The 65,514-nt window shown below is 33.2% G+C and overlaps 1 protein-coding gene across 1 annotated transcript; it reads right to left on the reverse strand.

Annotated features, from left to right (window-relative positions):
* Positions 1-14,919: 14,919 nt before the first annotated feature.
* LOC143475121 (M1-specific T cell receptor alpha chain-like) lies at positions 14,920-60,616 on the reverse strand. Its single transcript, XM_076972864.1, has 6 exons — positions 60,596-60,616; positions 60,137-60,218; positions 16,844-17,017; positions 16,604-16,639; positions 16,336-16,460; positions 14,920-15,439 (listed from the first exon to the last, which is right to left on the reverse strand). Exons 1-5 carry the CDS (start codon positions 60,599-60,601, stop codon positions 16,354-16,356), a joined length of 405 nt encoding a protein of 134 aa, XP_076828979.1. The 5' UTR covers positions 60,602-60,616; the 3' UTR covers positions 14,920-15,439; positions 16,336-16,353.
* Positions 60,617-65,514: the final 4,898 nt, after the last annotated feature.

Genomic DNA, 65,514 nt, shown 5'->3' on the forward strand with positions numbered 1-65,514 from the left:
AGTGGAGCAATGTGAGGTGGTTTAAGGGTGGAGAAGTGTAGGGTGGTGTAAGGGTGGAGCTCTGTATCTCAGTATAAAACTACATGAATCTCATTCAGCTTTGGCTTTCACTCACTTCACATCTCCATCATCATGCTGCTCTTTACACTTTCTCTTAATGACAGATTCATGCTCAATGATGCAGAAAAATAATAGAAAACATTCAAGATATATTTAATTTGTGGATAAAAAACTACTGATTGTTCTGATTTAATTACATGTTCCTCTTCTCTCACCAGGTGAAGTCTCAGCACAGAACATTGAACCAGATGACCCAGTAAAGCATGTGTCAGAGGGGGAAACTGTTATTCTCTCCTGCAGTTAATGTTTTTAATCTGCAGTGGTATCGCCAGTTTCCCACATCTAGACCAGAGTTTCTTGTTCTTATCTACCCAAGTGAAACTAACAAAAAGTCTGAGATCCCTGGGATATCTGCAAAAGTGGATAAAGACCAAAATCGTGTGGATCTGCTGATCTCATCTGCTGCAGTATCAGACTCTGCTCTGTACTACTGTGCCCTGGTGCCCACAGTGACAAGAAACCCAGATATACTGTACAAAAAGCATGACATAGTTCTGATGCAGAGTCACACTTTTCCCAGAAGGGGAAGCGATTTGCACTTTCCAAATTTAAACTACAGTCTTTACTTTTCCATTCTTTGAAATCCTTCTGCTGAAGACCAGCCACTACCTTTTGCATAGAGGTGGGAAATGTTTGATATTCCTTAATTGATACCCTTTGTGTCTGCTCTTAAACTCCATGTAGCACATTCTTGTCCTATAACAAAGCAGGATTGTTTATAAGCAGACCTGCATAAGAAGGATGTGTGTTTTCTTCAGTTTAGGTCTTCCTAAGGTTTCTTTTTTATTTCCAACCAGGGGCTTTTTTTGACACTCAACTCTGGCTCAACACAACACCATATGCTGGTGCAGTGGGCCCTGGGTTCCTTCTGATGCATGACAATGCTAGGCCTCTTGTGGCTGAAGTGTGTTCCTGCACGATGAAGGCACTGATGCTATGTACTGGCCTGCCCGTTCCCCAGAACTGAATACAATCGAGCACATCTGGGACATCATGTATCGTTTCATTCACCAATGCCACATTGCACAACAGACTGCCCAGAATTTAACTGACACTTTAATCCAGGTCTGGGAGGAGATTCCTCAGGAGAACATCCGCCACCTCATCAGAAGCATGCCCAGGTGTTGTAGGGAGGTCATACAGGCATGTGGAGGCCATCCACACTACTGAGCCTCATTTTAACTTGTCTTGAGGAATTTCCACTGAAGTTGGATCAGCCTGTCATTTGATTTTTGATTTTGAGTATGATTCCAAACCCAGACCTCCATGGGATAAATTTGATTTACATTGATCATTTTTTGTTATTTTGTTCTCATCGTATTCCACTATGTAATAAATAAAGATTTATTACTGGAATATTTTAATCATTAATAATTTAATATTTTATACATTGAGATCTAGGATGTGTTATTTTAGTGTTCCCTTTATTTTTTTGAGTATGTATAAAAATGACTTCTTTTGTTTGATCTGTTGTTTAATCATCTTAGATTAGCACACACATACTAGATACCATTGCAGTGACTACAGGATGAGTGGGAGGAGTTTGATGTGATGAGGATACAGTATTCGCTCAGTGGGCGGAGCTACACAAAGACTCCTGGAGCTCAGAAGATACAAGAGTGGAGAACACAGAACATTCTCATCACGTAAAGACCAGTCATCATGTTCAGCATAACAATACTGTGTGTGTGGCTTTCACTGGGTAAGTTTACACTTGTTTGTATTAATTCTACTATTGTAAGTACTGAATAAAGAATAAATTACCATGTGGTGTTGAAAGAACAGTGTGAGTCAGACTTATGCAACTCTGCCATGATCCTGTTAACTTTATCTTCTCTTCTCTATGGCAGGTGACTCTATGGCAGATCAAATAGAACCACTTTTCCCCCATAAAGCTGTACTTCAGGGTAATGATGTTACCCTGTCCTGCAGCTACAAACAGTTCAGTGGGACTGTAAACAATCTCCACTGGTACAGACAGTATCCACAATCCAGACCTGAATTCCTCCTTTACATCTTTCCAAGTGGAACTAAAAGTGAACCTCTCCCACATCGTATGTCTGCTAATGTTAATCAGAATCATAAACAAGTGGACCTGCTGATCTCCTCTGCTGCAGTATCAGACTCTGCTCTGTACTACTGTGCCCTGGAGCCCACAGTGACAGGAAACTCAGCAATGCTTTACAAAAACTCACATTTTGAATTACAGTTCAACAGGAAACCACAAACAGGAAACCAGGATCACTGCTAGATTCTCTCTCCTAGTTTGTTCCTAGGGTCACACTCTCTGGCCTCATATAGATGTTATTTATGGGATCTTCTGGAGTTACTCCTCCTCTGTACAAACACAGCTCCCTTAGATTCTGTAACGAGGGGGCTTCTGAGGCGGGAAGCGAACCAGGAGTTGCTGTGTTGGTTAACCGGGTGAGCCACCATAGGGTTTTGGTAAGCAGGACCCAAATGCTGTGTTAACTTGTTACTGGAAGGAACACAAAGAGGAAGACAAACTTCTCATTTAGTTTCAAATGTAAATTAAAGAGGAATAACCTGAGAGAAGGACTTGAGAAGAAAGAGATCAGAAGTTCAAGAGCAAGTCCTGAAATCTCTACCAAACGATTAACAGCTGGTCCATATGCCAGATCACTTAACAATGACTCAGTAATGAGTGCCTTCTTATAAAGGCTACCAAGCAGGTGTGGCTCTAACCTGATTAGCCCTTCGGCTTCCTCTGGTGGCCAGCAGCAGTCTAGCGCTGGAGAAAACCCTAACGTTCTGAATCAGTGTAGACCAGGGGTGTCAAACTCATTTAGGTCTGGGGGCTGCATACAACTTAATCGGATCTCAAGGGGGCCAGACCATTTCACTTAAGAGGATACCCGGGAAAAGTGGGTAAAGCGATAGATCTGACTAAAACATGGACAATATAGGAACTGCAGATTTTTAATAAAATGGAGTTTATTCTTCTTTAATAATGCATGTTTATTCCGCGGGCTGGACTGAACCCACTGGCATCGGTTTACAGTTCTTTGCAGATGCTAAGACCCAATTTCTAAAAGCACGTCTCCTTTTGTCAAAACTTAACACAAAGCAGCCAATGCCACACACACTGTTGGTGTGTCCTTCTCGGCGATGGGGTTTAAAATCATACTGCCTTCCCCTCTCTGATCACACACCCACTACACGTGAAACCTGCTTTGGACTGTACTTACCTGACTAGGTGCATTGACCGGTTTACACTGTAGAGGTCGACATTAGGCAAGTATGTGGAGTCCAACATGGAGTTTAAGCATAAAACCATAAATGGCTCGAACACACACAACATATCCGATTGAATATATAATCACTCCTTCGTATACAGCGATCTTCCAAGTAACAACCCCAATTCTCCTTTTCACTCCTCAGCAAAAACCACGCATACAACATCCCCTACGACTGCACACTGGCCACACAGCTCCTCAGTGATACTTCGCGGTCTCGATTCAGTTTCAGTTTCAGACCTGTACAGTCTTGTGTCCAGAGGGGAAGGGGGAGAAACAAAACCAGTACGTGAGACTCGGCCATCTTGAATTTAAATCTCCACGACCCGTGTGGCGGTGTAAATCCAATTTTTACTTCCATTGCCACGTTCCATTGATGTCCGCACTTGTGTCAATATCACTGGCACAGCCCATAGGCTACTGTGGGAAACATAGCCATCGACATGACCAAAAAGCGAGCAAAAACTAAATGCTGTCAATAAATGTAGGCATTATTTATACCCTTTTCCCGTCTCTTTCTGTTTACTCCTTTTTATCTCCCTCCTTCCTCCTGATTGACAGATCATCCCAAATCCCACAAAAGGTGCATAAAATAGACGACACCGAAACAGGTCGCATGAAAAGCCCACACCACCCTTCATCTAGATATCCTATGCAAACCCAAACACAATATAAAAGTAGATAATTGTTACAAGTTTAAGCACAGATCCCTTAGATCCTGTATCAGTTTAAACACTGATCCGTTAGATTCTGTATCAGTTTAAAACACTGGTCCCTTAGATCCAGTATCAGTTTAAACACTGATCCTGTAGATCCTGTATCAGTTTAAACACTGATCCATTAGATCCTGTATCAGTTTAAACACTGATCCTGTAGATCCTGTATCAGTTTAAACACTGATACTGTAGATCCTGTATCAGTTTAAACACTGATACTGTAGATCCTGTCACTGCACTTTTAGCATTTAATTTTCACTTTGCACTTTTATTTAGTTTCTGTCTTTATTGATTTTGTCCCCGTTTTATTTTTGTCTCAAATTTACATGCTTAATTCAGATAATTTTAGCACTTTTAATGTTGTTATTTTAAGTATATTTAGATCTCAATTTATTCTGTTTAAATTGTATCTTTAAAAAAAATGTTTTTATTTATGTAACAATTCTTTTATGACATATTACTTTGAATTGTCACTGTGTATGAAATGTACCAGCTACATAAATAAGCTTGTCTTTAACATTTTTTCAATAAATAAGATAATATTAGCACTCAAGTGAATGAAATGTCTCACGTTCATGAGTCTGAACACCACACCCCATTCATTCCTGGCGCCAGAATGACATCAGATGTTCAACATAATGTCAGCTCATGTTCAGTGTCTGCCCAGACACAGGCTCTGCATCCGGTCTCTATGGGCAACAGGGTCACACCATAATGTCTCCCCAACTCCGATGTCATTATCACTGTTTTAGTTGCTGTTGATGTTTTTCACCCATATCTGCCCACTGTACACCACAACACTGCAGTTGTGTGCTGATATGTGTTTCAATGATACAGAGTGAAACACTAATGCTGGAGACCAGTACATCTCTGAACTACCAAGCAGATTCACAAGCCAGTCTGAAGTGCTTCTGTGGACCAGGCGTGACTGTCTGAATCAAGCTGCCAGCCCATCGCTGGTTTGGGAACCAACCAATGAAGTAACTAGACTAGGCTTCTCCCATGGGTCAAGAACAACCACAATCCCTTGATCTACATGACCTGAACATTTCATTCCTTCCTCTGGAAATCGCCTCCAGTGTTTCCTATGGAACTTGAGCAGGATGTGTTTGATCTGTTCTGGTGTCCCAGCTGTCCTGCTCCGTGTCTTCATGGATGAGCCCTAACCTCCTATTTTAATGTCTCGAGGGAAGAGGGGGAATCTTCAGCAGGTGGTTCCTCATGGATGTGTGTTCTCTGCCTCCCTTGAACGTTGATATGTGTTGCCAAACACTAGTGCATTAACAGTTCAATATACACAGTCCTGACTAAATTACAACTATGTGCTCATTAAGCTCACTTTTGAAGAATAAACCTATTATTCTGAATAATTAAATAACACTGGAATCACTTGCTGTACATACTTAAAAAAAACTGGAAAGTAACGCAGGTTTACAACAATAGGCAGCTTTTGCCTCCCTCTGGTGGTGAATATTTATTCGTACTCATATTAAAGTCGAACATACAATGATTCTTTTATTTATAGCTGGAGGGATTTTTGTTATTCACTCTATACAACATTAAATTACTTTTAAAAAATATAGGATATATTACCATTAAGTACATTTAAAGTGGCTCAACTGTACTTCAGTCTTCAGTTTACCATGAACAAATACCATCTAATACCACTAATACTGGGTGGCACACAGAGATAAATGAACACACAGGTCATACTAGGCTACATATAATATGTCATTTTGTAGCTTCTGCCTAAAATATAATATACATTGGGATATTTGGAACATTTAAAATGCAGTAATTAATTAGCTAACTATAATTAATGTGCTTGATTTTCTTCATGTATGATTAGATTATTTATAGCCACGAGACTTTTTTAAGGTAAACTATTTTTAAGGTTTATGATTGGTCGGTGTTATGGTCAGTGTTTAAGTAATGAGCCATTTATTATCTCCATCATCATCTGCGCAGTTGTACACATGTTCTTTGCAGCACAACTCAGATATGCACCCGAAAATACCGCCACTGACCACCAGAGGTCCTCGCAACCTCAGGTACATCTTATCGTCATGGTTATCGATATTTGCATCCTGCTTCCGGCTCTCTCTTGTATCAGTAAAAGTGTCTTGCACATGGATCCCTCCTCTGTGTCTGTCTTCATCATTACAACTATGATCTATATAATAGAAAATATTATAAAATAAGTATAGAAATGCTCAACACACATATCTCATAGACTATATATCTACAATACACACCTCCAGAGCCGGAGTGACTAATCGGGAGATTCGGGAGGATTCCTGATGGGCCGGCTCAAGTCAATCTCTAGTTTGGGCCGATTGGGAGGGAAAAATAATTTTGGGCCGGATTTTGACATGAATTTCCCGGGCTGAAAAAGTGGCCCACTCCGGCCCTGCACACCTCTCATAGACTATATATCTACAATACACACCTCTCATAGACTATATATCTACAACACACATCTCTCATAGACCAAATATTTAGAATACACATCTCTCATACACTATATATCTACAATACACATCTTATAGACTACATATCTACAACATACATCTCTCATAGACCATATATTTAGAATACACATCTCTCATACCCTATCTCTCATACACTATATATCTACAATACACATCTCTTATAGACTACATATCTACAATATACATCTCATAGACTATATATCTACAATAAACATATATCATAGACTATATATCTACAATACACTTCTCCCGTAGTTTATACATCTACAAGATCTCAAGTACAACCTTAAACTCCAAGCTCAAAAACAACTGTACTCTATATTTCGATCATCTTCTTTTGTCTTGTGTGGATGTCCTCCGGATAAACCTCATGGTTTATCACATGCATTATCATATGGGTTATCTCATGGGTTATCATATGGGTTATCACATGGTTTATCACATGGGTTACCACATGACCACATGGTTTATCACATAGTTTATCAAATGGGTCATTACATGGGCAATCACATGGTTTATCAAATGGTTTATCACATGGGTGGATTATGACGGTAGCTCTTATTTCATCTGTGACAACAGAACAAAACAAAACAGAGCAGAACAGAAAAGAACAGAACAGTTCAGGACAGTACAGAACAGAACAGAACAGGACAGGACAGTATAGAACAGCTCCTCCTCTGGTCACCAATACGTGTTCTTACTCTTCTGCCTCTCTCTTGTCCAGATATCATTTCCTTTTACATCAGCTATTGTGAGCTGTTCATTCAAAAATTCTGTTTCAGTATGCAGTATCAGCTGTTTCAGTACAGCTGTTCAGCTGCTGATGGTGAAGATGTTGATGTTTTATACTGTGTTGGTATAGTCCACAATAGATGGATGTTGTACTAATTATGATAATGGTATAGTCGACAACAGATGGATGTTGTACTAATTGTGTTAATGGTATAGTCAACAATAGATGGATGTTATGCAAATTATGTTTAGAGTTTTGAAAATGTGACTACACACTGGACAAAGTGAACCTAGCAATTGGAGGAAAAACTGTAAAATGAAGACAGATACATTATTCCAGTCAACCATGCACAAATGCAGGCACAGTGTAAAAAATGCAGAATGCAGAAATGAACTTTTCCTCGACTCCGGTATGGTATCTGATGCTCATCACATGCCCATGTGCAAAATAATTAAGTAATGCTGCCATCTAGTGTTCATTATGAGGTAGAATTAGCAAGTAAAATGCAGATATGTATACCGACAATAGATGGCAGCATAGACTTAGATTTGGATATGAAACTGATGCACAGCAGACCCTCTACTGGCTGAATTATGGAAATACATGTCTGGGGAAAAAATACCGTTTTTACTGCCTGTGGTAATATGATAATCATGCAACATTTTGGATATTAATGCATAAATAACGAAAGACTGTGGACGAGAAATAAGCAATGCATTGCAAAAAGTAAATGCGCTAAAACTAACTAACTGTTATGTCATAATGCCAAATACAATTTTAGCACTATTATGGCTTAATGTATTTTGCATAAAAGGAGAAAAAACAAATAATTAGATGAAAACAATATGATTTAAACTTTACATTAAGTCTACAAAGCAGGCCAAATAAACTGTACGCAAACACAATGTGTGTAACATGCATTGTTTGCATCGCTGTATTTACTTTTACTGTTACATTCTAACATACCTTCTAACAAACTTTTGCAAACATGGTGCATAATGACACGAGGTTCGCACTTCAGCAAAGTAGTGCATGTGCTGCATGCTGTGTGCAAGGAGACGCCTCTCATGCACCCACCAGTCTTCCTGTTCTCATTTCTGTCACTCCGCACACACACACACACTCACACACACGCATACACACACACACACATCCTGTTTTGTTTACCTCTAGGTAGAGCAAAAAAAACAGCCGCAGACGCATCAGACGTATGTGACGTATCTGACGCAGGCAGGATGTTTGCAGTCATCTCTTGGTCTGTGTGCACCCACATCCTTTGGAACAGAATAAATATACTGATGCGGAAACCATCAGCATATCATCCTACTTACCTACTTTCAAAATGACACCAAATGAATAAAACATCAGAGAGTTACATCTTCCTTATCAAAAGTCTGTTTAAATGCATTTAAAATCTTCATATGGTTTCACTGCTCTCCTTAAAGTATTGTTCAATTTTGACATCATGCATTTATATAGATGTTTATTTTAATATATTATATATGTACTGAGTGAGTTGAAGATTAATTAAGCATTTGGTTGTCTTCTCTGTGTTGAAAGACTGCACAGGACTTAAAAATTTAAAAATCAGAAAAATATTTTCTATAAATAATCTTCAGGCTGAAATGCCAAAGTTAATACATGCATGTCAGAAACATGATCACTCATCATTAGGTCATGTTGCTCTGAGAGAGGAGGTGTAACATGTAATTTATCTCTGAATGCTTAGAATTGATTTTAGGTTCTTGACATACTGTTCCCCTCAACTTAATCTTTGCAGTTCCACTTTTCTATGTAAGACTATCAAGACATCACACTACCTACGCAATAAGGCATGCATAATGAAATCACACTGGTGCATATTTCCATGATTTCTGCTGTTCTTTCTGTAATTCACAAATGACATTTCCACACTTATTTAATGCAAGTTTTTATTTATCCACACATAATTGAACACTTACTTAGACTTTAATTTATTAGGAACATAAGCCAATCACAGACTGTTTTAAGCCACAGGGAAGAAAGTCTTTTAAAATGGCTATATGATGGCAGTTCAAGGGAGAATTTTACATCTAAAATGAAAGGATATATGGAAACAGACACTCTTATTATGAACAGTGGTTTGACTGATGATGCTTGTTGCTCTAAAGAGTCCACAGGTATGATAAACAATAATGGTTTTAACATAAAAATGAAAGGCATAATTAATCCCATTTCAGGTCCAGTCTCTGACATGGACGCTGATTAAAGTGAATTTTCCGGCCTGCTCCTGGTGTGGCGTTGTGAACAGTTAGGCTGAACACATCATGTCATGTGAGTACACGTGCTACGTTTAACAAACAAAGAAAAACAAAAAAAAAGTCCTTTGTCATTTGTATTAGCGTTCAGGGGAAATACATTACTTAGTCCCCAGTTGTCAGGGGTATCAGGAAGGAGAAATTAAAAATTCACACAATACACTCAGTTCTAAGCAAGATTAAGTCAAACTTTGATAAAGTAGCTATATAACATAAACTCTGAAACCATGTTAAATAAGCAACATTTTATAGACCATATTTACCTATATTTACCTATTGTATTTTTGTGTTATGTATTTTACTGAGATATCGTGTGCATTTTGCAGCCTTAGAATTCTCTCTCTCTCTCTCTCTCTCTCTCTCTCTCTCTTTCTATATATTTATATATATATATATATATATATATATATATATATATATATATATATAGATAGATAGATAGATAGATAGATAGATAGAGAGATGCATATATATATATATATATATATATATATATATATATATATATATATATATATATATATGATATTTTTACAGTAAATTAATAAAATAAAAAACACAACTGTTTGAAAATAATGGTGATTTACAGAAAACTAATTTAAAGTTAAAAATAATTTTTAAATAAATAATAATACATGTTTCTATGGAATTTTCTCAATTATCAAGTTACAATAAATATACAAAAAATGCCAACAGCAACAGATGAAACACACAAAAACATGGATGAAATAACATTTTCATTTAGAAACTTTGAATACAAAAAACCAAGAATTGTTATCTATTTCATTAAAACACTTAACAGTAATAGAGTATGAGTATGAATACTGTAACTGACTGTAATAAAATGCTATTACATTATAATATTGATTACAGTAAAACTGCTGAAGAGTGCAAATGTTGATAAAAAAATCAAACTTGCTGCCCAGTGCTGGAGTGAAGATGTTTTTTTTACATTTATATTACATCAACAATTACAAATATTAAAATTGACTTAAAGCAACTTTTACATGACACAAATGCATAAAAAAACACCAGGAAGTGGGAGAGATTTGATTGGTATGGAAACCAGGTGCAGTGGATGTGGGCTGTGGGATCTGTGTGTGTGTGTGTGTGTGTGTGTGTGTGTGTGTGTGTGTGTGTGTGTGTGTGTGTGTGTGTGTGTGTGTGTGTGAGCAGACAGCTGTACCTGTGCAGCTGTTTCACTCGAGTGGTAGTCTTTCCGTTTCACACACCTCTGGTTTTTAAACCATGGAAAACATGACACACTTCCCGGATGATGTGGTCAGATGAGTGTGGGGGCGGAGCCATGTCCCCCCGTCATTTACTGAAAACATATGGGGCTTTTACACAGCATTATTTAAAATATGTAGAAAATAGAAATAAATATATATGCTAAAGTCATGTTTACATTTATTAATTTAGACTTAAATGTAAATAAACAAATTGTTCTCCATTTACAACACATGTAAAACTATAAAACTGTGCTACTGGTTAATTCTCAAATATTAAAGTATTTACAACACCAGCGGTGCCATATGGGACAGTAACACAGCAATGTTGACATATCATATCAATGTGGACATATCATATCAATGTGGACATATCATATCAGTGTTGACATATCATATCAATGTGGACATATCATATCAGTGTTGACATATCATATCAATGTGGACATATCATATCAATGTGGACATATCAAATCAATGTGGACATATCATATCAATGTGGACATATCAAATCAATGTTGACATATCATATCAATGTTGACATATCATATCAATGTGGACATATCATATCAATGTGGACATATCAAATCAATGTTGACATATCATATCAGTGTTGACATATCAAATCAATGTGGACATATATCAATGTTGACATATCAAATCAATGTTGGCATATCATATCGGTTTTGACATATCAAATCAATGTTGGTATATCATATCAATGTTGACACATCATATCAATGTTGACATATCAAATCAATGTTGGCATATCATATCAATGTTGACACATCATATCAATGTTGACACATCAAATCAATGTTGGCATATCATATCAATGTTGACATATCATATCAATGTTGACACATCATATCAATGTTGGCATATCATATCAATGTTGACATAACATATCAATGTTGACATATCATATCAATGTTGACATATATCAATGTTGACATATCAAATCCATGTTGGCATATCATATCAATATTAGCATATCCACAGTCTTGTGTATGTTGTAGCTAGCATGAATTTAAAGATTTTATTGAACTGCATTTATTCATAAAATTCAATCTCAATGTCTATCAATCTCACACCTATGACACAGAGTAACTCTGTATTCTAACTGCTACGACTCCTAAGAGGCCATTTTGACAACCTACTGTAAATATGGACAACCAAAAGCTTTGTCTTTCTGACAACAGTTACGTTTATAAAAACATCATGACCTTAAACAACCACTTTCAGAAGAATGACAGATACGAGTCAAGGTCAAAATGTCTCACTGTGCAGAAGCATATTGACAAGCTATAATGAAGATGAAAGGGTTCAATAAAGAGATTTTACATTAACTGAATGTGATGATATTCTCTGATAATACAAAAAACATTCTTCTGAAGCTAAATGATGTGAAACATTCAGTTGAAACAGGTCAGCTCATCATATAAAACAACAGCACAGGAAGTGGCCCCTCACAGAAAGGTGTAATGGTTTAGGCATTACTGCACAACATTTAAGTAGCAACATATATGTTGTTTCATGACATAACGGCTGAACTGGACATAAAAGTCAGAATTTAGTCTGAATTTAAGCTGGTATGTGTACAGGTCCCGTTGCTACAGAGCCACAGTGCAGACCATGTCAGAACCAACCTGTGACTCAGCTGCTGTGTTCCAACACAAAGATAAACACACAGCTATCGGTTATGCTGCAATTAGAAAGTTCCTAACATCTGAGAAACTCTAACATGTACCATGAGACCAAAAATAACTACAAGATATTGGTGTTGCAGTGAAAATCAAAAATGTTTAATGCAAAAAAATAAGCTATTGCCCAATAGGATGACTAAATGCTTTTGATTGCTATCTATATCACTAAGTGTTGCACATTGTTGCTTACATAGAGATGGGGCTTGCATAATACTATAAGTGCAGTAATGCTGGAGTGAATTACAGTAGACACTTTATGATAAAAGATATGACCTTTCACCCGATATGGGTTTGCCAGCTCCATCTGGAAAGTGTTGGCCAGTGACCCATCATAATCTTGCTCATTCAGCCAGTTTGAGTTTACCACAGGTCATATTGCTCACTCATTCTAATGCACCTTCCTAAAGATAAAGCCAGAAATACATAATTAAATATATCAATATATAAATATGTATATATGTAAATAAATATGTTAATGAGAACCAGCTAAATGCACCCTTGTTGGCATGGTCAGTCATACAAGGTCAAAGCAATAGTGCCTGTGTGATTGTAGCTCATGACCAACTTCGTAAGCAAACACAGCGGTAGAAGTCCTGCCCTAGGACAGAGACAGATTATTTAATAATTTTGCTATACTGTACAGTTTTGTCATATACTTTAGCAAGATGGAAAAATAATAACATGGACCAAAGCTGTGAGGAAGTTCCTATTGTTAGATACAGGTCTCTGAGCAGCCACAGGTCTCTGAGCAGCCGCAGGTCTCTGAGCAGCCGCAGGTCTCTGAGCAGCCGCACGTCTCTGAACAGGTGCAGTACAAACACAACAAGCAGCTGTCGATCAGGACTTCCTGTCTGCCATCTGCACGGATTCTCAATCAGACCACCTTCCCAAAACACACAAAGGAAAACCTCAATTCAGTTTGATGTGTACTGATGTTCCTATACAAATACTACAGCTACTTCGGTTAGCAACCACACACTGAGCATAAATATTAAAAATTGTTTTGATATATTTTTACTGAATTCTTCTGTGAATGACTGGTCAGAAACATTGTTTGGGTTCTCATCTGAGAAGCTTTAATTCTGTATTAACCATCAAGTGTTGGAAAACACAATGGCACTTAATATCAAAAGCAGAAAGCAGTCATGGTGTCACCAGCCACCACCCAAGAGCGGGATCCACACCAAATATCTCTACCATTTTACTTTACTTGTAATTGTACAATAGTGATTTATTTCATTACTATTTATTGCTGTGTATGTGGGTGTTGGGGTACACGAGGGCACGAGGGTTAGTGAGCATCAGGGCCCCTGTAGATGGATGTTTCAAGGTCTAACCCCCCCCCCCCCCCCCCCCCAGTTGGAGAAAGGTTATCCAGACCTTTTAGACCTTGTTGTTTGAGCTCACAGACTAATCATAATGATTAATAATAATCTCATCCTCACTAACAGACCAGCTAATCCAGCAGTTTATTACACTAGGATTAGTCTTCCACATACTGGATTAGGTCACAAAGCTTATGAAGGCTTTTGACCACAAATAATAGTACTACCTTTTAAAGCAGTTTACTTTTTTCTTTTATTTTTATGTCACTTTTTATCACTCATGCATTTTAGATTTAATAAATGAAATGTTTTGGGCAGTTGTGTTGTAGGCTAGCCCCGTAGTTCCTGTTCACACTGGCTGGTGTGAGCAGTGCCACCACCAAAAGCTGATAAAATAAGTTTACATTTACGGCATTTAGCAGACGCTTTTATCCAGAGCGACTTACAAAGTGATTTGCATCTGATCACAGAATTCCTCCTAGGTAATAGTACGGACAGGCCAGAATTCAAGACACCATTGAGTCAGACAACTACTAAACTACAGGAGTCAATGTCATTACCTAGTGTTTTGCAAGTTAAATGCCACTGGTATTTATAGTGTACAATGTGAAACAGAGAAGTGTAAATAGTATATTAATTTTACTATATATGTATATATGTGTGTGTGTGTGTGTGTGTGTGTATCATACTATTTTATATATAAATGTATATATATCTCCTGATGTGTAACATTCAGACTGATGTTTCTGCATATAAGTTTGTGTGGGTTTTTTGTGTGTGCATTTGTCAGTGTTTGTCCCACGTCTGCCATCTCGTTAGTGTTATATGCTGACGTCTGTGTGTGTTTGTGCTGCATGTGGTGTTTGTCACGTTGTCTTAACTTCTACATTTCTATAATGATCATTTTTACATGTCGCATGGTTGATTTGGAAAGATTCTATTTCTGAAGTAAAACAGAGGACTAGTTTTGAACCTCAAAAACACATTAGTTATTCATAAAGCACAAATGAGGGTTTTGATGTTTGAATAAGTTGCAGAAAAATATATCTTTTGATTTATAGATTTATTTCCTGTTTTGATTGCATAAAGACATCTAAATTCATAATTAATTGTACATTAAAAAGACATTCATATATATACATACATATATATTCTGGGTAGATATTTATACACAGAAAGACAACAAACAATTAGAAAATGTCAGAAACAAGAATACAAGTGAACTTGCAAAAAAAAAGTAAAACAAAATGCTGTATATGCCAAAGGTTTACACACACGCCTCACTGACCTACACTACAACAGTGCAACTGTGTGACAAAGCCTATTCAATCATATATGCAAAAACAGTCACATTCAAAAGAGAGGGAAGTCCGCTTGCTCTTAACAAATAAGATCTGTTTTATAACAGCTGAAACAAAAAATAAAACAAATATACAGAATAATGTGTATATGATCTTAACATTGTTATAAATGATTTATCTTGTAATACAGAGCACATCCGTCCTCCACCTTTAGACATCATTTTCCAAACTGCCCAGATGGTATTTTGTCATCTTTAAAAGATCTGAAAAAAATTAACAGATAAATTTTTTTTAGATATTATATAGTTTTATACTAAATTAGTCTTCATTTACTTTACACATACACCACACATAACCAAAACTGAAAAACAGGATGAACAAAATACCATTAAAAGTCATGCTTTTGCAAATCAAAACTGGATCTCAAAATTGAATGTTGAACACCACTATCGCTATGTCACTCTGTACCTCACGAGTTCAAGAAATTAAGACATCTAAGAAATTAAGTCTAAGAAATTAACTGCTCTGTTATAATGTATGTTATAATTATAATGTTATAATGCAACTGGGAGCACAACACTGCAAAAACTATGAAAAAACTATGAAACATAGTCGTTCCTGGAGCTGTTCAGTGAAGTTCCTCTGATAGACATTCAGTGATTTGTCCAGATAGTGACAAATAAGTCTAAGTACAGCCATGTTGAGCTGTAAGTGATACCCCTGGGCAGGGCTCGACCTGCCCCGTGAGGGCTGTTCTGGTGTAATATGTGTACTCAGGTTATGGGGCATTGCTGAAAAACCACTGAGTTCAATGGCAATGGCTGCTTTTTAATTCTGATTATGCTCAACTTGCCTGAGTCATAATCAATTCCATCCAGTAAACATTCAGTTACTCAGTTCAATGCCTTTGTACCTACTCAAAAACATATCTTACATACAGTTCTTTCCTGCTGAGTCTAAATGCATGTTAGAAAGCCTGTTCGTAAAATGATTTCAGCCCTATTGAAGCATCTTCTACTGCCAAACTAGATGCTCCTTCTGCTGGCTGTATTTTCACTGATTACGAGTGTCTACCCAGTGTAAGACGAATCTCATACTGCATCTTAGTAAATGAACGTTAACAATTAGACCTTAATGTAGACTTTTCAACAACACTTACCGACTGTTTTGAATCACTCTAGCTTATCCACACTTTAAGCGTCATCAGGACATTAAACACAATGGTCTTCACAAAGAGAACCCTCAGCCAATAGATGCTTAATGTCAAGAAATTGGTCTTTTCACCTACAGAAGAGAAACAGCAAACTCTGTAAATTTAATGCATACCTTAAAATTAAGGAATAAAAATACAAAGAATAGGTTTTTATTCTTCAAAATATAGAGTATATAAAAACTACAGAAAATCTACAGAGGATTAATTCACTTACTTTGGTAAAATTCTTCTCCACTGTTACAGGATTTAGCTGCAAAAATGAAAATAAAATAAAAATCATTAAAGCAATGCAGTTCAGCGTTTGAAGGTTTTCAACAGGTTGTGTACGTCTTTAGTTTCAGCACCACGAAAATCCAGTCATTACAGTTCTGAGAGTTAAATGTCCCCTCTGTCCATTAGTTCAAATGTCTAATTTTACAGTTGTATGATTAGATGATTGTAGATAAATGCTCACCTGTTTCATCACACATTTTATTCAGTGAAAGGCTACTGTAGAAGGACTCGCCGCTGAACCGCACTGCGTCTTTCAAGTAGTCGTCGGTGCTATTGGGTGCAGCCAAGTTAGTCGTCAGGCAGGCCTCAACATTCTCATTTCTAACTGTATAGTGAGCTGGCTCTATTTTTTCTCCTGCAAACACACAAAGACAGAAGAAACATTTTTAGTCTGTTGCAAACAGGAGGGAAGCGATGTATGCAAATAACATCACAGAAAAGAGACATATTGCCCTTGGAACAAAACATGTAAATAAACATTAAGGTCAATCATGTAGGTTTAGAATCAAGAGTGAGTGATTAAAATGGGACAATGTTCTAGTCAGAACTGAGCCGTCTTAACCATGTTAGTAATAACTCTTACTGCAAACATGACATGTACACAAACGCAAACATAAATGTACTGTAACCCAGAGTAACCTATATCTAAAAATTGCAAATACAGAGTTTGGCACTTATATTTGAAATGGTCATAAATCACCACATATCTTGATTCTTATGAACACACTGTCAGATTTTATACACAGCAACCACAAGACAATAATTGGCACTTTATGTGGTTTTATAGCAATTAAAGGAGAATCAATATCAGATTAGTTGAACTCCATAACTGTGATCATTATCAATAAAAATTTAGACATGAATAAACCATGTTTCTGTCCAAGGCCTTGTTTCCGCTCATATCGGACCCTTTTAACAAATAGTGCTCATTAAATTTGATCATTAACTCTGTTGCCAAGATCATATTAGTTGACCAAGATGGAAATGAAAAGAGGTTGCTGCAGCAGTATAGCAAGGTCACATTTATGCAAAAATATGATAAAACTAAAATATCCTAGCATATAAAGACATGAGGTGGTACATGTTCTTCTGTTTGTGTGCTTGTTATGAATTTCAATGTCAGTTTTTTACAGTATTTAAGTTTTGGAAAGGAACTAAGAAAGTCCACAAAAGTTAGAGAGCAGTTTTCAAAGATGTACCCAGTTGCCATACTATATTTCTCATGCACCATTTATTTACATAGAGTATATGAATATCTCCCCAAACACAACTAAGGCACTTCCTGGTTCGTTTTTTACCCATGATGCCTCTCTGCTTTGAGTGAGCCATAGTGTCTCCTCTCACAGATATAACTTTTCACCAGTCTGTTATTGGTTGTTCAAACTTGCTTCTGCCATCAATCAAACCTTGCATCTGTACCAAAGTTACTTGTGTTTACCACACAGCTATTGTGTATATGATCAGGCTATCTCAAATATATATAGAAAGCTATGTAAAAGGATGAAGTATGTGGTACAATGCATATATATATAGATGCTAAAATGTTTAAAATAAAGCTTTACATAATAAAGAAGAGAAGGGGTTGAAATGTTGGTGGTGGAATGGTGGTGGAATGGGTAACGTCAACAACTGCAAGCAAATGGTGAACGATGCATCAATTCAAGAAGACACTGCCTTTATCACGTTTTTTTTATAGCATATTTATTTTAGCTATTTAGTTTGATCTAAGTTTTTTTATTTAGCTTTTAACATGTATTCTGTATGGATTGTATGTGGAAGTGTTTCATGGAGTTCCACATACAGTGCTTTGACATCATCAAATCTGTCAGTTAGTCAATCTTTTTAATCAGTTTCTTTTCAAATATTTACGTAATTTACGTAAATGGCTAATGACTTGGTACAATTGACTTGGTCAATTTACAACTTGGTGTCTCGATTCATAGTAACACGAGTAACACTTTAACATCACAGGTTAGCTACACTATGCTAAGACTCTGAACTATAACCTTTTTGTGCACCTGTCAGGTAATTTACAATGTCTTCTGCTTAAATGATTAATAATTTTGTTTTTTATCACATTTCAGTTACTGCTTTTACAATAACAAATTACAGCTGCTACTACTGATTTAATTAAGCAGTAATATTTTTTTACATTTGTTGTACTTTTCTTTAAAAACATTGTAAAATCAAATGTTATATTAAATGTAAATAAATAATAAATAATTAAGTGGTGTTTTAATAAATAAATGTTAACTTACTTGATGAGATAGTGAATTGTGTACCATTCCCAAATATAATTTTGAATTGATCTTGATTCACACAGCAACTGATCTCATCATAAAAAAATTAAGACTGTGGTATTGTTAGTTGTAATTCTAACTATGAAATTAGTAAAACTGTTATATTTAAATCAGTGAATAACACCCCTTCCTCAAATAATGAATACTACGAACATGATTTTGATATTCATCTCTAAGTAAAGATTGTTGTATTTTTCATCATAAATATTTTGTCACAGTAGAAATATAAGCCTGATTATCGTGGTGTGAACATAGTGTGTTTTAAGTTTATAAGCCTGATTATTGTGGTGTGAACATAGTGTGTTTTAAGTATGATTTAAGATTCATACACACTTAAAATGTAACTAATCGTGTGATTTAAATGTGATTCAAAGTGGTTTTACTTTCTAATTAGCAGTCATGTGAATGTGTACTAAGAGATGTACAATTGATTCTACAGATTTCCCCTGCACCCCCGCCTTGTTGATACAGTCTTCCCTTTCTCATGTTAATCCAATGATTATTAAAAAAAAGGATGACAGCATTGTGTATTACACCATTACTGATCAAACTAATGGGCTTTTCTGGTTGTCCCTCACCTTTTTAACTTTACGTCAGTAATTTTGTCAAATTAATTGGTGTTATACATAAAACGTTATACATATTATAGATTTTTGTGTTGTATTATATTGTATTCTACTTACTTTTCTTGATGACCATTCTTATACCAGATCCAAACAAAATCTTATTGTAGTCATCCACACAGTAAGTTTATATACTACAAATACACAGATCTGCTGCTTTATTTGTAAATGTTAGATATTGTTCCTATTTCAATGTTTTATATTACAAACCAATTTTACTACAAAATGCATGCATAATAGATTTATGTTAAAACATAAATGATAATAACAATCCCTAGTGAGATGCTTATTAAGTGTTTATCATTTACTGATGGTTAAATGGTTCATTCATGAAATACACCTGTATTTGATAGCATGTCTAATGTATAAAATATTGCACTGGTGACATTAGATATGCTCTCCTGAGCTTCTAATGCAGATTGATGTAAACTCATTTTAATAATGTCAGATATAGATAGATATTTTGGGGGGATATATTTCATATCTTCAAATGTTATCTAAATCTGTAGTCATTTGTAAATGCAGCCATTTGCTATTATAATGACATCAAAACAAATTACTCTTACACTTGTAGTCCCACACACTTAGATTTCAACACAAATACTCCAACATTGAAGTAGCTTTTCAAGTAGCTTTTGTGTGCAACAACCTGAAAGCACACGAGAATTTAGAAGCTGTGATCCATAACTCAAGGGATGATGGAAAAGTATGAATGTTAGGTTTCAATCAGCCATATTATTTAAAGGTATTTTTATTAAGGATTATTGCTTTGAAGATCGGCCCATGTTTGATTTTGTACAAAAGCTTAAGTAGCAAACTTCAAAAGACCGCAACAAACCTTCAGAAGATTTTTTAAAGTACATCAAATATACAAGTAAAAATATATTTAATACAGTATAACCTAGACTAGCATTTGATAGCATCTGTTTGAGTCTGAAACTCCAAAATCCTATTTGTTTGAATTAAAAGCCCAACTGTCCTTAACTATATAGCAAAAACACCACCTTTTCAGATGTATAAAGCATATACATTGCCAGAAAATGTACAAAGTACTGACCAAATAAATATCTTAAATACTATACTTAAATACTATTTATTTGAAGTAAAAGCAAAAGCAGAAATTAATTTTACAAAGCATGATACAATCTGTTTAGCATTACCTTTACACTCAATTGCACTTATAATCTTATGATTTAAAATTAGATTTCATTTTAATATTATCTTGTTTCATAAAATGGCTAATTTGCTATTTTCATACAAGTTTGAGATTCATATTGAAACTGATTATATTTATTTTACCCATGAAGGACAATCATGACAATATATTTTGTTGTTTTCAAATATTTAAAATTGTATGTGCTTATTCTAGTACCTAAGAATTGTTTTGTAAACTACTGGATAACATTGATTTCAGACACAATCAAAAACAAAAAGATAATTTGTAATCATTGCTGATGGGAAGGAACTAATTTGTTGCTGTCCAATCAACAAATGACAACTAAACCATGTGCCTAATATTTGTTTTTAATCAAAGTCAAATTAAGGGGTCATTGATGGTACAAAGTACAAGATTAACATTCATCTTAGAATGTTCGAGCAACATCAGAGAATAAAATTCATCCCAAAATCATGACTTACATGCACCAATATTTACTTGCATGCCTCTTCCAAAAATGATCTTGTTTGCAGCATTCACACAGACAGTGGACACAACGCTTCTACAGTACTCACCAAAGTCAATCAAGTTTGGTCTCAATCTCGTTTTTGTTTGTTTGTTTGTTTTTACAAAGATCACTTTAATAGGATTTTGTCATTATGTCCAAATCACTTACAGATAAATTGTATATATGTGTTATACTTATATTTTTAGACAGTTAACTTAATATAGTTAAGATATATTCTATATCCGTTGTCTTTCACCAAGGGCATACATTTGAGACTGACACATCGCTAGTATATTATTTACACTATAGAGATTCAAATATAGCATATAACACTATATACACAAAACTACGTATTAAAAGGAATAAATCTGAGCCCCCCCCCACATTTAATACTCCATAATACATTTACTTCTGTATTTCTGAATAAATATTGGAGTCATGTTTCTTACCAGGCTGAACTGTCAGTGTTATTCCAGTTCCAAAGATAAGCTTGTTATTATTCACACACTAACAAACACTCTAACATAAACACAGCTTCTGTCTCTAACTGGGCCTAGCAGTTAGTGTTGTTCCTCCCAAACATTTGGTTGTTTACAAATGTCATTGATGTCATTTGGTTGTTATTAGCACACAAACATCTATGCCAAGTATCTGTGAGGAATTGTAATCATGCAGGTCCTTGAATTACCGATGAGCTATTCATTACTGACTGGACTTGCTATAGTCTTCGAAATTATGCAACAACTCCAGCTGCCTTGGTTTATAAGACAACTCAGAGAAACATGTTTATCTATTTGCTTGTTTGTATGTTTATTTTAAAAGTATAACCAGGACTTTTATTTGATTAAATAAGTTTCATAATGCAGAAACCTAGTTTTGTTTGTTTGTTTTGGTGGTGGAATTACTAAATATTTAGGATTATATATTTAGGATATTATTTTAATAATAGACATATAATTTCTGCATTAAAGTCAGTATAATATTTAATGGTTAGAAAAATGAACTTACTGGATGAAACTATCAGCTTTGTTCCTTGGCCAAATATAATCTTGTTACCATACATCACACAGTACATGACATCACACCAACAACCTCCTACTGTGTTACTGCTTATGCAAGTAACGCCTGCTTTATGAATGCTTTATGAATGACTTATATGAAATACTACGCCAGGAATAGGTGTATGCTTGTGGAATAAATGTCTTGATTTAGACATCAAACAGCACTGAGACTCTACTAATATTGCTACACTACAGGACTAACACTTATCATTATGCTAGCGTGTGATACATGACATCAACACCACAGTCTACACATTAGCACAATACTTCTAAATGTTTAGTCATAAGTGAAAATGCTTATTAAGAACTAACAATGTCATTGTCTACATTTCAGAAGTATAATTAGAATAGGAACATTTCTAGTACCTAAGAATTGTTTTGTAAACTACTGGATAACTTACTTGAGCTGATTGTATTAGCATTATAGAATTAATTTGTTAAACTGTTTTAATTTACTATTTAAAACTCTTTAGCCATTTGTCCCCATCTAATTTAATTATAATGTAGGCTTATAAAGACAGTATTATACAAAACTTACTTGATTTAACAGTTAGTTCTACTCCTCTTCCAAATATTATCTTCAATCCATCATTCACACACTCATTAGTCACTACACAAAAACCTATAAAGATAAACCTCATTCTTGTCCTGTGTCTGAATGTATAGATGTGTTTGTTCTAATATTTGCTATGAAAATAAAAAGCTAATTTGAAATACTTCAAATGTTGTAACTTATCTAAACATTTTAAAGCGTCACATCCAGCCGGCCCAAGATTGTGTTGTTGCAATTATATTTTTAGTTCATTTAACCTCCTCTGTGAGTCCCGTTGGGTTATTTAACTTATACAATTTTGACCCTATATTGATTTCAGACACAATCAAAAACAAAAAGATCATTTGTAATCATTGCTGATGGGAAGGAACTAATTTGTTGCTGTCCAATATTTGCTTTTAATTAAAGTCAAATTAAGGGGTCATTGATGGAACAAAGTACAAGATTAACATTCATCTTAAGATGTTCGAGCAACATCAGAGAATAAAGTTCATCCAAAAATCATGACTTACGTGCACCAATATTTACTTGGATGCCTCTTCCAAAAATGATCTTGTTTCCAGCATTCACACAGACAGTGGACACTGAACAAGAACCTGTCTGCTTCTACAGTACTCGCCAAAGTCAATCAAGTTTGGTCTCAATCTCTTTTTTGTTTGTTTTTACAAAGATCACTTTAATAGGATTTTGTCACTATGTCCAAATCACTTACATTGTATATATGTGTTATACTTATGTTTATAGACAGTTCTATATCCGTTCTCTTTCAACAAGGGCATACATTTTGTCCTTTGAGATTGACACATCACTAGTATATTATTACACTATAGAGATTCAAATATAGCATATAACACTATATACACGGAACTATGTATTAATAAAAAGGAATAACTCTGAGCCCCCCCACATTTAATACTCCATAATACATTTAGTTTGTATTGTATTTCTGAATAAATATTGGAGTCATGTTTCTTACCAGGCTGAACTGTCAGTGTTATTCCAGTTCCAAAGATAAGCTTGTTATTATTCACACACTAACAAACACTCTAACATAAACACAGCTTCTGTCTCTAACTGGGCCTAGCAGTTAGTGTTGTTCCTCCCAAACATTTGGTTGTTTACAAATGTCATTGATGTCATTTGGTTGTAATTAGCACACAAACATCTATGCCAAGCATCTGTGAGGAATTGTAATCATTCAGGTCCTTGAATTACCGATGAGCTATTAATTACTGACTGGACTTGCTATTGTCTTCGAGATTATGCAACAACCCCAGCTGCCTTGGTTTATGAGACAACTCAGAGAAACACGTTAATTTTTAAGTATAACTGGGACTTTTATTTGATTAAATAAGTAACGTTTCTTAATGCAGAAAGCTAGTTTTGTTTGTTTGTTATATTACAAAATATTTAGGATTATAAATTTATGATATCATTTTATTAATCAATATCCACATAGGCATATAATTTCTGCATTAAAGTCAGCATCATTTTTAATGGTTAGGAAAATGAACTTACTGGATGAAACAATCAGCTTTGTTCCTTGGCCAAATATAATCTTGTTACCATTCATCACACAGTACATGACATCACACCAACAACCTCCTACTGTGTTACTGCTTATGCAAGTAACGCCTGCTTTATGAATGCTTTATGAATGACTTATATGAAATACTATGCCAGGAATAGGTGTATGCTTGTGGAATAAATGTCCTGATTTAGACATCAAACAGCACTAAGACTCTACTAATACTGCTACCTTACAGGACTAACATTTAACATTTATGCTAGGGTGTGATACATGACATCAACACCACAGTTTACACATTAGCACAATCTTACTAAATATATTTCTAAATGTTTAGTCATAAGTGAAAACATATGGGTCATTTTAAAGAAGTATTTAAAATTATGCTTATTAAGAACTGACAATGTCATTGTATACATTTCAGAAGTATGTTTAGAATAGGAACATTTCTAGTACATAAGAATTGTTTTGTAAACTACTGGGTAACTTACTTGAGCTGATTGTAGCAGCATTATAGCATTAATTCATTAAACTGTGTTAATTTACTTTTTACAACCCTTTAGCCATTTGTCCCCATCTAATTTAATTATAATGTAGGCTTATAAAGACAGTTTTATACAAAACTTACTTGATTTAACAGTTAGTTCTACTCCTCTTCCAAATATTATCTTAAATCCATCATTCACACACTCATTAGTCACTACACAAAAACCTAGAAAGATAAACCTCATTCTTGTCCTGTGTCTGAATGTATATATGTATTTGTTTGAATTTTGCTAAGAAAATAAAAAGCTAATTTAGAAATACTTCAAATGTTGTAACTTATCTAAACATTTTTTGATTTCAGACACAATCAAAAACAAAAAGATAATTTGTAATCATTGCTGATGGGAAGGAACTAATTTGTTGCTGTCCAATCAACAAATGACAACTAAACCATGTGCCTAATATTTGCTTTTAATTAAAGTCAAATTAAGGGGTCATTGATGGTACAAAATACAAGATTAACATTCATCTTAAGATGTTCGAGCAACATCAGAGAATAAAGTTCATCCCAAAATCATGACTTACGTGCACCAATATTTACTTGGATGCCTCTTCCAAAAATGATCTTGAATCCAGTATTCACACAGACAGTGGACACTGAACAAGAACCTGTCTGCTTCTACAGTACTCGCCAAAGTCAATCAAGTTTGGTCTCAATCTCGTTTTTGTTTGTTTTTACAAAGATCCCTTTAATAGGATTTTGTCACTATGTCCAAATCACTTAGTTAAATTATATAAAGTAGATGTGGTAAATATCAAATCAAATATATTTGTATAGCACTTTTCACAACATATGTTGTCACAAAGCGCTTTACAGGTTTCACAAGGTTAACAATACTATGGGTCCAAATCCCTAATGAGCAAGCCAAAGGCGAAAGTGGCAAAGAAAAACTCCCTAGATAGTGGGGAATAGGAAGAAACCTTGGGAGGACCAAGACTCAAAAGGGAACCCTTCCTCCAAATATAACTGTCTAAAAACACAAGTTTAAGGTTTAAGTATGTTTTAGACAGTGATATTTAAGATATATTCTATATCCGTTCTTTTTCACCAAGGGCATACATTTGAGACTGACACATCGCTAGTATATTATTACATTATAGACATTCAATTATAGCATATAACACTATATACATGGAACTATGTATTAATTAAAAGGAATAACTCTGAGCCCCTCACATTTAATACTCCATAATACATTTATTTTGTATTGTATCTCTGATTAAATATTGGAGTCATGTTTCTTACCAGGCTGAACTGTCAGTGTTATTCCAGTTCCAAAGATAAACTTGATATTGTTCACACACTAACAAACACTCTAACATAAACACAACTTCTGTCTCTAACTGGGCCTAGCAGTTAGCGTTGTTGCTCTCTCAAACATTTGGTTGTTTACAAATGTCATTTGGTTGTTATTAGCACACAAACATCTATGCCATGTATCTGTGAGGAATTGTAATCATGCAGGTCCTTGAATTACTGATGAGCTATTAATTACTGACTGGACTTGCTATAGTCTTCAAGATTATGCAAAACTCCAGCTGCCTTGGTTTAGAGGTCTGCGCGGGACTGCTTTTTTAATCCCGCTCCCGCCCGCTCCCGCTTGTTTTAATCCCGCTCCCGCCCGCACCTGCTTGTTTTAATCCCGCTCCCGCCCGCACCGGCCAAAAAATCGCTTGTTTTAATCCCGCACCCGCCCACCACATACACATTTCTGTCGCCCCCGCCCGCAATCCTAATATGAATTGAATTAATTAGATTTAGTACTTGAAATTTTCTTATGTATTTATTAAAACAGCATTTATAGCGATTGATCGCGCTGTCCCATTTCTTATCACAGTCCAAACACATCCCGTTAGGTGACGTACACCAACACTTTCTGACATGTATCACAACAAGCCGATTTCCATCTCCATTAATTACAATGGAATATGACTTCCATACATCAGACTTTCCTGTAGTTGTAATTGTGGTGTATTCGCCTGTTTTAATAGAATTTTCCACAGCTGAAACTGGTTGACCGTCTACAGCAGGGGTCGGCAACCTATGGCACGCGTGCCACCATTGGCACACCGAGGCATAGTCACTGGCACGCGACACGCTGGACCAGCATCAGCAAAAATATATATTTTAATATAAATTATTATATTAATGGATTATACTTTCGCGAGTGACCGTAGCGCGCGACTCCGCACGGACACCTCGCGCGAACGGCGGAGGCGTTTAAACTTGGCGATCGATCGCGATATAATACTTTTTGTGTCGATTTACACCTCCCCCCCTCCTCGGTCAACAATTTAAACTCGCCGCCATAGTGGCACACTCATTGACTGGACATGTTAAAGTTGGCACTCCGTGTCTCAAAGGTTGCCGACCCCTGGTCTACAGTCTCTGCCATTTCTGTATCAAAATGACAAAATGACGCACACTTCATGTTCACGTGATCAGTTGCTTAGCCAATATTTTGAATTAGTTTATTGCTTACTTACTGAATGATTAGTTGTTTTCGTCCTGTTTCTTATGCATGGAAATCATTGCGTTGTTATTATTATAATTTTCTAGACTATTAATTTGCGGGATTTTTCTACATGTATATGTGGTCCCGCTCCCGCATCGCCTGGACTAATTCAACTCCCGCTCCCGCCAATAACAATTAAATTCTGTCCCGCGCCGCAAGATATTCTGTCGGGTCCCGCGGGACCCGCGGGATTACCGCGGGAGTGCAGACCTCTACCTTGGTTTATAAGACAACTCAGAGAAACATGTTTATCTATTTGTTTGCTTGTTTGTTTATTTTTAAAGTATAACCAGGACTTTTATTTGATTAAATAAGTAAAGTTTCTTACTGCAGAAAGCTAGTTTTTTTTGTTTGTTATATTACAAAATATTTAGGATTATAAATGTATGATATCATTTTAATAATCAATATCCACATAGACGTATAATTTCTGCATTCAAGTCAGTATCATTTTTAAAGGATAAGAAAATTAACTTACTGGATGAAACAATCAGCTTTGTTGCTTGGCCAAATATAATCTTGTTACCATTCATCACACAGTACATGACATCACACCAACAACCTCCTACTGTGTTACTGCTTGTGCAAGTAACACATGCTTTAGGAATGCTTTATGAATGAGTTATATGAAATACTATGCCAGGAAGAGGTGTATGCTTGAGGAATAAATGTCCTGATTTAGTCATCAGACAGCACTGAGACTCTACTAATACTGTTACCTTACAGGACTAACATTTATGCTAGGGTGTGATACATGACATCAACACCACAGTCTACACATTAGCATAATCTTACTAAATATACTTCTAAATATTTAGTCATAAGTGAAAACATAGGTCATTTTTAAGAAGCATTTAAAATAATACTTATTAAGGACTGACAATGTCATTGTCTACATTTCAGAAGTATAATTAGAATAGGAACATTTCTAGTACCTAAGAATTGTTTTGTAAACTACTGGATAACTTACTTGAGCTGATTGTATTAGCATTATAGCATTAATTTGTTAAACTGTTTTAATTTACTCTTTACAACTCTTTAGCCATTTGTCCCCATCTAATTTAATTATAATGTAGGCTTATAAAGACAGTATTATACAAAACTTACTTAATTTAACAGTTAGTTCTACTCCTCTTCCAAAGATTTTCTTAACTCCGTCATTCACACACACATTAGTCACTACACAAAAACCTAGAAAGATAAACCTCATTCTTGTCCTGTGTCTAAATGTAAATATGTATTTGTTCTATTTTTTGCTATGAAAATAAAAAGCTAATTTAGAAATACTTCAAATGTTGTAACTTATCTAAACATTTTAAAGCGTCACATCAAGCCGGCCCTAGATTGTGATGTTGCAATTATATTTTTAGTTCATTTAACCTCCTTTGCGAATCCCATTGGGTTATTTAACTTATACAATTTTTGGCCCTATATTGATTTCAGACACAATCAAAAACAAAAAGATCATTTGTAATTACTGCTGATGGGAAGGAACTAATTTGTTGCTGTCCAATCAACAAATGACAACTAATCCATGTGCCTAGTATTTGCTTTTAATTAAAGTCAAATTAAGGGGTCATTGATGGAACAAAGTACAAGATTAACATTCATCTTAGAATGTTCGAGCAACATCAGAGAATAAAGTTCATCCCAAAATCATGACTTACGTGCACCGATATTTACTTGGATGCCTTTTCCAAAAATTATCTTGTTTCCAGCATTCACACAGACAGTGGACACTGAACAAGAACCTGTCTGCTTCTACAGTACTCACCAAAGTCAATCAAGTTTGGTCTCAATCTCTTTTTTGTTTGTGTGTTTATTTTTACAAAGATTGCTTTAATAGTATTTTGTCACTATGTCCAAATCACTTACAGTTAAATTGTATATATGTAATATACTTGTGTATTTAGACAGTTATATTTAAGTTTTAAGTATGTTTTAGATGGTTATATTTAAGATATATTCTATATCAGTTCTCTTTCACCAAGAGCATACATTTGAGATTGACACATCGCTAGTATATAATTACACTATAAAGATTCAAATCTAGCATATGACACTATATACACGGAACTATGTATTAATTAAAAGGAATAACTCTGAGCCCCCCACATTTAATACTCCATAATACATTTAGTTTGTATTGTATCTATTGAATATTGGAGTCATGTTTCTTTCCAGGCTGAACATGTTTATCTATTTGCTTGCTTGTTTGTTTGTTTTTAAGTATAACTGGGACTTTTTTGATTAAATAAGTAAAGTTTCTTACTGCAGAAAGCTAGTTTGTTTGTTATATTACAAAATATGTAGGATTATAAATGTATGATATCATTTTAATAATCAATATCCACATAGACATATAATTTCTGCATTAAAGTCAGCATCATTTTTAATGGTTAGGAAAATGAACTTACTGGATGAAACAATCAGCTTTGTTCCTTGGCCAAATATAATCTTGTTAGCATACATCACACAGTACATGACATCACACCAACAACCTCCTACTGTGTTACTGCTTATGTAAGTAGTTCCTGCATTATGAATGCTTTATGAATGAGTTATATGAAATACTATGCCAGGAAGAGGTGTACGCATGTGGAATAAATTGCCAGAATAAGGAGAATTCAATCATGTGTATTTAAAAAAAATCTAATTATTGTACAATCTATTACAACACATAATGTATTGTTTTGTAGTATATAAAGGACTACTTAAGAGGTGACATCATATTAATATGATGTTTTGTAATATTATGCCTTCCTAAACATGGCAAAATACTATACTGACATCCATAAACAAATTCTTCTGTGTAATACACTAAAACATGTATCCTCTATGCAGTAGCAGTAATGTAATATACATTTGATGTAATTTAATTTATTTAATTTACATTTAATTTATAAATTAGCAGTATATTAGCAGCTGACGACTCTTAATAATGGTTTATTAAGATTAACTAGCCATAACAGAGGTCACTATGTTCAACAACCATCTCTGATTTGTTCACGCTGAATACACTCATACAAATGTAAGCTTAATAATAAGAGTTGGCCTACTTGCTTCTACGGTGAGTTTAATCCATGCTCCAAAGATGATCTTCCATGCATCATTCACACACACATACACAGCTGATCAAAAACTCTTAAAGTGCTGTGATTCATTCAACAATGGTGACTGCCTAAATTCTAAGCAATTTACTTTCACTTAAAATCATATGATGTGTTTAATTAGACTGACCCTCATTTCATTTTTCATCACATTAATTGCTGACTAGCATAGCTGGATGTAAAATGTTGTTCTTGACATATTTGTAACTATTTTTACAAACTGGTTTATACACTGCATTCTGGAATGGGCTGCATGTAATATTAACAATCTTCGATTATTAAATGCACCTTCAATGTTGTTTCAAGTGTCAATCTCATCTGTTATTAGACTGTGTTAACTAAAAAACTAATGTGTAAATATTCTGAATTATATCAGTATTTATAATACAAGGTCATGGTTAGCGCTAGGCTTGGATTTTATATTTTTATAATTTTCTTAGAGCTTCTTTTGTACAGAATCCAAACATGGTAATCAAACTAGGTATATAAAGATAAAACATTTTACATAATTCATGCTTCATCCTATGTAAAACATATGTAGGTTGTCTAGCAGAATCATATTATCAGAATCATTTATTTAGCCCTGATCTTAACTTAAATATAAACTTACTTGATTCAATAATTAATGATGTTGCAGATCCAAAGAGTAGTTTGTTTCCAGAATAAGTCACACAGTGTTATATTTTGCAACAGTTACTGAGTTTTGAAATTTGCAACATTTTAATTTAATTAAATTTAATTTAATCTTGTGCCAGTTACATTTACTCAGCTAATTCACTTAATTTTGCAATGTACTTAAAATTGAGTTTTATAGTTTATGTATGTTTCTGAGGAAAGGTATGTTCTTTTAACTTTTCAGAAATAGTTATGGATGCTGATAAGCAAGATATGGTTTCTAGTAAGAAATTGTATTGCTTATTTTATAGCTTAATTTCTTTGTACTGAATTATTAGAATCATTGATTGATTGATTACAGATTTGGCTAGCTTCACTCACAGCTTGAAGACATGTTATCACTTGTTGATTCAGTAACTATTGGCAGTTAGGAACACCTTAATGTTCTCAAAATTTCTATATATAACAGACATATCTAGAGGTTATGTTATATAACTACTATAGAAAACCAACTAAATATTAGATTCATGTAATTCAGAGACATTTACCATTTACAATATCACAGTAAAGAATGAAGAATGAGTTGCCCACTTGTTTTTATGAGGAGGTTCACGCCTGCCCCAAACATTATCCTCTGTGTTCCGTCATACACACACTGATGGACACTTAAGCAAAAAAAAACACTCTAAACTCCGAATTGGCATTTAAAGTGCTAAATATTAAATATCAAGTTCTAATTAAAATTTGTCTGCATCAGTTTTATCTTTTACCTGGAATTTCACATTTATGATCTTTTATGGGTAATAATCAATCATAAACTTTTCATGATTTGCCCAACCTAATAATAATTGTACCTAACCTAATAATGTAAACTACTGGATAACTTACTTGAATGGATAGTAAGTCTGGTGCCAGATGACAGTATAATTTTGCCATAACCATCATTCACACAGCACGAGACCATAAAGCATTAATTCATGAACTTGTTAGTACACTATGAAACCTTAAGGTCATTTTGCCTGACACTAAATCTTACATCTAATTGTTATTTTTAATAACAAATGCTTTAAATTCCTCTCACCACAAACACAGTTAAATCATTAGTAAACCTATTATTTCAATAAACACTATTAACTTGTGAGGAACGGTGTTTTCTCAAATTGTTATCAAACCCTACCTTTACCAACTACTAGTTTGGATCCTCTTCCAAAGTAGAGCTTATTCCATCCATCAGTCACACTATGTAAATATATACTACAATTACTTGGTTTCAAACAAAAATTGTGCATTGTAGTAATATATCTACAGTAAATTCTCAAATTCAGATATTTCAAGACTATAATGTAAGTATTTCATAGGCTTTTAGAAAGACCAAACTTACTTGATTCAACAATTACTTGAACTCCTGTTCCAAATATGATCTTTAATCCAGTATTCACACATAACTTAGTCACAATACAAAAACCTAAAGGGCCTAGTTTTTCACTGTCTTGTCTTATGGACAAATGTGCATTCATTATTATTTTTGGAGAGTTCCAATTCCAATTATGAGTAACAGTATTAAAACAGAATAAACATTCCTAGAAATGACACCAGAAGTGTCATGCAGGATGGACAAATGTAAACACAAATCACCGCAAGGGCGAAAGATATTTCTCAGTATTTTAACATTTTATATGCCTATGCTAGTATAACTGCTACTTTATGGGAAAATATAATACACAAGTAATATAATCATCGTCACTTGATAATTATGTGAAAGTTTTTTGTATACTATTAAATTCCTTGCAGTATATAAGATTTTATATTTCACCACCATATTATTGTACTTACTGGTTTTGACAGTTAATTGAGTTCCTTTAGCAAATACAAGTTTTGCTACTCCAGCAGATGTCACGCAAAGCTAAACACTACATCAATTAATCCACACCCAAAACACACAATCAACTGCTCCACATAACACAGAGACAGTATTTCTTGTTTTTGAATTTAATAAACCTTTGACACGTTAAAGTTTTGAGCTATTAATAATACTTGGTATTGTATTTTTTAAATGTCTAAAAATTATTCTTACCAGACTCAACAGTCAATGCTATTCCAGTTCCAAAGATAATTGTGTTATAACTCACACATCAACAAACACCCTAGCAAAAACAATTCTACTTTCAGTGTGTTGCTTCAACTCCAAATGTTTGGTTTGCATTATTAGCACAATGGTGGACATCTCCACAAAACACTGAATAGGAATTTCAGTCATGTTATTGTCCATTGTCCAACAAGGTGACCCTGTCAAACCAGATAACTGGACTGGTGTAATCTCGAATGAAGTGAGTCCTGCTTGCTCATTTGTGAGACTATTTGAGAAATTGGTCTCTTTATTCTCTCATTTGTTATTTAAAACAATTTTTTATCATGTCACTATCAGCTAATGTGTATATATCTTAAGAATTTATATATATAAATATCTAAGATTTTGTTAGTGCTTTGTTTTTACTGGAAGAATAACAAAATATTAAAGAGTATAAAATTAATCGTTTAATATAATTCGTTTTTCAATTGCAGGTTGAAAATGTAAAACTTTTATATAGTTCAATACAAATAGCATTATAAACTATCAAACTCAATATATTTTAATCCAGTTTCAGTAAGTACATGAGTATAAATGCAGACTAAATGTACACAGAATGTATTGTGTTTGGATCCTAGCCTCTCAAGTCACTAAGTTTAAATTAAGTTTAAAGTCCAAGTTTAAATCTCAAGTCGTAAGTTTAAATTACATTACATTTACAATGTTTTAGAACTTAAGGTTACTTGATTTTCATTAAAAATACTGAATCTAAATGATTTTGTATGGTGTAATATGTTGAAAACACATTCATGTACTATCTTAAGTGATGTTTGTCAATGATAGCATTGCTACTATTATTGAATTTTAAAGAGGACTTCAACAGTAAATAAAGACTGAAGTTTTATCAGTGTCTTAAGAACAGCCATTTAGCATGTAGTATAGATAATTCATAATAACTCAATTGTGAACTCACGTTTTTCGATTATTAATGTAATTCCTGATCCCAAGATGAGCTTTCCTAAAGTTCCAAATGTCACACACTATTAAACTACATAACATAAAGCCTCAGGAAATGAGATATTGAATATACTTGGGTTAATAATCACTTTTGTGATTTTTGAAAATATGATCTTGAATATGATCAATTTTATGATTATATTCAGTGAACCATATCATCATATTTCATAAAAAGGCCACTTCACAAGGAACATCATATGTGTGTTCTGCTAATAAGAATTACATCCATAAACTGTAAAACTGCTCATTTTTATACATTACAACATGGTATTTAGATGAAACAGCAATACAATCTATGTAATATTGTAATAATATAAAACAGTCAGTAATCCATTCTACTCCTTTAATTAGCAGCAGAAGACTCATTAAAATGGATCCTTAAGGTCACATAGCCAAGACAGAGGTCAGAAACTACATAAACCTATATGCATGGCAATAAAAACAAGGTAAAGCAAGGATTTCACATTTTTACATTCTAGAATAATAAGAGTTGGCCTACTTGCTTCTACAGTGAGTTTAATCCCTGCTCCAAAGATGATCTTTCTTGCATTATTCACACATAGATAAATAGCTGATCAAAAAGTCTGGGTGTTGGGACACTGTTCTACAGTTCTGACACTTCTCATGTAATTGTCTCACATTGTTGTATTGATAATTAACTCTGGTAATATTAAAAAGCTTGGATGATTGTTTCTAGTTTGAATATTTGAACACATAGTCCAAAACACCAGCACAACATAATTAAAAGGTTTTGCACATGCCAACTCGTGAAAAGTTACAAATTTTAAGGATTAAGGATTTTGTAGAGTTTGTATCTGTGTCTAGACTTCGTACAGAATCCAAAGTGTCCCTGAAGTCCCAGCCTACTTAGCTGAGTCTCAATCATTATCGTTAACATGAACTAGGTAACCATAAATATTAATAATAACAATTAGTAGTAGTAGAATTTGCAGTAGCAGTTATAGCAGTAATAGTTTTACTCTCTAGATAATCATAAATTATAGGTATCTAGCATAATCCCTACATTTAATTCCCTGGTGAAACAAATATAAACTTACGTGGTACAATAATTAATGAAGTTCCAGATCCAAACAAAATGGTGTTTCTTGACTGAGTCACACAGTGTGAACTATTGAAACAATTACTGATCTCAAGATCTGTGATTTATTTCTGAGAAAGTGAAAACTTTTTTTCCTGAAAGAAACCCACTTTCGTTCAGTTGGTTTTCAGAAATGCCATTGAGGCTTAAAAGACATTGCAAAGCTTTTTAATAATAATTTCCACTTTTTAAATTAATACATTTTACTCCTACTCAGTTCTTTAAAAATATAGGGTTTCTTTTATTTCTGCCTGAATCATGACTTCATGATTATTTTTTATTATGAGTTTGGGCACTTTTTTCCTAAACAACAAATCAGTATTAATTGACACATATTAATATTTTCTTCTTATTTCTTAAAGGTCTCCTACTTTTTTAAAAACTAAAATCTTGTAAATTTCCAAGATTTAAACACCTTTAAAATTGTTCCCAACATCTCTAGAAGTATTACAGTTGAATTACTTTAGAAAATATATTTTCATTCTGTTTACAACTGAACACATAATAATGAGTTTACCTACTTGTTTCTATGAAGAGTTTCATGCTTGTGCCAAATATGATCCTTCGTGTTCCATCATTCACACATTGATAAACACTTAGCAAAAAAAGCCCCAAAAGTATTTCTAAAGTAGCAGCTACAGTAGGAAATTAATAAAAAAGTTGTGTTCATAATTCATAATCTTATTCATGTTCTTCATAATTAAAATATGGTACTGAAACTGAACTATTTATAACCTAAATCTAATCATCTAATGTTTTTCATCTAATGATTGGTGTTAGATTTAGTGTTAATTTCTTCTCAGTGGAATTGATATTGTTTTATAATTTCTTACAGGTAACATCTATGTCTGATTAAAAATTCTTCCACTTGTATTACCAGTGTAATATCATTGTGTTGTCAAAAAATGCTTTTGTGAGTTCTTTAAAATGTACTTGTAGATCTTCAAAAATGTTAACTTAATGTGAACTACAATATTATTTTCCTGGAAGAAAATGCCTGTATAACTGGATAAATAAAAATTAATATCTCATCCTTCCAGAAACAGGTCATATAATATAAACATATTTGAAAATATGATGTGACTTTCTTACTGGACTCAATATACAGTTTTATTCCTCTTCCAAAGAAGATCTTCTGAGCTCCAACAGTCACACACTAATAATCTCTAGACATAAAAGACTTGCTTATATACATTCTAACCAACAGCACAACCCCAAATAACCATTATGAATAACCATTCATTCATTTATGTAAAGTTTATAATAATTCATAAGACATTTAAAGAGTTTTTGCACTGTACTGCGACAACATTGTTGATTATAAGGATCAATGTATGTATGGGAAGTTTGCAATTTAGCTATATATATATATATATATATAAATAACATACTTACTGTGTTTAACAGTCAGCTTGGTGCCCTGACCAAATATAAACTTTATCCCTTGTGTCACACAACGGTATGTTCTTACAAGATCAGATTTTTGACAGTGCATATTTTGTAATTCAGTGAACTTCAAAACTGATTAGTCATTTTGAGGCTAAATTCAATAGTTCAATTTTTCATTTGGGCTTTCATAACAAAAACATTTATATATATTAAATAATAAGATTAAATATATTTTCTAGGTATTGTACTATATCCAAGCTATAAGTCACAATTACTTCATATAGTATGCAGACTTATTCAAGGCAATATCCACTTTTGTGCTTTTTCCAAAAATGATCTTGGTTTGTGCACTTTTCACACAATCCACAATATTACACAAACCTCTGGGCACATATTTGCATGTATGCAACTATCAAATCAAATTCCCTTGTTAGATAAATTTGTATGCATAATTAGTTACATGTATATGCGTAATTAGTTATATTGATTTCACTGCTGTTTGTCATTGATCAAATCTTTTCCAAGCTGAACTATAAATAAGCCTTAAAGAGGTAAATGAAAATTCAGTACAAGACTACCTGTGAAGCTAATACTTACTAAAAGATAACTTATAAATATTGTTATTTATAGTGGTATAAATAACTTACGCGTTCTAACAATTAGCTTTGTTCCTTTTCCAAACATCACTTTGCCATATCCTCCAGTAGTCACACAGTACAAGATAATGAACCGAAAACTGATTTCCTTACAACATAGCACTCATTAGCTTACAAAATAAAGACGAGCTAGGTTTTAAAGATGTATGTATATATTTATATAGTATGCTTTGGACAAACGACTGCAGGAGATGTTTCCATAACATTTAGAAGGAATATTTTAAATGACCTGAACTTAAATACTTAGCCCTATCCCTTTCCAAATGTTGCTTTGCTATAATTTCTGCCATATGTTTTGTAATTATTAAGGCTGTACAGTATTCCTGTATAACAAATACACAACCAATCCAGCAACTTACTAGTGTGAATAACCAAACTGGTTCCCGATCCAAATATAGCTTTTGAATTTCCATATCCAGTCACACACTGTGTTATCCTTCATCTTTAACCTACTTCCTAAGACTTGTTTTTGACTGAAGGATTCAAGGATGGAATACTTGTCATAAAACTATTTGGATTGGGATAACAATTACAAAGATTAAAATTAAAATCTATTCAGATACTGATACAGCCTTTTGCAGCCTTTTTTTTGTAAAGTATGAATACAAGGTCTGTTTGTAAAAAATAAAATATATATTTATATATTATTTTAATTAAAAAATAATGTTTTTATGAATTTACCTGATATTACTGTGAGACTTATGCCTTTTGCCAAAATGAATTTCGTTCCCATGTTAGTCACACACAGACATACAGCTACACAAAAACACCCCAGCTAATGAGGCATACTGGACGTAATATGACATTCACTGATACTAATCCTCTATAGCAATAAAAGATCCATACTGTTTATGTTGTTTATCTTAAATGCACTTGTCTAATAGAAAATACCCAAACCCGTGTTTGTTTTTTCGGCCCGATACCCTCCCTTATCTCTTCACTAATCAATAATGGTTGGTGTCCAAAGATAAACAGTAAACAAATTTATCAGTAAAATACACCTAATTATACACCTAATTATTAAAGCAAAGTTAAATGACATTTAATGTTGAACTTACTTTTCTCAATAGTCAGCAAAATGCTTGCCCCCATGTTAAGTTTATAAACACCAGTTCCAGTAGTCACACAATACGAGATCAGCTATCAAAAAGTCCAATATGCCATGACATTATAACTGTTGAATTAATACCATTAAGTACCAACTATACTACAGTGTGTTAACCACATGAACAGTATGTTTCTTCAAAACTGTTAAACTTCACACACTAGAATGTTGTCATTTAAACATAGCATGATTTCTATATCATTCTGTGACTACACCCAAAATTATTTAGTATAATTAAATTATACATACATATAATCAAAGGCCCTACTAGTATTCTATTAATCTCTATTTGAATACATTATGTGCATCATACTTGACTCTATACGTAGCGCTGTGCCTCTTCCAAACAGGAGCTTCCATCCCTCATTCACACACTAGTATAGTGCACATCAAATACCATGTGGTCTATACAAGAACTAATCCACTTGATTGATATTCTGCCCAATATTCTATTGAAAATCTTTTTAATAAAAAAAATATAGAATGCTTAAGATTTTCAGTTGGTGCTTAGGGGACATTTGTTTAAAGCGTAGTGATGTTTTTAAATGTATTATCGATAACTTTGATATTGTGGTGAACAAAAGTGTCTAATAAAGTCGCCATGACTACATAAATGCTTTGCCCGAATGCCCCATAGAACTGAAAGGCCAGTGATACAATTGATACCTGCATGTGAACTGAGATTTAAAATGTCATCTTCAAATCTTTTTAGAAATGTCAAGATGTTTACCTTTAAAATGACCTTTTTTTTTTTACAAATTTTACTACTGAAATGTTTTTCAAGAACATTCCTAAATAATTAGTTGAAGAAAATTCATTCTAGGACACCAAGACAGCAGTGATCTAAAATACAGATGGGATTTCAAGACTTACTTATGTCAATCACTAATTTCATGCCTTTTCCAAAAATGACCTTGTTCAATCCAGTAGCCACACAACAAAAAAGGTGATGACAAAAACATCTGAGAATTAGTTTTGCTGAGGTATGAGAGCAATAATAGTATATGCCTATAAGCGAACTATAATGGTGGGGTGATGCCCAAACTGGATTTGTGGGTGGCTTTTTTCTTTCTTTAATGCATTTGGAAATTTACTTCAAACATACACAAAAAAAAAAATTCTCATTAAGACCACAGCACACTGAGGAATTTCTGCACAATCATACTACTAATTTTGGATTAACTGTTGCAAAAAATGCTGTCCAATACATTTCAATATTTTTAAAATACTTAAAGTTAACCACTGTTTACAAATTAGTTACATTGTAAAAGCTTGTGTAAAACTTTCCGATGGAACAAACTGGCTGTCAAACTTACGTATCTCTACTGTCAGTTTTGTTCCAGTCCCAAAGATGAGCTTATATCCAGATCCAACATTCACACACAATGAACACACACAACAAATACCCTGCATTGCCTTCCTATTGAGTTTTTGTAAGTAAGTTTTTCTATTAAGAATTCAAGAACATAAAACTCAATAATCTAAAAATATATCATTCTACACTGGCCTATGAAAAAGTATTATTTCATCCTGCATATATAATTATTACATATTATTACTGGCTTCAGGGAAAACAGCAAAACCTTTATAGTCGTAATGAATTGTGATAGTTACATTCTCATCTTACATTATAATATTACAAATCAATTAATTTTATGGTATTTTTGAACAAAAATATGATAGCTAAATAAAGTCACTATTGTATTAAAATATGTGTATAATAATGAAGCTTTACGAAGGTTACATGCTTGATTATTAAACTTTTCAACTTACTTGTGTTAACGATTACCATTGAGCCTTCACCAAATATAATCTTCTCTGAATATGACACACAGTACTACCATCCTGTTCAATTACTTAGTGAAGTGAGGTAAGATGTTATACTACTATTACATTATATTTGCAGCATTATTCTCCTTGTTGTTTATATTGATATTTATATTGGTAGTGAACAAATTATAGGTGCATTGTTGAATACATATAGCACCGTTTTTTGTGGTTAGTTTACTTTTATTGTTTTATTTTACTTATTAACGCAAATTTATTTCAGTTGTATTTTCCTATTTAATTTGTCTTTCCACTTCACTGAAATGTCTACAGATGTTTCATGCATATATTTATATATGCTTATATACAGTTTACCACTAATGAATGTAAAATAGGAGATGAATAATAAACAAAAGACATGTACACTACCTGCCAGCACAGTGAGCTTTGTGCCTTTGCCAAATAAGATTCTAAATCCTCCAGTACCAGTCACACAGCATTACGCAGGTACACAACAACTAAGCCATGGCAGCATCGGTAACAGATCCAGGCAGTGTGTTTACGCTTTTGTTTGTGGATTTGTGTACTCTTTTAATAGCCATTCAGCTCATACTGCTCCAGGCAAAATGTATATTTCAGTTAATGATATGCCAGTTTGTCTTATAGTATCTATAACAATATGTGGACTCAATCACTTACTAGTCAGTTATCAACTTTACACAACACATGTTAAATCAAACCTATTTGAGTCAGTTTTCAACTTTACACAACACGTAGTAAATCAAACTTACTTGAGTCAGTTATCAACTTTACACAACACATAGTAAATCAAACCTACTTGAGTCAGTTATCAACTATACACAACACGTAGTAAATCAAACCTATTTGAGTCAGTTGTCAACTTTACACAACACGTAGTAAATCAAACTTACTTGAGTCAGTTATCAACTTTACACAACACATAGTAAATCAAACCTACTTGAGTCAGTTATCAACTTTACACAACACGTAGTAAATCAAACTCAGTTAACATATTTGCACAACAGAGAGTAAAACAAATGTACTTGGTTCATTTACATACTCTACACAACATGTAGTAAATCAAACTTACTTGACTCAGTTAACAATGTTATGCCTTTGCCAAAGATGATTTTACGTCCACCATCCGCAGTCACACTATATGTAATAAAGCAACGGAAACCTTCTGCCTCAAGAGACAGTGACATCTTGCTATATGCCCATTTTTGTATAATTATAGAATATAATAGCTGTAGTTAATTATAGAATATAATTATATATCATTATATATATAATTATACCAAGTTACATACTGAAGAATTCCAGTACCAAATAACATACTGAAGAGTTCAGTACCAAATGTTGACAATCATTTAAGAATATCATATCTATATCAGACTACTCTTTCTGCAGTTCTGTATTATATTAAGAAAATTACAAATTTTTTCCATACTTATAAATTCCATTTGTCCCCTAACATTGAATGCAATAAACATTTAAATATTTACCAGATTTACTGTAAAACTTACTTGTTTCAGTGATCAACTTGATGCCTTTAGCAAAAATCATCTTTCCAGCATTCACACTATGTGAGACCATTTGTCTAATACCTTCTCGCACTAAAGACCTTGGCAATATGTTGTAGCACTAGTTAGTAATTGTTACACTGAATGAAAGAGAACTTCTAGCTATTAGCAACACATCTTGCTCTTAAATAATGTGTGTTTGCAATGCCATAAATATACCCATGCTGGTTTGTTATATACCTGAAACACTAACACATATTCTTGGAACACTGATTAAAGATGTAGGATCATGAACAACCGAATAAATCACTGGCACTGATTCTGTAGGAATCGTAAGAGGTTACGATTTACATCTCTTATTTTAGCTAAAGTAAAAAATGTTTTTTTCTGATCAGTCATGACAAAATTTTTTAACATAATGGAGTTTAGCAGGGCACAAAAGAAATCAAAAGCTGTAAACAAGGTGGAACAAGGTTGAAAGCCCTCTGAAAGTTGAATGTTTCTAGTCCCGCTGTAGTTCCTAATCCCTCTGTAATCTCTAGTCCTTTTGAAACACTTACCTGTAAAAACAGTCAATTGTGTTCCAAACCCAAAATAGATCATCCAGTTACTAGTCATAGTCACACAACCTACTGACCCAAAGCATTAACTAAAAAATCACACGCAGTAATCTAGGCTGTGATATCTGAGCACAATAACATAGTTTTAAGACATAATCTGAAAAAGGAATCTGAATATTGAAATAGTAAATGTCTGTACTAGTACCTTTGTAACAGTCAAAATAATGAGAAATAATTCTTTGTTTTACTTACTTGCACTGACAGTAAGCTTTGTTCCTTTACCAAATATAAGTTTGTTTGTGGTAGTCACACACTGTTAGGGGCTTTGCAAATTACTCAGTGAAGTTTTCCAGTACTATATTACAGATTGAAGAATTCCAGTACCAAATAACATACTAAAGAATTCCAGTACCAAATGTTGACAGACGATTAGTTAAGAAAATCATATCTATATCAGACTACTGTTTCTGCAAATCTGTATTATGGTAACTGTATTTCAGTACTCACTAATTCATTAATTCAGACATTCAGTAAATACATTATTGTTTCATAATTTTGTTAAAGAATATTGAATTTAGAGAAACTTTTTTGAATTTTTTACTGCTTTACATAATTGAGAAATCTATTTATGTATCAAATTTTAAAAACATATATTATACTTTTACTTACTTGATTTAACAATGACCTTTATCGCTTTACCAAGCAAGAACTTGTTTGCATTAGTCACACAGTGATTCAGAATTTGACATCTATCCAAAGCATTTCAGTTCCATTACACTATTAGGAGAATTTTTTCATTTAACCTGTATGATCTATTTTTTATATAAGATCTATGACCTGTAAACACTGAGAACGACTTTGCTTCCTTAATGTGAATTTTATATGGGTAATTTAAGATTTCTGTAAATAAAAGAATGCTTATCTGAACATTGAAATGAATATTGAAACACTACCTGAAATTATCCAGAGTTTTGTTCCTTTTCCAAATAGCACTTTTCTTCCTCCAGCATCAGTCACACACAGTTTGGCAGACACACAAAAACATGTGTACTGCTTACACACAGCTGCATGACCTCTCAGTGTTTAACTCATAAACTCATATTTTAAATATTTTCTGAATACGTACAGTTGTGGCTGTGGTCATATATGATGTCTTTTGTTTGAAATATAATGATATTTCACTAACAGTAATTTAAAACCATAGTAGCTTACTTACATGTTAGAATAGTAATTATTACACAGAACTGCCTAGAAAGAGAACTATGACCTCACAACTGTACATTTGTAAGAGTATTCATGTTTCAAATACTGTATGTTCTGAATGTATAAGGTTATGGACACTTGTCCATATATCTTTGAATTCAAATTTCATTAATCCCACTAACTAAAAACTTTTAAAGTTAATTTAGCAAAATAAGTTTTTATTTGTTCATTTTTTGTTCATAAACTACTTAAAATAACTATTTTTTAAAAGGAATTAACGGACCTGATGGGATCTGTCTTACAGAATAAATCAGCTAATATTTATAAAATCAAAGAATCTGATTAATAAAAGCCTTCTATTACAGTGATGTGTTAACAAACACCAACAAATTATTACGTGGATGAACAGAATATTGCTCTAAATGTATACATGTAAATATTAAAATCTCTTTTTGGGGATATAAATTAACCGGGTGAAAGTTTCACATCATACTTGAATATCATAATATCATTATGCAGAATTCCAGATCTACACTATACTTTGTATATCATAAAGTTGCAGTAGAACTTTAAAGATACTACTTCTTTCCACAACGAATAACACTAAACAACAATAAATACCAATTACGTCAACGTAGGAAGAACTTACTGGTCTGAGTTATCAACTTTGTTCCTGTACCAAAGAAAATCTTGTTAACTCCACTTCCAGTAGTCACACACTATGGGACTACACAATAAAAACCTACTGCTATATAACGCAATACACATATCATTTTCCAAATACTTTTTTGTGTTATATAATACCTGATACTGAAACAACTCACAATCACTATAACCAAATATTATTTTATATGGTCTTATTCAATTATTGAATTAGTATATAATTTCTTGAAATTGGATTGTACAGCTATAGTAGTCGATTATTATATTATTAGTGTAGTTTATTGTACCAGAACTACTAATAAATACTATCACTATAACAAAAGATTATTTTGTATGGTAATATATTATTTTTAAAATTTCAATGAATGTAGCATTTATACACTTCTTGTTAGATTAGATTATCAGAACTAGTAGTATTTGTAGCACAAGAGAAACATTCTTACTTGTTTCCACAGTTACTTTGGTTCCAGAGCCAAAGTAGATTTTGTTTCCAGTATACACACACTGTATTGTCCATGAACAATAACTCTTTCATCTTACTGAATACACTCAATAATATAATTGAATGAGATTTGCAAATGTAGCCATTTTTACACAATTGCATGAAGCTTAATACATAAGAGCTAAAGAAAATCTTTTTTTATATTTTACATTCATTAACATGTGTTAAGACGGTGACATTGTTATGAATTTGAAAAGTATTGATATTAAACACTACCTGACATGACTGTGAGCTCTGTTCTTTTCCCAAAGATTAATTTCTGTGCTGCAGAGCCAGTCACACACAGTTTTACAACTACACAAAATCATCTTAAAGATGCAAGTGCTTCCTTTCTGTAAAGTTTCAATGGAAAATATATTAAACATTTACTACTAGGTAAATTTAAAGACAATTTGTAGTACTGATTGGTCTTTGCAATCCAGTGGTGTTTACATTAGCTTCATAAATATTTAGGAAGAATATTCCTAATTCCAGAGAACTTTAGATCATTTTGCCTCTACCATAATATCTTATGCAGACAAATGAAATTTGTTCGATAGCATTATACGCCACACCAAAATATCCATCCACATCTGCTCTAACATTCTATATTTCAAATACTGCACTTACATGTATACTGAATTATCCCAAAAGTGTTATTATAAAAACATTTACAACAAAGTTCAATGCAAAGCTCTTTAAACCAATAAACAGTTCATATTAGTAACTTACTCGTCTCAACTGTCAGTGATGTGCTAGTGCCAAAGATCAGCTTGTTAAATCCACCAGTATTCACACATTATAAAACCATGCAACGAAATCTTGACACTAGATTTTAGTTTTGTTTGGTTTTGTCTTTGTCTATTTATTTGTTAAAGTATTACAGCAATTAAACCTAGACAAAAAGAATACTTCAAATAGCATTATGTCTTTTACCAAATCTCTGTGGAACACTAATTCCAGATCCTAAATATATTCTACTGGCTCCAATGTTTGTCACACTGCTGCCCTCAAGCAAAAACATATGGTCTACTTTAGACTAATGCATTAACTTATACTTTTGAAATTCATAATTTCTAATTAAGAAAATATATTTTAATATATTTAGAAGGTCCTTTAGAAATCACTAACCATGAGATCCTTGAGGAACCTAAGGACTTAAGTCACATTACTCTTGGAAACATTACTTAATTATGCGTTATGTAAAATTCCACGCTTAGCAAGGTGGAGCGGTTAAAGCATCCAATTTCTTCTAGATTTTTGGATCACTTACCTGCCTCAACAACGAATTTAGTTCCAAACCCAAAATAGATCACCCTGTTTCCAGTCATAGTCACACAATATACTGACCCTAAGCAATAACTGTAAAATCTACTGTAATACTTTAGGCTTTCATATTTAATCACATTTTACTCGAAAAACACAAAAGACAGCACTAAAGTCATTTTCAAGTCATGAGACAATTAAGAAAGACATTTGAAAATATGGAACATGAAAAGTCTAACTCTGTACACAATATTCACTAAAATAACAATGACTCAATAAACATTCTTCAATTTACTTACTTGCACTGACAGTGAGCTTTGTTCCTTTACCAAATATAAGTTTGTTTGCACCAGTCACACACTGGTAAGAGCTTTGCAAATTACTCAGTGAAGAATTCCAGTACTACATAGCTCACGGATGTATTCCAGCAGCAAATTTGACAGAAAGATCAGATAGATATTTCTGTTAATAGACCAATAGAATTAAAATAAATCATTTTTACAAAATAAATCAGTTAAAATGTACAAAATCATGGTATCTGACTAATAAAAAGCCTTTAAGTTTAGTGATGTGTTAACAAACACCACTGGATTATGTGGATGAACACAATGTTGCTCTAAATGTACACATGTAAATATTAAACTGTTCTGGGTGCTATAAATTATCCAGGAGGAATTGCTGCATAACCATATAACATCTGATTACATATCATTATGCAGAATTCCAGGTCTACACTATATTTTGTATATCATGGAGTGGCAGTAGAGCTTTAAAGACATTACTTCATTCCACAACAAATAACACTAAACAACAATAAATACCAGTTACGTCAACATAGGAAGAACTTACTAGTCTCAGTTAAAAATAATAAAAAATCTACTGCCACAAAAGGCAATTCACATATTATTTTTCCAATTTTGTTCTTCTGACATGTATAATACCTGATACAGAAACAGCTGGCAAAGAACCTGCTGTATTGTCCTCAGAATAACATACTCAGAATGTAGCAATTGTAGAACTGTTGCTATTAGATTAGATTATCAGATACTTGTATATCTAGCATGAGAGAAACTTTCTTACTTGTTTCCACAATCACTTTAGTTCCAGAGGCAAAGTAGATTTTGTTGTTTCCACCATACACACACTGTATTGTCCATGAACAATAACTGTTTCCTCTTATAAAATACTCTCAAACATATTTAACAGAATTTCACCTATTTAGTTTTTGGATGCAAATATGGGATTTTTGTATGCCTAATAGATTAGTTTTAAACCTAATAGATGGTTTTACAAGTGTTATCATGAACATGTGCATTAAAAGGAAGACGTAATATTATGAATGTTAAGAGCAGACATATGAAACACTACCTGACATGACTGTGACCACTTCAATCTAATAAACAGTTTATAATAGTAACTTACTGAATATTCCCATTATAAGTCAAATCAAATCAAATATATTTGTATAGCGCTTTTCACAACATATGTTTTCACAAAGCGCTTAAGTCTCATTATAAAATGTTTTTTTGCAACAAAGTTCAATGCAAAGCTCTTCAAACTAATAAACAGTTCATATTAGTAACTTACTCGTCTCAACTGTCAGTGATGTGCTAGTGCCAAAGATCAGCTTGGTAATTCCACCAGTATTCACACATTATAAAACTGTGCAACGAAAACTTTACACTAGACGCTAGTTTTGTTTGGTTTTGTCTATTGTCTATTCATTTGTTTATGTATCTTAGCAATCAAGCCTATGCATAAACAAAATCATCGGTTCAAATAGCGTTATGTCTTTTTCCAAATATCTGTGGAACACTTACTTGTTTCAATGATCAGTTTTGTTCCAGAGCCAAAAAATATTTTACCAGTTCCAACATTAGTCACACAGTGTACTCTCCTCAAGCAAAAACATATAGACCACTTTAGATAAATGTTTCTTATTAAATGTATTAATATTCACAATTAAATTTAAGTAATGTGCTTCATTTATGTAATAAGCCATAATACATTTGATTGAAGTAAAATTATAATTTGTAATTATTATCTATTTTTAAATGTTCAAACTTTGACCTTGAAAATGCCTGTCAAAGGTTTGAAACTGCAAAAATGCCACATCTGTTTAAAAATGTGCACCTAATAATGAAATATCCTTGTTTTGTATTAGCTTGTAAAGTTTCACATTGGTATACTGCTAGGGTTAGGGTTAGGTTAGGGTTAGGGTTAAAAATAACAATTGGAATCAAAGCAATATTAACCTACATGTTAATTTTTTTGTGATCCATGATCTACAATATGAATGTGTGTAATGTGTCATGAAGTTTGTATACACATTTTAGAGGTCAAACTGGAAATGAATAAATTATATATTCTTTTAAATATCATTATATGATACATTAAGTGGAATTAATGTATTAATATTTTTGCAAAAAATAAAGGTAAACCCTACCTGACATTACTGTCACTTTCGTCCCTTTCCCAAAAAGTACTTTGCCTGCTGTATTAGTCACACAATGTTTCAAGTCCACACAAAATCATGAGCTCTACCAGTAGAGCTAGATTTCCTAACATGATTTGTTAGAAATAACATATATGATGCCTAACAATTATAAATCCATTTAAACAGTGGTGTGTAGTGGTGTCCTTTTTCTTATTACTGTTTTGTAATTGAAACTAGAAAATTCCACTGGCTACAGGATCTGGAGGACCATAAGGGCTTATGATCCCTCCAAAATGTATTTTTAAAAGTTGTTTTAGTCACACTTGAAAATATTACTTCATGCTGTATATACTTGCTCATAGTTCATAGAATAATCTTGGCTGCCATATTTAATTACATTTTACTCAACAAACACAAAAAGCAGAACTAAAGTCATTTTGTACTTACTTACACCAACAGTGAGCTTTGTTCCTTTACCAAATATAAGTTTGGTTGCATCAGTCACACACTGGTAAGAGCTTGGCAAATTACTCACTGAAGTATTTCAGTACTACATTACTCACTGAAGTATTCTAGTATCAAATTACTCAAATTAGTGAAGTTTTCCATAACTACATTTTGAAAGATCAGATAGATGTTTTGTTACTATACTAAAGGTAGTAACAGTAATCTGTTTCTAGTGTTCTGTCTTAGTCAATAAATTATTTTAAATGTACAAAATCAAGGAACTGACTTATAAAAAAGTCTTTTAATTTGTGTGTTAACGGGCCGCCCAATGGAGGATGGGTTACCTTTTGAGTCTTGGTCCTCCCAAGGTTTCTTCCTATTCCCCACCATCTAGGGAGTTTTTCCTTGCCACTGTCGCCTTTGGCTTGCTCATTAGGGATTTGGACCCATAGTATTGTTAACCTTGTAAATCCTGTAAAGCGCTTTGTGACAACATATGTTGTGAAAAGCGCTATACAAATATATTTGATTTGATTTGATTTTAGTTTAGTGATATCTTAACATATACCACCAAGTTATGTGGAGGAGTAGAAAAATATTCTATATGTACACATGTAAATATTAAACTCCCTGTTTTAGTAGATATAAAGTAGAACTTAAAAGGTACTATTTCTTTCCACAAGAAACCAAATTAAACAACAATAAATATCAGCTAAGTCAACATAGAAAAAAACTTACTGGTCTCAATTATCAACTTTGTTCCAGTGCCAAAGAATATCTTATTAATTCCACTTCCAGTATTCACACAGTATAACACAAGGCAATAAAAACCTACTGCCACAAAAGGCAATTCACAATAATATTTTAAGTAGTTTTCTGTCTCATATGATTAAGAAACAACTTAGAAACAAGATACGAAATGTTACTACAAATCACTTTAAGAAAACATGATTTTGAATATTGTTTGATGAAGTGATTAGTCTGAATTAGATTAGATTATATTCTTACTTGTTTCCACAATCACTTTGGTTCCAGAGCCAAAATAGATTTTGTAGTTTCCAGAGCCATACACACACTGTATTGTCCATGAACAAGAACTCTTTCATCTTGAATATGGTCATACACATATTTCATTGAATTTCACCAATTTGATTGGACCTAAATAAGTCATTACGCCAAATATGCCAAGACATGAGAAATAATGAAGCTAATAAAATATTTTTACATATGTCCATGTCTTATCATGGACAGGGAGAAATGCTGTCATTAGAATAGTAGATTTGTAGAACTGTTGCTGTTAGATTAGATTATCAGAACTACTATTATTTACTGGCATGAGAGAAACATTCTTACTTGTTTCCACAGTCACTTTGGTTCCAGAGCCAAAGTAGATTTTGTAGTTTCCACCATACACACACTGTATTGTCCATGAACAATAACTCTTTCATCTTACTGAATACACTCAATAATATAATTGAATGAGATTTGCAACATATTTAGTTGTATGTTTGGGTGCAAATATGGCGTTTTAACATATATGAATGAAGCTAATCCATTCGTGTATTATTTTTGGACTATTTGTTTAGTGGTTTTTATACATGTGGTACCATGTACATATACAAGTGTGTCGAGTACTAAATTAATTCTGTACAACACTATAACAAAATAGATTATTTACATAGTCTTAATATTTGATTTAGTTATGAGATTTAATTAGCATGAAAAGGAATGTTCTTACTTGATTCCACAATCACTTTGGTTCCAGAGCCAAAGTAGATTTTCTGGTTTCCAGATGCATACACACATTGTATTGTCCATGAACAAAAACTCTTTAGTCTAACTGTATACTATCATAAATATATTTCACTGACTTTCATCGATTTAGTTAGTCTTTTACTTGTTTTACTGTTTTATACATTGTAAAGTCTCTCAACTGAAGCTGATAACTAGCATTACAGCATTTTATGCCATAGCAAAATATCATGTCCATCACCCTCTCCTCTAACATTCTGTATGTCAAACACTTACACATATACTTCACTTATATATATTTTTAAGTACAATGCTAAGGTCACTGTATTTTCATAACCAATAATATTAAACCTCTTCAAACTATTCAACAGTTCAAATTAGTAACTTACTAGTCTCAATTGTCAGTGTTATGCCAGTGCCAAAGATGATCTTTAATCCACCTCCAGTGTTCACACATTATATAAATATGCAACAAAAACTTCACACTGGATGTTAGCTTTGTTCAGTTTTACGTTTGTCTATTGTTCATTTGTTTATGTATCTTAGGAATCAAACCTAGATAAAAATAATATAATCGGTTGAAATTGCAAATGACTTTGTGAAACACTTACTTGGTTCAATCATCAGCTTGGTTCCAGAGCCAAACACTATTTTATTGGATCCAGTGTTAGTCACACACTGAACTCTCCTTAACCAAAAACATACGGGCTACTTCAGACTAATGCATCTAATTAAACATAGAAAAAAACTTACTGGTATCAATTATCAACTTTGTTCCAGTGCCAAAGAATATCTTATTAATTCCACTTCCAGTATTCACACAGTATAACACAAGGCAATAAAAACCTACTGCCACAAAAGGCCATTCACAATAATATTTTAAGTAGTTTTATGTCTCATATGATTATGAAACAACTTAGAAATAAGATACGGAATGTTACTACAAATCACTTTAAGAAAACATTATTTTGAATAGTGTTTGATGAAGTGATTAGTTTGAATTATATTAGATTCTTACTTGTTTCCACAAACACTTTGGTTCCAGAGCCAAAATAGATTTTGTAGTTTCCAGAGCCATACACACACTGTATTGTCCATGAACAACAACTCTTTCATCTTGAATATTGTCATACACATATTTCATTGAATTTCACCAATTTGGTTGGACCTAAATAAGCCATTATGCCAAATATGCCAAGACATGAGAAATAATGAAGCTAATAAAATATTTTTACATATGTCCATGTCTTATCATGGACAGGGAGAAATGCTGTCATTAGAATAGTAGATTTATAGAACTGTTGCTGTTAAATTAGATTATAAGAACTACTATTATTTACTGGCATGAGAGAAACATTCTTACTTGTTTCCACAGTCACTTTGGTTCCAGAGCCATAGTAGATTTTGTCCATCATACACACGCTGTATTGTCCATGAACAATAACTCTTTCCTCTTACTGAATACTCTCCTCAACATATTTAGTTGTATGTTTAGGATGCAAACATGGTGTATTTACATATATGAATGAAGCTAGTCACACACAGTTTTACAACATTTCATTTGTGTAAGATTTCAATGGAAAATACATGCAAACTGCTAAACCTAATTAAAGACCATTTGTACTATAGACTGGTTTTTGCCATCTAGTGATGTTTAGACTAGCTTCTTAATCATTAGGATGAAACTAATGTCGCTAATTCAAAATAATTTAATATAATTTTTCTTCTGTTGAAATACCTGGGACACATTTGCATCAAAATCTCCAAGATTCTGTATTTCAAATAATGCAATTACATATACATTGCAAACGGTTTCTATTTTAAAAGCATTTTACACCAACAACAACAACAATGCAGATCTAATGCAGAACGAATCAACAGTTCATATTAGTAACTTACTCGTCTCAACTGTCAGTGATGTGCTAGTGCCAAAGATCAGCTTGTTAAATCCACCACCAGCATTCACACATTATCAAACCATGCAACGAAAACTTTACATGAAACATTAATTAGTTTAGTTTTTTTCTGTATTTATGTTTATGTATCATAGCAAAACCTAGCTTTACTAGCTTTAGTATAACTAGCTTTATGCCTTTTTTCAAATCTCTGTGAAACCAAATGATCGGTTTGGTTCAGTAAGGAGTAAATATTCTACCAGCTTCAGCATTAGTCGCACACTGTACTATCAAGTAAATACATATCAACTACTTTAGACTAATGAATAGAATTCAGCTTAATGACATTAATAATTTCAAATTATATAAATGATATAAACGTGATGTAGAAAAGGTCAACTCTACCTGACATTACTGTGAGCTTTGTCCCTTTCCCAAATATTACTTTCTGTGCCATATTAATCACACACGATTATGACACCACACAAAAACATGGTCTCTGCCAGTATAGCAGTAGGCTATGATTTGTTAGAAATTATGTATATAATGGCTTACATAAAACACAGGTAATCAGCTATATGCAATGGTGTCCTGTTTTAATCTTGCTGTCTTGTAATGGAGACTAAAATAATATATATAATATATAATAACTATATAAAAACAGATGTAACAGAGACTAAAATATTAATCGGTTCATTGATTTGGTTCTGTTATATAAACGTAAAAAAAATTATGTTATATAAATGTTAAAAAGGAGAAACAGTCTTTCAGATCTATACATCTACATCAGTAAGAGGATTCTGCAAGATATTCACTATCTGATAGATGTTCAGGTGAGTTTAATGAAGGTAACAGCTACTATTTAACCTGTTAAATTTTCCAGTAAACATAGATTAACTATTCTAACTACATCGCTATATATAGCTTTGCATTTTAAAGTACAATTTATTACACGTTACATCTATATAATGAACTTACTTGTCTGAGTGATCAACTTTATGCCAGTGCTGAAGATAATTTTATAGGTACCACTTCCACTAGTCACACAGCACAAATCCATCCACTAAAAACCTTCACGCTAAAGAGTCTAATTACACATTACTGTGCTAATGAATCCCTCGTTTATGTTATGCCAGGGTTAGGTAGAATGTTTAGATTTCACATTACATCTTTGTTCTTTTAGATTATGACATTTGAAATTGTCAGTATTGTGTTGAAACCACAGTAATAAAGTCTGTTTTGGCTTTGCAATTTGAATCAATGTTATTTTGCAAAATTATGCTTAGAATCATACTTTGAACAAGTTGCTGAAATGTTAATAGTAATCAACATCTAAAAATCTACCATGTTGGTTTGCTATATATCTGAAACACGTGTTTTTGAAACTCTTACAAACACAAGTATAATCCTACACATTTAAAGGTAAGATTATACAGGAAATCCCACTGGCTACAGGATCCTGAAGGACCCTAAGGACATTTTTTCTAGTTGTTCCAGTCACCATTTAATTTTTTACTTCATGATATATTTTGTAAAATGGAAACCTTAGCAAAGTGGAAAAGTTAAAAGCCCTATGTGGTATCCACAATCCACTTTATAGGCTGCCATATACAATTACATTTTACTCAAAAAACAGAGACTAAAAGCATTTTCAAGCCATCATCTTAAGAGATTTTAAAATATGAAATGTCTGACCCTGCACAGACACAATATTCACTAAAATAACAATGACTCAGTAAACATTCTTCCATTTACTTACTTGCACTGACAGTGAGCTTTGTTCCTTTACCAAATATAAGTTTGTACGTGCCAGTCACACACTGTTAAGGGCTTTGCGAATTACTCACTGAACTGTTCCAGTACCAAATTTTGATGCACTATCATATTCACATTTTTCTGTAGTTCAATATTACATCAAATCAATTGTAACTGACAGATCATTTTAATTTTTTAAATAAAAAAAAATGTGCATTATATTTTTACTTACTTTCATTAACAATGAGCTTTGTTGCTTTACCATACAGGAGTTTATCTGTGTTAGTCACACAGTGATACAGACTTTGACAACTATTCTGCAAAGCAGGTTCAGGTTCACTGTGTATATGATTGTGTATATTATAGTGTAATAGCGCAAATTAGTAGAAATTGTTCATTTTAAATGTACTATAGCTTAAGTCTTTCTAGATAAGAACTATGACCTAGGAACACTAGGAACTTTCCATCATGAGAATTTCATTACGTGATATGCAGTAATGTTCAAAACGGTGAACATTTAACGGTGACATTTTACCATTTCTGCAAATAAAGGGATGTGCTTTTAAATTATTATTATTAAATATAAAATGACATACTACCTGATACTACAGTGAGTTTTGTTCCTTTTCCAAATAACAATTTCCATCCCGCTGAATCAGTCACACACAGTTTTACAGACACACAAAAACGTGTGCCCCTTACACAGAGCTACATGGCCCTGTAAGCTTGTAAGAATTTTAATGGATTTCAACGGATTAGTTTAATCTCTGTGGATTAGTTTAGTGCCAGAGTCAGATTTCACATCTCTACCTTTTCTTCTGAATGTACTTGAAATTAGGGGATATTTCATGCATTCGCACTTATTTATTCTTTTTAATTAGTTGTGTCAAAATAATAATTTGTTTTCTGTGTTAATGTAAAATTTCTCTTACAAAATAAATCAGTTTATATATGCAAAATCTGACAAAAGGCCCTTTTAGTCTAGTGATGTCTTAACAACCACCACTGAGTCATTGTTGATGGGCAGAAATGCTGTAAATATTTTTGTCTTGATATAAAATAACTGGAAGGTATACTCCTGGATATTTTGTTTAACATTTTGTGCACATCACCACAACCAATTACAACTTCGAAGATCATTCAGCAGAATCAGCCTACAGTACTTTTTGTATATCCCATACTGCACATACCATTATGTTACAGAATATATATTTAAAAACAACAATAAATAACAGCTAAGTCAACATAGGAGGAACTTACTGGTCTCAGATATCAACTTTATGCCAGGGCCAAAGATAATCTTGTTAACTCCAGTTCCACTAGTCACACAGTATGACACTACACAATAAAAACCTACTGCCACAAAAATCCATTCATGTATTATTTTTGGACTATTTGTTTAGTTGTTTTTTATACATGTGGTATCAGGTACATATACAAGTGTGTAGAGTACTAAATTAATTCTACACAACACTACAACAAAATAGATTATTTACATAATACTATAAAGTATTATGTGTCTTAATATTTGATTTAGTGTAGTATTATGAGATTGTACTAGTATGAAAAGGAATGTTCTTACTTGTTTCTACAATCACTTTGGTTCCAGAGCCAAAATAGATTTTGTAGTTTCCAGAGCCAGACACACACTGTATTGTCCATGAACAATAACTCTTTCATCTTGAATATGGTCATACACATATTTCATTGAATTTCACCAATTTTGTTGGACCTAAAATAAGCCATTATGCCAAATATGCCAAGACATGAGAAATAATGAAGCTAATAAAATATTTTTACATATGTCCATGTCTTACCATGGACAGGGAGAAGTGCTGTCATGAGAATAGTAGATTTGTAGAACTGTTGCTGTTAGATTAGATTATCAGAATTACTATTATTTACTGGCATGAGTGAAACATTCTTACTTGTTTCCACAGTCACTTTGGTTCCAGAGCCAAAGTAGATTTTGTTTCCATCATACACACACTGTATTGTCCATGAACAGTAACTCTTTCCTCTTACTGAATACTCTCCTCAACATATTTAGTTGTATGTTTAGGATGCAAATATGGCGTTTTTACATATATGAATGAAGCTAATCCATTCATGTATTATTTTTGGACTATTTGTTTGGTTGTTTTTATACATGTGGTACCAGGTACATATACAAGTGTGTAGAGTACTAAATTAATTCTGCACAACACTATAACAAATAGATTATTTACATAATACTATTAATATTTGATTTAGTGTAGTATTATGAGATTTTACTAGTATGAAAAGGAATGTTCTTACTTGATTCCACAATCACTTTGGTTCCAGAGCCAAAGTAGATTTTCTGGCTTGCAGATGCAGACACACATTGTGTTGTCCATGAACAATAACTCTTTAGTCTAACTGTATACTATCAAATATATTTCACTGATTTTCATAGATTTAGTTAGACCAAAATATGGGACTTTTACATGTATGTTTTATATGCTGTAAAGTCTCTCAAGTGAAGCTGAGAACTAGCATTATAGCGTTTTATACCACAGCAAAATATCATATCTATCGCCCTCTCCTCTAACATTCTGTATGTCAAACACTTACACACATACTTCACTTATATATTTTGTTAAGTACAATGCTAAGGTCACTGTATTTTCACAACCAATAATATTAAACCTCTTCAAACTATTCAACAGTTCAAGTTAGTAACTTACTAGTCTCAACTGTCAGTGTTATGCCAGTGCCAAAGATGATCTTTAATCCACCTCCAGTTTTCACACATTATATAACCATGCAACAAAAACTTCACACGGGATGTTGGCTTTGTTCGGTTTTACGTTTGTCTATTGTTCATTTGTTTATGTATCTTAGGAATCAAACCTAGACAAAAATAATATAATCAGTTGAAATTGCAAATGACTTTGTGAAACACTTACTTGGTTCAATCATCAGCTTGGTTCCAGAGCCAAACACTATTTTATTGGATCCAGTGTTAGTCACACACTGAACTCTCCTTAACCAAAAACATACGGGCTACTTAAGACTAATGCATCTAATTAAACTAATATCCAAAGTAATATCCAAATGAAAAATGGTAGATATACTATATCACAGTAAATTTGATTAAAGGTAATAAAAAATGTCTATTTAACAATCTGAAACACACGTTAGACACATCTGTACCCTATGTAACAACTTTTGTTCCTTTACTAAATGTTTGCATGTTTGTTTTGTTCCTTTACTAAATGTTTACATGTTTGTTTTGTTCCTTTACTAAATGTTTGCGAAATGTTTGTTAGCATGTTCATACAATATTTGGAGTAATTATACCTCCAGTCCAAAATGAACATTTAGAAGTAGTCTAACAGTAATTTAACTTTAGCAGTGATATATTAACTAGTTTTTCTACCAACAGTAGACTTCAACTTATAAATAAAGAAATCACCTCAACCTAAGCATTTTAAGGTATGTCCTGTTTTAACATCATTCTTTAAAAAAATGAATGTAGAAGAGATAAACACTACCTGACATTACTGTGAGCTTTGTCCCTTTCCCAAATACCACTTTGTCTGCTGCATTAGTCACACACTGTTACAAAACCAGACAAAAATCATGGGCTCTACCACTAGAGCACAAGACCATTTGCTGTCTTTTAACTAGAATACATTTCTGAAACTAGATACAATCCAACAAGCTCGGATCAAATATTTAGCATGTGTTTAGCATGTGTGGAAACAGGACTTTAAGATCTATACATCTACATCAGGGGGATTCTGCAAGCCCATTCAAGCACCATCTCTGATAAATATCCCGCTGATCTTAATGAAGGAGGTAGCAGTGCTTTATATCTATATAATGAACTTACTTGTCTCAATGATCAACTTTGTGCCAGTGCTGAAGATGATTTTATAACCTCCACTAGTCACACAGCACAAAACCATCAACTAAAAACCTTCCAGCTAAAGAGCATAATTACACATTAAAAGAAAGTCTCCAATTATACAACCTCCATTGCACCTAAGCATCATGGATAAAATCTGCTCAAATGAAACATGAATTAAATCTGATTTTGCCATATTGACAGGGATATAAGGATGATCAGTGTTTTTAAAAATATTATCTTGCCATAGTAGCTATGTAGACTACAGTAAAACAATTCTATATCAAAACAAGCCTGCATGTTAATAACAATGTTTAGATTGCTGCAACACTATATTTTTGAATAAGCTGCTTTTCCATCTTTGATTTTAGACTTGACCTTACTTTTCTGAACAATCAGGTTAGTTCCAGAGGCAAAGTGGATTTTCCGGACACCGGTGTCTGTCACACTGTTCTTTCCCTGAGCAAGAACTCTTTTCTCTAGTGATATTCTAGACTGTACTTCACTGCATTTATTTAAATCATAACGTGTATAAGAACTTATGCAGAACTGTAGATGTATTGCAGATGTACTGAATATACACCACAATACTGGAGGACCCTATAGAGTCACAAATTCTTCAAGTGTCATTTTATGTGGCAAATTAAGTGGAAAGATCATTTTAATTACATTAGCATTTTAAAAGATCTTTTCAAAATGTATTTTTTAAACCATATGTAAAAACTAAAGTCTACCTGATATGACTGTGAGCTTTGTTCCTTTCCCGAATATTAACTTCTGTCCTGAGTTAGTCACACACTGCTACCCAGCCACACAAAAACATATTTACTGCTGTCACAAGATGTGACATTTCCTTTATAATTCCAATTAACTAAAAACCTTTTAAAAGTACTTTAAAAATAAAAACCAACATTCATCTCTTTTTTTTTTATTCTGGCAAAAGTGTAGGCCCAAAATGTGTCATCATGGGTCAATGCTGTCTTTCAAAAATCATGCTAATCTTCAATAAGAAGTAATTTCACTAAAGTGCAGTACTATAATGAAACCCCTGCAATCACTTTCTTAATTTACAAGTGTTACAATATTTAGAGTATTAACTTACTTGAATCAATTATCAGCTCAGTGCCTGAGCCAAAGAAAACCTTATTTCCACTTCCTACAGTCACACACTGCAATACAACACACCAAAATCCCTGCAGCACAAGATCTGGGTGAAATCAAGCATTATTGCAAAGTAAATTTAAAAAAATGTTCTATGATTAGACTCGTGTGTATGTAATAATTTGAAGATGACAAATGTCAGATGGTATTACACAATGCTCACAATGTTCTTTTCTCATATGATAGTACTGTATAAATAACAATAACTAAATATTTGGCATTGTGACCATCCTACCAGCACACAAAGAACAACCTGCTGAATGTTTTTTCGCTTCACTGGTTCTATCATGTTTGTTTTGTCACTGTAGAGTACTGAATTGCTCCAACAGTAACTTTGGCTCCAGAGCCAACATAAATAAGCATAGTCAGCATTAATGATGTGCACTTTCTCCTGAACAAAAACTGTTATAAATTCTCAAAATCTCCTACAACAAACAAGAAGCGGTTTAGTGTCTGTCTCACATCAAGTCAACTAAAATTGAATTTAAAAACAAACAATAAATAAAGTCTAGTTGACCAAGAGTTTATCTGAATGTATCTGTCCATTTTAACCTTATGCAATGTCCTGTTAAATAAATCCTTCATAATTTTAAACCAATTTTACTTACTTAGGTTGACAGTAAGTTTTATTTCTTTGCCAAATACGAGCTTGTACGAGCTGGTCACACAGTGTTAAAGGCTTTCACAATTACCTACACTGACAACCCAAACCCAAAAAGCAAACCCCAGCTGAAAGATAAAGGCCAGTCTATTGTTAATTAAAGACATCTTTACACCAAAATCCCTGAGTTATCATCATAACCGGTTATCATGTCCTACCTGAGTTCACTCGAAGTTCTGTGCCTTTTCCAAATATTACTTTATATCCTCCCCCACTCCCAGTCACACAGCTGTAAATGGCCTTACAAATACATTCTGGTTTTTAGTCTCAGCTATGGACATTTTAAATGGTTATGTCATTTGTCATGTGTAATTGTAATTTTATTTACAATTAATACAATTATCGCAACGCTGCAATCTCCAAAGGCTCAGGTGATACTTTCAATACTTTCAATTCAGTATCCTTTTAAGAAAAACTCTAAAACATTGATATACATATACTGGTTTTAAAATTGACACCATGCATTTCAGTTAATTGCTAACATAAGCATTCTCCATACATATATTTAAAAAACGTAATATGTGTATTTAGGCTATACATTTGAATAAAAAAACCTTGGCTGATATCTGAAAAGCTTAAACACTGTATACCATATACAATATATAGAAATGTCTCACATTCATTTTCCTAGTAATTCTCTCACTGCTGTGTGCATGTAAACCATATCATTCTTAAAATGAAAATGATGCCACGGTGCATCATAATATAACGTCTGTCAAGCAAGGAACCTACTCATAGTACTGTAATGAAGATGTGAGGAATAATACGTTATACTTACTGGAACTGATTTTTAATTGGATGCCTGATCCAAAGATCAATTTCCCGTATCCACTACCAGTATTCACACAGTGCAGAGCTCCATAACACTAACTCAAAACAGCCAGCCATATCTCATCCAGTGCACTAAACCACTAAGAATACTGTTTCACTAAATATTGCTACCAAAATGAGCATGCACATATTTATATTTTATGTATTATGCAGTAACAACAATAATGATATACAATATGAACCACTCTACAGAATTTATCTTGAATTTGATTTCAGCTTAATTAAAATCACTCAGTCGAAGGTCCCATTAACAATTTTAGCAATACAGAATGGTAATTCTAAAGATAAATGTGCCTTATATTGGAAATTCAATGTCTTGCTATGAAAATAATTAAGGTTTAACTCACTTTTTTCAACAAACAGCTTGGTTCCATGGCCAAGCACCAGTTTAGTATTGCCAAATGTCACACAGTTTCACACACCACTACATTAACTGCATCTCTCTCATCTAGCCAAATTAATTAACTACACATGTATCCAAATTCATTTTCTTTTAAATTCTGAATTTATAAATATCACCACAGTAATGATAGAGCAAGAACCACACTAGTGATCTAGAACAAGAATCACAGTATTGATACAGAGAAAGACCCACAGGGATAAAGAGAGAGAACCACAATAAAGATATACGGCAAGAACAGAATTGTGATCCAGAAGGATTATAGTGATATAGAACAAGAACCACAATGATGGTCTAGAACACGAAACACAATGGGTCTCTAGAACACGAAACACAATGGGTGTCAAGAACAAGAAACACAATGGGTGTCAAGAACAAGAAACACAATGGGTGTCTAGAACACAAAACACAATGGTGGTCTAGAACAAGAAACACAAATGTAATCTATATCAAGAAACACAGTTGTGGTCTACAAGAAATAAAGTAGTGATATGGAACAAGAACCACAGTGGTGATATAGAGCATATATATAGATATAGAGCTCTTACTTGACCCCACCAGAAGCTTGGTTCCTTTGCCTAATGTCATTTTCCCTCCATAGAGAGCCACACTCTGTTACCCTGTACAACATTTTTCTCTTGTGGCAATTATCTGTTTTCTGTGTCCATTACAAGCATCACTGATATACATATGGTACCAGGAACCAAGCAAGTACCAAGATAATTGTTTAAAATATACTAATGTGCATCGTGTTGAATAGTAGGACAAATATGCACCATGTTTAATACAACACTTGCCTGATTTCACTATGAGTTGTGTTCCAGCACCAAAGATAAGCTTGAATCCCCCATCATTCACACATACCTAAAGGCTATGTCAAATAGTACGTGTGCAGGGCTTATGCAGACAAAGCAAAGAACACTGAAGATTATCTAACATTATGTGGCATTACATATGTATTTAGTTCAAAGACAAGTACTGCCTACTATAATGCTATTAAACTATTAAACCAACACCAAAGTTGCCCTTACTTTGTTCCACAGAAAGTCTCATGCTTCTCCCAAATTGAATCTTTGAGCCAGCATCATTCACACAGTCAGCCATGTTCATCCATAAACCTTAGTGGGACCAGTCTAAAGATTCTTAGTCTCATATTGTTTAAGTTTCGCCAGAAAGTGGAATTACATGAGCAAATGTAATCTGTGTTTGTGTCCCAAAAAGCATAATTTTCTAATATTGATATATTTGTATATTGCATTAAACATGCATTACATTAAATCTGGAATGTGGAAACATAAAACATAATACTACACCTTAATGAACTTTATAAGATTTCTAACTTTAAAACATTAATCGCACAGTGTCCTCAAGCAAACAAATAGATAGAAATATCAATTCATACAACCTTGTTAGTGTCTTTTTAGGCAGTCACAAAATTTTGATTAATGTCACTAATTACCTACTTGAAGTAACAGAAAGCTTTGCTCCTTTACCGAAGATCAGTTTTGTTCTGCTACCATCATCCACACAGTAGAATATGTCACTTCAATAATCTCCCACATACTACTAAGGATGTCTTTAAAAACTTTTAAAGAACTATGAAATTTTCAGAAAGATTAAGGATTTGTATGTTTTTTAAATTATTATTCAGATCGCATTATTCATATGAAATATTAACATGTTTTTTACTTGTTTTCATGTAATGTTTTTACATTACAAACAAACTTACCAAACCCCAAAATAATGTCTTGGGAATCTACATTCAAAAATACATTCTTGAAGGATGGACTAAACTCTGTATCAGACAGTGTCAACTGTACAAGTCACAGTGTTTGTCCTCAGAAAGATATTACTGAAAGACATTTAAATGAAACAATGTACTTAATGTTAAATGTAAATTTGAATGCAGACTCCTGGGGTAGAGACATCAGATCATACCTTTGTTTTAAAGACACTTAGAATTAGGTAATTTACCCACCAGTTTCAACAAGCAGTTTGGAGCCTTTTCCAAAAATGACCCTGTCAACACCCTGAGTCACACAAAGGTGCACACCACAACAAAAACACTGGCTCCATCTCAACATCATTAGTACTGTTTTGTTGGCAATATGAGCTGTCTCTGCTAATATACCACGTTTAGAAAATGTTCAAATAAAAACTTGTATTCTACTCTGATTTGATATGTAAAACGATGAGCAATAATGTGTAGCTGTTGTTGATATAATTACATTTCCAATAAAAGACATAAGAAAGGCAAGCCATTCATATAACCATTCATAACTTTGTACTAAGAATAGTGAATCATGAGAATATAATTGTTTTTACATATTTCAAAAAATTTATATTTGTTATATGTTCTAAGGCTTGACTTACTTGTATAGATAAAAAGTTTAGTTCCTTGGCCAAAATTTAGTTTTCTAGCAGCACCACCAGCAGTCACACAATATAAAACTCACCTACATTAACAACACAAGCACGAGTATCACAAGACAATCAATATCAATATCACTGATGTATGTACTCAATCTACCTACGTATATGTATATAGTACCTGACTTTCAAACAAAACAAGAAAATGTACTCTCAATCCATCTAGCGTGCCAAATCTAATAATTTAATAAGACAGTATGAGAAAGACTGAGAACAAGTTTTCAATTACCTGGCATTCATTTATTCTAATACAGATAATGATTTTTCAAATTTCATATTGAATTTGATTTCAGCTGAAACAACTTGAGCAATTGCATATTTAAGATCACTCAATAGAAGGTGCCATTAGTGATTTTAACAAAAATGCAGTTATGAAGATATATATGCATGAATATGTATAGATGCCTTTTTGTGAATGCATAGGAAAATCTATGCCTATTGTGAAAATATTATGAAGTTTCAACTCACGTTTTTCAATAAACAGCTTGGTTCCATGGCCAAACACCAGTTTATCATTGCTTAATGTCACACAGTTTCACACACCACTCCATTAACATCTCATCTCCTCACTCATCTCTTACATCTTCTCATCTATCCAAATTAATGGACCAAGTTCATATCTGAATTCATTTTAAAGGCTGAATCGCTAAATGCTTAATTTGCAGAATTTTACTTTAGCTAATATAAACGTGCACTTACATCAAAAGTCAATATATAATAGTAGAAATGTTCATGTGTAAAACAATCAAAGTAATGTCTAATAATCTACCTGTTCATCTGTTAATTTACTTGTATTTAATCTGTAAGATTTAAGACTTACTAGATTCCACTTTCAGCCTGGTAGCTTTACCAAATATGATCTTGTTTCCACCTGCAGCATTCACACTGCAATACGCTCCTTATCAAATATAACTCACCAAAACAATTAACAACCATCTGTCAGGTACTGTCTATATCCGGAGTAACTTTTTTAAATACCATTAACTTAACTCTAATACCATTAACTTTAGTTAAAGCTTGATGATTTCATATTCGAAGCTTGAGAGAGGATATTATAGCCTTTTCTGACATGCATCCATGATGGTTAAGAACACAATGTTATGTTTCAGGAATTACACAAAACTTCCTAATAGTAATAATAATATCAGTGCACAAATTCATCACAATAACAGTGAAATTCAGTGTCACCTGTTTCAACAGTGAGCCGAGTTCCTTTGCCGAAAATAATTCTGTTCCCACCAGTATTCACACAATACCTTCCTCCCCAACACAAACCTGTTGTACTCTATTCTGCAGATAACTTTCACATATATTAATTTACATTAATTATTTTCATAAATACAGCACAGAAAGTGTTTGGATTTGTGTGATACATATCTGCAATATCAGAAAGATGGTAAATACTGTACATTTACTCTACTGCCTTAAACCTGCTCAAACTGAATACATTTCCCTAAGATGCTTGATTTTTGTTACCATTATTTACCATATAATTAGGTTTGTTATTCCCCATGTTAGTAAGATGTTAAAGTTCAACTTACGGGTCTCCACTCTTAGTTTAGTAGCAGTCCCAAATATAATCTTATTGCCTGCTCCAGTATTCACACAGAGGTTTGGTCTAGAACGAAAACTAACACTGTTTGGCTACTATGTTAACATTTAAGAATGAAGGTTTTTAGCTCCATAACAAAATTTGATTTTGAATTCATTTGATTTCAAATCAAACAATACAGTCTGAGTAAAAACACTTCCAACAGATGAATTATATACTATGACATCTCTGCCTTTTTTTAAGACACGTGGCATTTTTATAAAGACACCTATGCCTTCTTGTGAAAATATTTAAATGTTTGACTCACGTTGTTCAATAAACAG

This window comes from Brachyhypopomus gauderio, chromosome 14, assembly GCF_052324685.1.
Source record: "Brachyhypopomus gauderio isolate BG-103 chromosome 14, BGAUD_0.2, whole genome shotgun sequence".
Classification (NCBI taxonomy): domain Eukaryota; kingdom Metazoa; phylum Chordata; class Actinopteri; order Gymnotiformes; family Hypopomidae; genus Brachyhypopomus; species Brachyhypopomus gauderio.

Excerpts from the sequence above, each read along its gene's own strand:
- LOC143475121 (XM_076972864.1), bottom strand. Across the intron at positions 17,018-60,136 it reads AGAACTTCGAGTGAACTCAG|GAGAAAAAATAGAGCCAGCT; the intron begins GTAGGACATGAT and ends GTGTGTTTGCAG. Across the intron at positions 16,461-16,603 it reads TGGAGAAGAATTTTACCAAA|GTGAAAAGACCAATTTCTTG; the intron begins GTAAGTGAATTA and ends TCTCTTCTGTAG.